The following is a 58204-nucleotide window of genomic DNA, read 5'->3' on the forward strand; positions in this document are numbered from 1 at the left end:
GACAGCGGGGCGGGCAGCGGCGCTGGCGGCGCTGATGGCCGCAATGGCATCGAGCGCAGAGTGGCCGCCATGGGTTGGGATATTGTCTCTGCCTCTATTCCCAAGTCTATCAGGTTTGCTTTCTCTGGCGGTACGCAGTCACCGCTTTTTATCTCACCCGCCTGCGTAGTCTGAGTGGCCGCTTTCGGCATGGCTGCCTTAGGGACAGAGGACATTAAACAGTTGTCTACCTTTCCCGGTCTCTCGGAGGACCCTTCTGTTGAGGGGTTGCTGAGGGTTGAAGAACAGCAGGTGCTAATCACTTCCACAGCTGTGCACCGGCAGCAGTATTGCACCACTCACCCTTTAATATTCCCAAATGGCCAGTGCGAAAATCTAATGGCGAGTGGACACTCACAGTGGACTATCATGGCCTGAACGAAGTCATGCCACCACTGAGTGCTGCAGTGCCGGATATGCTAGAACTCCAGTACATACCGGAATCAAAGGCAGCCAAGTGGTATGCCACAATTGATATCGCTAATGCATTTTTCTCCATCCCTGCAGAGTGCAGGCCACAGTTTGCTTTCACTTGGAGGGGAGTCCAATACACCTGGAATCGACTGCCCCAGGGGTGGAAACACAGCCCTACCAATTAGCCATGGACTGATCCAGTCTGCGCTGGAACAGGGGGAAGCTCCTGAACACCTGCAGGACATCGATGACATCAATGTGTGGGGTGACACAGCAGAGGAAGTTTTTGAGAAAGGGAAGAAAATAGTCCAAATCCTTCTGAAGGCTGGTTTTGCCATAAAACATCATAAAGTCAAAGGACCTGCATGAGAGATCCAGTTTTTAGGAATAAAACGGCAAGATGGACGTCGTCAAATCCCAATGGATGTGATCAACAATATGACAGCTATGTCTGTCAAGAAGAATGATTTCAAATGGGGCCCCTAGCAACGACAAGCCTTTGAACAAATTAAATGGGAGATAGTTCATGCAGTAGCCCTTGGGCCAGTCCAAACAGGACCAGATGTAAAGAATGTGCTCTACACCGCAGCCGGGGAGAATGGCCCCACCTGGAGCCTCTGGCAGAAAGAGCCTGGGGAAACTCAAGGACGACCCCTTGGGTTTTGGAGTCGGGGATACAGAGGATCCTTTTTTTTTTTCCTTCTTCTCTCGTGACTAGAGGGCCCGTGATTTTTGTTTTTACTGATTTCGTATTGTTCATCCTGTTTTTCTTAACTATCCTTATTTTGGGACAGTGGGACCTTCCCCTTATCTGCTTAACATACTCCCCACTGCTATGCTGTGCAATCACTTTTGAATATGCAAGGTTAGTGGAATTTTCCACTGCATAAACACCTTCTATTGCAAAAACACAACTTTGTTTCTCACATTTTGAAATGAGTAATTTCCTATGAAAGCATCATGCTTTCCGTGACCAAAAATTGATGCTTTGCTGTGGAAACTATTTGATTTTATATATGATCTTTCTGGTCTTTCCAGCTTCAGAACACGTTTGATGCTAACTGCTAATAGCAGAACAGTGGCCATTAGAAAGTTCAGTGTTCTTCCTGTGATCGTTTGTTTTTCCGAACATATATCAGGTGTGTGACTGAAGCTATTCAGGACTTTTTCACCAAGATCCCAAGATCTTGATTTTTTGTTAACCAGAATTAATTTTCATTTCTAGAAAGGCATACATTACTTCCAGTAACAACCTTCTTTGTACTAATCAAAGTACCAAGAATTGTTCTGAAGCTTCTATTTTTCTGTGTAGTCCTAAGTTTTTTAGAATGTGATATTATTCAGGACAACTTAGCTAACAAATTTTACATCAATCTGAGACAGTATAATGAAGAAACTTATATGTGATTAATCAATAAGAAATTGAAGGACAGCGTTGCAGTTAGTGCCATTTCACATAGTTTTAAGGAAAATGATTTTAATCAAGCAAATATGACATTCATTTTTATGAGATAACTGTATTGATAAGAGTAACTGCGTAGTACTGCAATGTGCTGTTTTACTTAGCAATGCTTGACATTCGGACTACAGATTATCAGGATATCAGTAAAGCACACATTATTATAGGTTAAGAACTGGCTGACTGGTAAACCTCAAAAAATAGGTATCAGAATTATCAAATAAGTGCATTTCTAACAGGATTGTCATTGACTAATTAATGACTTCTTTTCAACATTTTATTAACTACCTAAAAGTAAATATAAAATCACAACTTGTATTATTTTCTCATGATATAAACTTTGGACGTAAGAGAAATAATGATGGCTATATAGCAGTCATACAGCATATCCTAGATTTGTAGCTAATTTGGGTCAGTCAAAATATTTCCTAGTATGTGCAAGTTAAATGCAAATTCATGCATCTAGGGACAAATATTGTACACTATACATATGAAATGGTGGTTATTTTGGAAAGCACTAATCCTGTAGAGGTTCAAAATGTACAAGCAACTCAACATTGTCTCATCTTGAGACTGGTAAAAAAAGACTAAACTTTTCTAGAAGGAATTAGTCAATGTGTACAGGAAGACCATTTTGCTTTTATGTACAACTCTACTGGGTCTGGCTGGGATGGAGTTACATTTCTTCATAGTAGCCCGTATGGTGCTGTGTTTTGGATTTGTGGCTCAAACAGGGTTGGTAACTGCACCGCACTGGGATGGGGCGGGGGGGGCGGAGAGAGAGAGAGAGAGAGAGAGAGAGAAGGTTCAGGCTTCTTTCTGGATCTCAGTAAGAAAGGTCTGAGAACAAACGGTCCTGTTTTTGGCTGGGATAGAGTTAATTTCTTCCTAGTAGCTGTCATGGTGCTGTTTTTGATTTAGGATGAGAATAATGATGATAACACACTGCTGAGCAGTACTTGCACTAAGTCGAGGACTTTTTCTGCTTGTCATACTGCCTTGCCAGCGAGGAGGCTGAGGGCACACAAGAAGCTGGGAGAGGACACAACCAGAACAGGTGACCCAAAGTGGCCAAAGGAATGTTCTGTACCGTATGACGTCACGCTCACCCATAAAACTGGGGGGGAGGTAGCCGGGGGGGCTACTGTTGCTCAGGGACTGGCTGGGCATTGATCAGCTGATGGTGAGCAATTGCATTGTGCATCCCTTGCTTGTTTCATATTTTTTTTGCTTGTTTGTTTGTTTGCTTCTTTCTTTCTTATTAAGCTCTCCTCCTTTTTCTATTCTCTGTCCCATCCCACTTCAAGGGGGAGTGAGCAAACGGCTGCATGGTGCATAGCTGCCTTCCAGGTTAAACTACAACATGTACCCATAGGTGTGGAGGAAGAACAGTAGTTGAGAAAATGATCTTGATTGCAGCAATACTTCAGCAAATGAAAGATTTGTTTTTCAAGAATTTAGAGCTTCCTTTTTATTTTGTCTTCTCAATTTCAGTTGCTAAATACAAGAGAAAATGTTTTTCATAGTTAAAAGTTATGAGGAAAAGTCATTTCTGCTGAAAATATAGAAGAAAAAAAGAATATATATATTTATGAAGAAAAAAATATTCCCATCTTTTGGAATTAGTAATCACAAGGAAGGAAGTAGAATGGTGGTGTGGGAGGCAGGGACCTGGCAGCAGAAACAAGATCCCTGATACGTAATCATAATCATAATGAAGAACAGCTTCATATGCCATCTGAAATAGCTGCTGCTGTTTTCTGCTAATATCACAAACTGGTTTACTCTCAATAGAAATAAAACTGTCACTGAGGGGCCTGCTATGTTTTGTATAGTTAAACTCAGCCCATTAGTATATATGGATTTCACATAAAGGGAAATGATTAGTTTTCCTTGTGCTTTCTGATCAAATTAGGAGTAGGTGGCCAGTGACAAAAGCAATGGGTGAAAGGAATTTACCCAGGAAGTTTTGTTTAAAGGGCTCCATTCTGGAAAATCAATGACCAAAGATTAAAAACTATACCTCTCTAATATACTGAGAGCTGAATCTTCAAAGTCTCACCCCTTTGTTTGGAGAGCACTGGGTCTAGGGATTTAAGTAGCAAATTTTTATTGTGAAACATCTCCTGGCATTGTTTTTCCAAACCTTGGTCCTCCCTACTTCAAATAGGTGAAAAATTGGGTGGGGAGTATTGCTTCGTAAATTAAGGTTGCAATAAAGCCTTGTGCTTGGAAGTTGTCTGAGGTGCTACAGAATTTATGGGATTATAGAGCAGACTAGATTAAATTGACATTTTGAGTTGTTGGTAATTACATTTGAAGATCTTCCTAGTCAAGGGATTCAACTTTTCTTTTGAGTTCCACTTTTTCAAATTGCTGTACAAATTTTTGAGAGCTACATTCAATTAGTTTCTTAACCTCATTTTTTCACAAAAATTTCAACAAAATGTGCACTGCCATTGCAACAAATCCTGCCCTGGCCATAAGCAGGCGCTAGTTTATGAAGGCATTCTCTGGGATGAGCTGACTCTTTAGAAACCTGTCGCTTGTGAAACAGAGTACATATGGCAAGGCTTGAGAAACTCTGGAGCAAATAGTACCCACGTGGATTCCCCCTTTTGGCTGGGGCTGGATCCCAGTGCAGGGTGGCGATGGAGAAGGGGGCTGATGGCAGATGATCTTCCCCAGGCTCGGCCAAGAGCTCCCTCACTTTGGCTGTCCCCAGCTGCCCGCATGAAATCTTATCTCGCCACTGTGTCGGAGCAGAGTACGCCAAGAGGGAGAAGAGCCCAGAGCTCCAAGCAAAAAGGTGTGAGGCCGGCAGGGAGCAAAAGATCCCCAGCCCTCCCGAGGACTACCGACCCAAGCAAATGCTTGAGGAAAATATAAATTCCGGTCCTTGTCCACGTTAAAATTCAATCCTAGCACAGCTGCCCTCTAAGTGTGGGGTTATTTGATCCCGCACAGCCTTTCTGGCAGGCGAGACTCCGGCAGTGCCTGCTGCCCAGACCGGCAATACGACCCGGGGAGCGCCGACCTCAGGGCCCCGTTGTTCTGCGGGGCATTGCCCGTGTCCGCGTTAAAAGCTGCCGGTCTCGCTTCTCTGAATCAGCGCGCACAGAAACTCCTGTGCCAACAGTTCCCGATATCCTAATATCATTTGTCCTGTGGGAGGGGAAATAAAAACAAGTTGCGCCGCAATAGTACACCCACAGGAAGACAGGCAGGCAGGCAGGCACACCCTGCCGCCCTCCGCGCGCCGCCCAGCTCCGCGGCCTTCCGCAGCCTCCCGCGCCCTGCCCCGGGCAGAGAGACCGTCCCTGCTCGTCAGTGGCCATTGCCTGTCCCCTTCTTTGCTTCCTGTAGTTCAGTGCAAGTTTGTTTTATCTACTGAAGACCGACAGCTGCAGAGGAAATGCAGCAGATTTTGTTCAGAACCTACAGGTATGGGAGCCCGGGGAGCTGTGTACCGCAGCGTACGACGGGAGCTGCAGGAGCATCGGTTGGCGGTTCCCTCGCCTTGCTCTGTCCCGCGGAAAGTCCGCGACGTCACCCTGGACCTCCGCGAAACTTCCTGGGGTATAGGCGCGCGGTAAATCTCTGCTCCAATTGATGGAAACTGCTTGCGTTGAACAGAAGATAAAATTCAACAAATAAAGGACAAAAAAGGAATAAGAAACCTGCACTTTTCTCCGTTCTGGGAGATTTGTTATATTTCTGTTTCACATCTTTCTCTCCCTGTGTTTCTTTCTATCATATCAGTCGGTTGCTTCGCTGCCTCTGCAACTGTGTTTGGTTCCAGTGATCCCTTTCCCCTTGGTTTCATTTCCCCGCCGTGAAACTCCCTAATTGTTTTTTGTCCCTATTCCTCATTCCTCGGATGCCCCCTTTTACCCGATGAGGTGAATCCTTGTCGCCAAGGGCTCCTCTCCGCGCTTCTGGTATAGACTTCCCTGAGAGCAGCTGGAGCACTCAGCGAGCCGCGACGGCAACCGTGCCTCTCTGCACACTGTTCTCCCTACTCCAGGCAACTTACTCTGTCAGCAGTCAGCTGAGGGACATTGATAGCATGATTTCCAAGTTGATTTTTGTTTTGTTTTGTTTTGTTTTTTCTTTTTATGCTTCTTGGCTTTGAATTCTTGCTGCGTCAGCAAGACTTTGAGGGACTTAAGAGAACCTCATCCGTGGGAAATACCTGCGCCTACTTCATGCACCTGTTATGTCCTTACTTTTACATTTCTTGATGTTTTTTCTGAAATTTCTGACAACTCTTAGAACCAAAATGTCTCCTTTAGTTTACGTTTTAGACTTATTTCATTTTTCCCCACAGAATATGAATATTGCTGAGTACTTTTTGTTTTGTTTTTCCCTGCGTTATCTGTACTGCTTTCATGTTCCTTATTTTTTTCCTCTGACTTTTCTGATATTTATCTATTCCCCATATTTATTCATTTCTTACGAAACTACGATGTGGGAAAGGAATTCGCAGGTGGCTTTGCGCTGTTTCACACGTCCCTGAATTAGAGATAATGAGGAAATAAGAGGTAGAAACAAAAACTTGAGCAAGGTCGAGATAAAGTAACTTGGCTACAGTGTTAAAGATGAGCTTTGGGCAGTGGCCAATTGCTGGCTGGCTCGAGGCGCGTGTCTGAGGGTCTCTAACCAATTGTATGACAGATTCGGGCATGTGGACAGCGCATGGGGCTACGGGGAAAGTATATGTAGTAGTGAGAAAGGGCAATAAACGTCTCCTGTTCAAGAGCCATCAGGAGTCCGTGTCTTTCATCCCTTCAAATGGTGACCGCGACGTGATCGAGAAGGGAGCAACGCTGAGAGAAGCGTCTGAAGGGACTCCAGCCGAACGACTCAAGCTGGCGGCGGGACCGCGGCTTTAATCCCGGGACATCACCTCAAGAAGCAGGTGAGCGACTGGGGCATTAACAATGGGAACTAATCTATCGGCCGAGGAGGAGGCGATAGCTAAATTACTGACTCAACTCCTGATAAAAAGAGGAGTGAAATATAACCCGTATAAAGTGAAACTATTGACAAAGTTCTTACAAAAGAATGGGGCCCCGTCGACAGTTTCGGCGCTGTTTGATTTAAAAACTTGGAAAAATGCTGGGACAACTGTATGGGACGCTGCCTCGCGGGGAGATACAACAGCTGCTGAGGTGATGACGACCTGGCGCTTAGCAACTGAGACACTGAGATCATGGCAAGGGGAAAAAAGGGTACAGACAGAGGCCACTCAGACTACGCAGGCGGGTGAGATAAAAAGCGGTGACTGCGTACCGCCAGAGAAAGCAAACCTGATAGACTTGGGAATAGAGGCAGAGACAATATCCCAACCCATGGCGGCCACTCTGCGCTCGATGCCATTGCGGCCATCAGCGCCGCCAGCGCCGCTGCCCGCCCCGCTGTCAGCTCTGGGCACCCGCCCGCCCGCCCCGCCGCCGGCTGCTGCGTTTCTCCGGTTTGAGCGCCCGCGCGTAGGCACCGGGCGCTGCCATGTTCCGCTTGCTGCTGCGCCCGGGCCCGCCGCCCCGCGGGCCCCCGCTCGCCGCCGCCCTCCGCCGCCGCCGCTGCTGCTGCCCCCCCAACATCCCCCCCACACCCCACACCCCACCCCCGGGCCGGTTTCCCCTCACCCCGCCGGCCCCTCTGCTGGCGCTGTGGGTGGGTCCCCTGAAAAGGCAGACACAGATCTCAGCAGTGAAAGCAAGAAACTCAATAAATCCCAGCAGCTGAAAAAAGTTTTCAAAGAATATGGTACTGTAGGGGTTTCATTCCACGTTGGAATTTCATTAGTATCTCTAGGAATCTTCTACCTGGCTGTGTCAAGTGGTGTGGATATGACTGCAGTTCTCTTCAAACTTGGTTTCAGTGAATCATCGCTGCAATCTAAAAGGGCTGCTGGTACAGGCACATTTGTGTTGGCATATGCTATTCACAAACTGTTTGCTCCAGTACAAATCAGCATTACTATAGTTTCTGTGCCATTTATTGTCCGATACTGCCGGAAGATTGGTTTCTTCAAACCTCCTACCCCAAATCTGTGATAACTTACTGTTTTTTATTCGCTCAACATGGGGCTCTAGGAATTTGAGATAAGGATGATAGTTGAGAGAAGTTAGGGGCAAAACATGGACTGGATGTTTGTTTGTTTGTTTGTTTTATGAATGTAAGTGAATTGTATGACAGATTCGGGCGCGTGGACAGTGCATGGGGCTACGGGGAAAGTATATGTAGTGGTGAAAAATGGCAATAAAAGTCTCCTGTTCAAGAACCATCAGGAGTCCGTGTCTCATTCCCTTCACTGAACAATTAATATGGGCAGGCTGGCCAGGGTGGGTCGACTGCCTGCTCGAGGATAGGCTGGGCATCGGTCAGCGGGTGGTGAGCAATTGCATTGTGCATCACTTGTTTGTACACATTATTATTGGTAGTACTATTATCATTGTTATTATTTTCCTTTCTTTTCTGTCCTAACTGTCTTTATCTCAACCCACAGGCTTTCCGCAGGCTTTCTTTGTTTTCCTTTTTTTTTTTTCTGGTTCTCTCCCCCATCCGAGAGGGACTAGCAGAACACTCAGTGTCAATCTTGAGTATGTTATTCACTGGAGAAGAATGTTTAGGATGGGAATGATTTGGCAGGCAGCTATTCAAAAATGGTGAAGAACTAACCCCCCCAGAAGAGAGTAATTCTGAGAGCAAAAATATCCACTTATTCAGCTGGGATAATAACAACCCACAACACAAAAGTCATATGAGAGACTCGGGGTCAGAATAGAAAGTATTCAGGGATGAATCCTGAGGACCTGGTAGTCCAAGGGCTCTTGAAAGTTCATTTTGTGATTAAAGCCTGGCCAGATATGCAGAAAAAGCTCCAGAAGGTGGGAGGATGGAGTGAACAGTGTAGGTAGTATGAAGGCATATGTTAGGAGGGGAGATGAGAAGGAAAAGCAGAGAGTGAAACTAATGGTATTCACAGCGTACTGGGTCGTGAGGCAGAGGGCTGGAAACAGAGGGACTTTCGGGAGGAGTTGGGCCTAGAATGGAAAGGAGAGGAAGAGAGACGAAGGAATGGCAGGCAAGGAAAGCTACCTGTGTTGCAGCCTAAATCCTAGCAGGGACAGGCTTTGAGAAGATGTTTTAAGTGTGGCCAGGCTGGCTTAATAGGAATATCCGGAGTGGAAGAAAGAGGAGAGATTGCTGTTATAAATTCGGAACAGGGGAGTCAGGGCTTCTTTGAAAGCTAGTCCCGCTGAGAGCCCCTGATAAATGAAAAAGTGTACCTCAAGGGTTGAGATAAGGATATGGGGATCACTCTACACTTATAGTCGTGGGCAAAACAGACTTAGCATAGGAAGATTAATAAAATTTATTACCTATTGCTGACGCGCTGGAGCAGTGAGAAAAAAAGAAACAAGCTGGGGGCTCCTTCCCCCATCCACTCGCTTCCACCTCTTCCCCTGCCCTGAGTGGCGCATGGGGGCTGGGAGTGAAGGCTGTGGTCAGTCCGTGGTGCTTCATTTCCACTGCTCCTCCATGGTCACTCTCTCCCCTGCTCCGGTGTGGGGTCCCTCCACCAAGGTGCCGTCCCTCCAGGACTGGTCCTGCGCTGGTTTCTCCATGGGCAGCGGCTCTTCGGGAGCTGGTCCACGTGTGGGTCTGTGCCGCGGGGTCTATTTGTCAGGAGCAGGTTGCTCCTGCTTGGGACCCCCACAGGCAGCCGATCCCCCCCCCAGTCACCTGCTCCTGCATGGGCTCCTCCACAGGCTGCAGCAGTTATGAGATCTGCTCCGCTGTGGTACACCATGGGCTGCAGGGGCCAACCTGCTCCACCATGGGCCGCTCCACAGGCTGCAGGTCTGGCTTGGGACCCCCTGGGGACCCCACCCCCACCCCCACCCCACCCCCACCCCGCTCTTGCTCTCTTGCTTGGGGGCTCCTCCCCACAGGCTGCAGCCTGCAGCATGAGGATCTGTTCCGCCGTGGTACACCATGGGCTGGGGGCGGGGGGGGGGGGGGGTGTCAGCCTGCTCCACCACGGAGGGGCTTCAGCTCAGGCACCTGGATTACCTCCTCCCCCTTCTTTCTGCACTGACCTTGGTGTCTACAGGGAGGTTTCTCACTCCTCACTCTCCCAGCTGCTGTTGTGCAACAGTTTGTTGTTTTTTTTTTTTTTTTTTCCTTTTCTTGGATGGGCTCTCACAGAGGCACAAACTGCTTTGCTCATGGCTTGGATCTGGGCAGCAGTGGACCCCTTTGGAGCCGGCTGAAACTGGCCCTTATCTGCCGTGGGGCAGCTGCTGGATTCTTCTCACAGGGGCTACCACTGCAGCCCCCCTGCTACCAGAATCTTGCCACATAAATCCAATACACTAGGGCAGCTAGGTCATTGCTGGCCTGTAAAGTATCAGGGCTTAAATTAACTAATGAAACCCTAAATGTGATGGGGGTAGAAGGGACTGGGATAACAGTGCCGCTTTTGTGGACACCAAGATGAGACTAGGGATAGAATGATTACTGGGCAATTATTGTGTGCACCCGAGGCAGGGACTAACTTGTTCGGAAAGTATTTGATAATGAAATTGGGCATTCAAATAGTAAATTGTTAGGCTGGAATAATGGTGTTATTAATGGAGTGCTCTCAGACCCTGGGAGCAAAGACATATTTGCCTTTGAGTGGAAAGACCCTGAAATGGGGCGGAAGCAGCAATACAGATGGACAGTTTTACCTCAGGGGTTTACAGGGCCACCGATTTATTTGGGCAAGTTCTAGAACAAATATTGGAGCAATTCCAACCTCCAAAGGAGGTGTTACTGTTACAATATGTGGATGATGATCTTTTATTGTCAGGACAGGAGAAAACAGTTGTGAAGGAAGCCACTAACAAGCTATTAAACTTTTATTAAACTAAAGCTATTAAAACAGGGCTTGAAAGTATTGGAAAATAAATTACAATATGTAGAAAGGTAAGTCAAGTATTTAGGGCATCTAGTGTCTAAGGGGGAACGAAGAATAAATCCAGAGAGGATTGAGGGAATTGTTGAGCTACCCCTACCCAAAACTAAAAAGAAGTAAAAAGTTTTAAGAGAAAGAGGTTTTTAAGGAATTAGGAGTTACGAAGTCCAAAGGAAAACAGATACTCCCTGAGGGGAGAGAAATGCTGAATCAAGTGCTAATGAGACAAATATTAACAGTTTTACATTAAAAGAGTTGTTGGGGAAATCAAGCAATGTGTGACGCTGTGCTATGGAAATATGTATGTGTAGGAATATATATTGTGGCTGAACAAGTATGCAAGAGTTGTGTAGTATGTCAGAAGGTAAATAGGAAAATTATCTGCAGTCAGCCCGAAGGGGGGTGGGGGTGGGGAGCTGGCGAGAACCAGGAATTCAGTGCTTCCAAAATGTACAGGTAGATTTTACAGAACTCCTTAGAGTAGGTAGATTTAAATACTTATTAGTCTTGGTCGATCATCTGTCAGGGTGAGTGGAAGCTTTTCCTTCAGTATCTGCAATCGTGGTAGCTAAGGTAATTCTAGAACAAATAACTCCCAGGTATGGAATTGTTGAAAATATTGACTCTGATCAAGGAAGTCACAAATATTGCAAGGGCTAATGTGGACTCTAGGAATCAAGTGGAAATTTCACACTCCTTGGCATCCTTCCTCTTCTGGAAGGGTGGAGAGGATCAGACAGTAAAGAAGCTATTGACTAAGTTCTGGAAACTCGGCTTCCCCAAACAAAGTGCTTACCTTTGGCATTTCTCCGAATTCAAACTGCACCAAGAAAGGATGTGGGAGTTTCACCATATGAAATATTATTTGGATTGCTGTACCTGGACAAAGGGAATGAATTACCTCAATTTGAGACAAAAGATGCTTTTCTTAAGAACTATATACTCGGGCTGTCGTCCTCTTTGTCATCTCTCAGGACCCGTGGACTGTTAGCTCAAACCCCACCCTTGGAAGCCCTTATCCATCCATTCCGAGCAGGAGATTGGGATCTGATGCGAACATGGAGAGAATCGAAACTGCAACCTGAGTGGGACGGACTGTTCCAAGTGCTCCTGACTACTGAGACGACAGTAAGAACGGCTGAGAAAGGGTGGACTCATACCTGGATAAAAGCATCGGTTAACCCTGATACCTGAGAGACTGCATTAACAAAGACTTTTAGGGTTAAGACTGTTGAAACTATCTATTCTAAACCTTTAACTTCTCCTTAGAAGAATTCTTAATGAGTTAATGAGTAAAAGGGATTGAATTACACAGAATTAGAGTGTTTCCAGGGAACACTCCCTGGAAGTGGGAGAAAAAAAGAAAGAAGGGGGGGTATATTTAATCCCGACCAGAAGAATCCTTATTAGTTTGTGATTTTTATTTTTTTTTCTTAATTATTATTTCTTAATTATTATAGGGGTGTATATATTTAGAAATGATGTATTTTAAGTTTATTTTAGTAATATCTGTTCTCAATGGATTAGCGATAGGATAGAGGGAAAAATCAGCATTTCCAATTAATCCAGAACATCTCTCAAGTTCTATCTCGAAATAATTGTTGGGTTTGCACCCAGATGCCTAGAAAGACTGAAAAGGCCTTGTCCCTGATTGCTATTTCCAGCAGCAACTGTGTCTGGATTCTCTAGATTTCTAAAAATGACAGATCATACTCAGTCCCGGGAAGAAGTAGATTTTGAAGTTGAGCTCCCTACACATAATCCTGGCTACCTGTCTTATCAAAGGTGCCTTTTAAACAACATTGATAGAAACTCGGGGGGCAATAGTACTGACCCTGGGTGTGGAAATATTATCCATGAAGTAGGGAATAATCCATACTGTACCAAATACGGTAGCCATGGGAATGCTAATATACATAACGCACACCAGATACAACAGGAGAATCCTGTAACCGGATGGCCTGTCCCGAATGGCAAGGGGTGGTATTGAAATTTTTCTCACAGTTATGTACTGTGAGCAAGATATTTGTGTATTTGTTGATAATGTGGTGGTTTCACACTGATGTGCAGCTCAGCTCCACCATACCGCTCTCTCGCTCCCCCTCCTCAAAAGGACAGAGGGACAAAATACGATGAAAAAAGGTTCATGGGTTGAGATCACTCACCAGTTACTTTCATGGGCAAAACATACGCAGGCAGATTCATGTAATTTATTGCCTATTTCTCCTGCTTTTGGCTGGGATAGAGTTAATTTTCTGCAGAGTAGCTGATATGGTGTTGTTTTGGATAATGGTGATAACACACCGATATTTTAGTTGTTGCAGAGCAGTGATTACACAGAGTCAAGGATTTTTCAGTTTCTCATACTGCCCTGCCATTGAGGAGGCTGGGGGTGTACAAGGAGCTGGGAAGGGACAGAACCAGGGCAGATGACCCAAAGAGGCCAAAGGAATATTCCATATCATGTGACGTCATGTTGAACAATTAATATGGGGTGTCTGGCTGGGGTGGGGGCACTGTCTGGGGACTAGCCGGGCATCAGTCAGCAGGTGGTGAACAACTGCATTGGGCATTACTTGCTTTGTATATTTTATTATTATTGTTGTTCTTGTTGTTGTTATCATTTTCTCCCTTCCTTTTCTGTCTTATTAAATTGTCTATATCTCAACCCATGAGTTTTTACCATTTTTTTCTCCCAATTCTTTCCCCCATCCCACAGTGGGGAGGTGTGAGTGACCGTCTGTTTGGTGCTTAGCTGCCTACCGTGTTAAACCACAACATTATTGCTAATAACAGACTAGAGCAGTGAGAACTAAAAGCATAGTAAAAACACCTTCCTCTCATCCACCCTCTTCTTACTCCACCCCCTGAGAAGCGCAGGGGAATGGGGGTTATGGTTCCATAGCACTTCATCTCTGCCAATCCTTCATCCTCACTCTTTTCCCCTACTCAGTTTGGGGACCCTTTCACAGGATGCAGCCCTTCATGAACTGATCCTATGTCGGCTTCCCACAGACATTAGTTCTTCAAGAACTGCTCCAACATGGGTCCATACCATGGGATGCAGTCCTTCAGGAACAGACTGATGAAGACTGGGAAAGGTTGGGCATCGGTCAGCGGGTGGTGAGCAATTGCGTTGTGCATCACTTGTTTCATACACATTATTATTAGTAGTAATATTATCATTATTATTATTATTTTCCCTTCTTTTCTGTCCTAATAAACCGTCTTTATCTCAATCCACAGGCTCCATTTTCCTGATTCTCTCCCCCATCCCAGAGAGGGAGGGGGGAGGGTGAGCGAACGGCTGTGTGGTGCTTAGCTGCCGGCAGGGTTAAATCACAACAGTCCTTTTTGGCGCCCAACGTGGGGCTCGAAGGGTTGAGATAACGATAGATTTGACCAGAGTGTGTTAAACCAAAATTGTTATAAGCGTTAGATCTGCTTAATAGTTGCTAGTCACAATGTTGATTGCTTTGATCTCAGGTCTGCTGTGCCTGTTTTCCAAATTGAGTTTTATAGCACGTTACTTACTGTATGTACACCCTGTCGTGCTGTTTATCCTTTCCGGGCCCTGGTTTAAGATCGTTATGGTACTGTGCGGTGTAACACTCTGCTTATGATATGATGAAATTTCTGGTCATGACTCTAACCTGGTATTTGTACTCAGCACTGTCGTCGACTCTATACTTTGGAAACTATATCTCGGAAGCTATTAACACCTCTTGCCTTTTTTCATCAGGGAGCCAATCTGTGGAGGGGACAGGGGAAGATATTTTTTCCTACCTGTTCACTCTCCCTTTCTCCTTCACCACCCTCTTATCCTCCTGGCTAGTTACGATAGCTCTTCAAGATTTTGAATATCCTTGGGATGTTCAGACCAGCATGTTGTTATTGTTATGTCTCCTGAATGTGCTTCAGGTTTTGTTTAAGGTTAATCAACTACTTAGGAATGCCATCCAGAGATCTGTCCTGAGGCAGGATAGTTCTGAATGCCAGGATAAGTGGGAGGATATGGGCAGGCATCTAGAGCAGTGGTCACCTCCAGTGCTTTGGAAATTCACCCCTGAAAAAGTGCAAAATCCTAAAAAACTGGTAGAGTGTTTGAAAAAGGTGTGTCATCACCCTGGCAATACCAGAGGTACACAAATCACTGTAACATGCTGGGGCTTGGTCCATGCTTACCGAGCTGCAATCGATGCCACTTCAACCCCCAAGACAGGCCCAGTGGCCACTCCAAGCCCTGCGACAGGCCTGAAGGCTGAGCCAGGGAAACTGACTGTACCAGTGTCAGCTGCACCTGTATCCAAGATGAAACAACAGATGAGAAAGTCAGCTCATTTAGAGTGCAGATGAACTCCTACTCAGACTAGGGATGAAGAAGAAGAAAAGGCAGGCTACTCCAAAGTCGCTGGGCCATCAGAGGAACAGAAAGACAAAGAGGAAGATATCACAATAGCATCAATAACTACCCAAGTCTTATCCCAGCCTGAGCTATGGGATATGTGAAAAGATTTCAGTCATCGTCCAGTTGAGCACCTTGTCACTGGCTGCTCTGGTGCTGGGACAGCGGAGACAACAGTCTGGAATTAGAGGGCAGGGAAGCCAGGCAGCTGGGATCCCTTGCTAGAGACGCAGGCATTGACAAAGCAACTGGAAATGGAGGACAAGGCTTCAGCCTCTGGAGGCGTCTCCTGTCAGCTGTGAAGGAAAGGCATCCCTTCAAGGAAGATCTTGTATGTCAACCCAGGCAAGTGGACCACCATGGAGAGGGGTATCCAGTACCTGAGGGAATTAGCCATATGGGAAGTCATTTATGATGACCTAGACAACGAACAGATTTCCAAAGATCCAGATGAAGTCAAATGTACACCACTCGGGGCAGAAGTCTGTATGGAGTGCACCATCATCATATGCCAGCTCATTGGCAGTAATGACCTGGAAAGACCATGAGGAACCCACAGTGGATGAATTGGCTAAACAACTCCAGCAGTACAAAGAAAATCTCTCCTCTTCCCCACAGTTGCGCGTTTTGCCTGTGGAAAAACTTTCTGAAGAGTTCCACCACCTAAAAGACAATACTTTGCAGAAAGTATCTGAAGAGGTCCACCAACTTAAAGAGAGTTTATCTCCCTCCCCACCTGTATCAACCAGTGTCTCAGCTAACAGGAGTAAGAATCCTTCCGTGCACGAAAGAAGATATAGTAGTCCACACCCCGTGCCACCCTGTGGTTTTACCTGCGCGACCATGGAGAGTGACATGAGAAAATGGGATGGAAAATCTACCTCGACCCTACAGGCACAAGTATATGAGTTGCAAGGAAAAACAATCACAAAAGGGGGGTTCCCTAAGAAGCTTGCTGCTCCAACTTCCAGTAGGCATTCCTCCAGACACAGACATGAATATTGTGACCAGAATTAGAGGGGCCCTGCCTCCAGCCAGGGGGAGGAAAGGGACAATCGAGTTTATTGGATTCTATGGCCTGGCACGTCAGACGCACAGAAGTATAAGGCTTTGGTAGACACCGGTGCACAATGTACTCTAATGCCATCAAGCTATAAAGGGCCAGAGCCCATCTGTATTTATGGGGTGACAGGGGGATCCCAGCAGTTAACTGTATTGGAGGCTGATGTGAGTCTAACTGGGAATGAGTGGCAAAAGCACCGTATTGTGACTGGCCCGGATGCTCCGTGCATCCTTGGCATAGACTGTCTCAGGAGGGGATATTTCAAGGACCCAAAAGGGTTCCGCTGGGCTTTTGGCATAGCTGCCTTGGAGACAGGGGACATTAAACAGTTGTCTACCTTGCCCGGTCTCTCGGAGGACCCTTCTGCTGTGGGGTTCCTGAGGGTTGAAGAACAGCAAGTGCCAATTGCTACCACAACTGTGCACCGGCGGCAATATCGCACCAACCGAGACTCCCTGATTCCCATCCATAAGCTAATTCGTCAACTGGAGAGCCAAGGAGTGATCAGCAAGACTCATTCACCTTTTAATAGTCCCATATGGCCAGTGCGAAAGTCTAATGGTGAGTGGAGACTAACAGTGGACTATCGTGGCCTGAACAAAGTCACGCCACCACTGAGTGCTGCAGTGCCGGACATGCTAGAACTCCAGTATGAACTGGAATCAAAGGCAGCCAAGTGGTATGCCACAATTGATATCGCTAATGCATTTTTCTCCATCCCTCTAGCAGCAGAGTGCAGGCCACAGTTTGCTTTCACTTGGAGGGGTGTCCAATATACTTGGAATCGGCTGCCCCAAGGGTGGAAACAGCCCTACCATTTGCCATGGACTGATTCAGTCTACGCTGGAACAGGGGGAAGCTCCTGAACACCTGCAGTACACAGCTAAACACCACACAGCTGTTCACTCACACTCTCCCCTCCCTCTCTGGGATGGGGGAGAGAAACGGGAAAGTGAAACCTGTGAGTTGAGATAAAGACAGTTTATTAAGACAGGAAAATAATAATAACAATAATAATAATAATGATAATAGTATTAATAATAATAATGTGTACGAAACAAGCGATGCACAATGCAATTGCTCACCACCCGCTGACTGATGCCCAGCCTACCCCCGAGCAGCCGGCCCCCCCACCCCGACTAGCCACCCCTATATATTGTTCAGCATGACGTCAGATGGTATGGAATACCCCTTTGGCCAGTTTGGGTCAGCTGTCCTGGGTCTGTCCCCTCCCAGCTCCTGCTGCACCCCTAGCCTGCCCGCTGGCAGGACAGAGCGAGAAGCTGAAAAGTCCTTGGCTTGGTGTAAGCACTGCTCTGCAACAATTAAAACATCAGCATGTTATCAGCGCTCTTCTCATCCTAATCCAAAACATAGCACCCTACCAGCTACTAGGAGGAAAATTAACTCTGTCGTAACTGAAACCAGGACAAAAACCCACCTGGATTCGTTCCTGTGTGACCTGATCTAGGTCTTCCTTCTCCGGCAGGGGCGTTGGACTAGATGATCTTTCAAGGTCCCTTCCCATCCGTAATATTCTGTGATTCTGTGATTCTTTGGGGGTATTGGATGTAGATGGCAAAGTTGGGGGGGGGGGGCAGCATGGGTGGCCTCTGTAAGAGAGACAGGGCTGCCCTGTGCCAGTCATAGATGGTTCCAGAAGGGTCTGCAGTGGACCTACCACAGGACAGCTGAGTTCATCAGCAAAGCTGGTGGTGCCTCTGTAAAAACCTTTAAGCAAGAGAATAATGCTACATGGTAGAGAGAGTACTTTTTATATAAAAATACTGACTGAAAACCTGCTAGTTGAAATTATGAAAAATGCCTTCATTGTCATCTACTCTTTGAAACATTAATTCTATAAAAACAAAAAAGCTAACCATATGTATAATGCTAATATAATGTTGCCAAGATATATGATGTATAACTTACATCATTCCAGTAATTTGAATGTATATATTGCTTTAAGCCCAACTACAGGTTATAACAATGTATTTCCTAACATTATTCAGGATTCAAGGCTTGTTTCTCTGTTCTTTCTGAAATCTTAAAAAAATGTCTGTACTGACTCATATCAAGGGTCCATATAGGTTATTGTCTCATCTTCCACCAAGCTTGTAAGCGGAAGCCGAAAGAAGAGCAAAAATGGGGACAGAATATATGATACTTTCTCACAAAACCCTCCTAGCATCTTAGAACTTAAGCTTAGGAACTTAAAAAGTCCTACTTGGTAACCCTACTGGATCTCTGAATTACTCACTAAGTGTCTCTTCTTAAGGTTTGTTTTGAGCCTGGATCCGCCCAGCTTCATGCCTGCTTCTTGTACTCAATAAATATACCCATCCACCTCCAAACATCCTTGATTTTATAGACCTCTATCATACTTACTTTCAGTTCCACCTTTTCTAGGTTGAAGAGTCCTAACCAGGTTATTTCATTTCTCACGTGGAAGATATTCCATACATTGATCCTCCCGTTTACCGTCGCTGTTCTTTCTCAGTTCTTTTATATCTCTGAGATATACTAAGGGGACCAAAACTTCAAATACTATCAGAGGTGTGGCCAAAATGTGGATTTATGAAGCAGCATCATGATGTTTTCTGCACTGTGTTAAGGGACATAAAGAGCACAGAGCAAGGTAGGCAGCTGTTTAATTTCCTCCATCTCCAAGATGGCTGTACCAAAGGCCCACTGGTACCATTTTGGGTCACTGAAGTACCATAGAATCATAGAATCATACAATGGTCTGGGTTGGAAGGGACCTCAAGGATCATGTAGTTCCAACCCCCCTGCCGTAGGCAGGGACACCACACACTAGATCAGGTTGCACAGGGCCCCATCCAGCCTGGTCTTGAACACCTCCAGGGATGGGACATCAACAACTTCTCTCGGCAACCTGTTCCAGTGCCTCACCGCCCTCTAAGTGAAAAATTTCCTTCTAACCTCTATTCTAAATCTCCCCTCTTCTAGTTTAAAACCATTCCTCCTTGTCCTATTATTATCTACCCAAGTAAAGAGTCCTTCTCCATCCTTTTTATAAGACCCCTTTAAGTACTGAAAGGCTGCAATGAGGTCAACCCAGAGCCTTCTTTTGATAGGAGAGGTGCTCCAGCCCCTTGATCATCTTTGTGGCCCTCCTCTGGACCCGCTCTAACAGATTGATATCCTTTTTGTGCTGGGGGCTCCAGACCTGGATGCAGTATTCCAAGTGGGGCCTCACAAGGGTGGAGTAGAGGGGGACAATCACCTCCCTTGACCTGCTGGTCACACCTCTTTTGATGCAGCCCAGGATACAGTTGGTCTTCTGGGTAGTAAGTGCGCATTGCTGGCTCATGTCAAGCTTTTCATCCACCAGAACCCCCAAGTCCTTCTCTGCAGGGCTGCTCTCAATGAGCAATTTTCCTAGTCTGTACTCATGTCTGGGATTGCCACTGCCCAGTTGCAGCACCCTGCATTTAGACTTGTTGAACCTCATTAGGTTCACGTGGGCCCACTTCTCAAGCTTGTCCAGGTCCCTTTGGATGGCATCCCTTCCTTCTATCGTATCAACCTCACCACTCAGTGTGGTGTCATCTGCAAATTTGCTGAGGGTGCACTCGATCCCACTGTCTATGTCACTGATGAAGATATTAAACAGTACTGGTCCCAGGACAGACCCCTGCGGTACATTGCTCATCACCAGCCTCCACTTGGACATAGATCCATTGATCACCACTCTCTGGGTGCGACCTTCAAGCCAATTCCTTATCCACTCAGTGGTCCACCCATCAAATCCCTGTCTCTCCAATTTGAAGATCAGGATGTCATGTGGGACCATGTCAAAGGCCTTACAAAAGTCCAGGTAGATGACATCAGTAGGTCTTCCCTTATCAACTGATGCAGTGACTCCATTACAGAACGCCGCCAGATTGGTCAGTCACAATTTACCCTTGGTGAAGCCATGCTGACTGTCTAGGATCACCTCTTTGCCTTGCATGTGCCTTGATATTGCTTCCAGGAGGATCTGTTCCATGATCTTCCCAGGCACAGAGGTTGAGGCTCACCAGTCTGTAGTTCCCCGGGTCCTCCTTTCTACCCTTTTTAAAAATGGGAGTGATATTTCCTTTTTTCCACTTACCAGGGACTTCTCCTGACTGTCAGCACTTTTCTAATATGATGGAGAGAGTCTTGGCAACTCCATCAGACAATTCCTTCAGGACCCTGGGATGAATGTCATCAGACCCCATAGACTTGTACTTATTTAGTTTCATCAGGTGGTCTCGAACCTGCTCTTCACTTACAGTGGGTAGGATTTTTCTCCCCCAGCCTCCATCTATGGGTTCAGGGAAACAAAAGACTTGGGAATCCTGGCTATCAGTGAAGACTACGGCAAAGAAGTTGATAAGTATCTCAGCCTTCTCCATGTCTGTCGTTACCAGTTCACTCTTCTCATCCATCAGAGGGCGTACACTCTCCTTGGCCTTTCTTTTCTGAGTACGCTGTACCTATAGAATCCCTTCCTGTTATACTTTGCACCCCTTGCCAAGCTCGGTTGCATACTTGCCTTGGCTTTCCTGATCCCATCCCTGAACATCCGGACAGCATGCCTGTACTCTTCCCAGGCCACATGTCTCTGCTTCCACTACCATCTCCTGAGGTAGTCTATGCCAAAGATGGACGGAGCATCTGGGCCAGTCACAATGGGGTGTTTTTGCCACTCATTCCCAGTTAGGCTCCCTTTGGAATCCAATACAATTATCTGTTGTAATTCCCGTCACTCCAGATAGGTTCTGCCCCTTTATAGGTTGAATGCATCAAGGTACACATTGCACCGAAGTTCACTAGAGCCTTATACTCCTGTGGGTCTGATGTGCCAGGCCATCTAATCCACACAGTCCAATAAACCCAACTGTCCCTTTCCTCCCCCTGGCTGTGGGCAGGGTCCCTCTAGTCCTGGTCAATGCATTCAAGTTCATTACTTACTTCCTGTAAATGTGAATCAGACATCCCATCATGAAGATCAGAAGTAAGATCGGCCCATCTACTCTGTCTGGAGAACAATCCACTGGAAACTGTAGCAGACATATTCCTGGAAGAACATCTTTTTGTTTTTGTATTTCCTTGCAACTCACATATCCGTGCCTCTAGGTTCAAGGTAGATTTTCCATTCCATTTCCTCATGTCCCCCTTGTAGTTAGAATCATAGAATCATAGAATATCCCGAGTTGGAAGGGACCCATAAGGATCATCAAGTCCAACTCCTGGCACCGCACAGGTCTGCCCAAAATTTTAGACCATGTGACTAAGTGCATAGTCCAAACGCTTCTTAAAGTCGGACAGGCTTGGTGCAGTGACTACTTCACTGGGGAGCCTGTTCCAGTGTGCAACCACCCTCTCGGTGAAGAACCTCTTCCTGATATCCAGCCTAAACCTCCCCTGCCTCAGCTTAACACCATTCCCACGGGTCCTGTCACTGATGATTACGGAGAATATGTCAGCGCCTGCCTCTCCACTCCCCCTCATGAGGAAGTTGTAGACTGCGATGAGGTCTCCCCTCAGCCTCCTCTTCTCCAGGCTGAACAGGCCCAGTGACCTCAGCCGCTCCTCATATGTCTTCCCCTCTAGGCCCTTCACCATCTTCATCGCCCTCCTCTGGACGCTCTCCAACAGTTTAATGTCCTTTTTGTACTGTGGTGCCCAGAACTGCACACAGTACTCGAGGTGAGGCCGCACCAGCGCAGAGTAGAGCGGGACAATCACTTCCCTCGACCGACTAGCGATGCCGTGCTTGATGCACCCCAGGATACGGTTGGCCCTCCTGGCTGCCAGGGCACACTGCTGGCTCATATTCAACTTGCTGTCAACCACAACCCCCAGATCCCTCTCTGCGGGGCTGCTCTCCAGCATCTCGTCGCCCAGTCTGTACGTATAGCCAGGGTTGCCCCGTCCCAGGTGCAGGACCCGACACTTGCTCTTGTTAAACTTCATGCGGTTGGTGATCGCCCAGCTCTCCAGTCTGTCCAGATCTCTCTGCAAGGCCTTTCCACCCTCATCTGAGTCCACAACTCCTCCAAGTTCGGTGTCGTCAGCAAATTTCCTCAAAACACCCTCTAGTCCTACATCCAAATCATTTATAAAAACATTGAAGAGGACTGGCCCTAAAATGGAGCCTTAAGGGACCCCACTAGTGACCATCTGCCAGCCAGATGTGGCCCCATTTACCACAACCCTTTGAGCCCTGCCCGTCAGCCAATTGCTCACCCATCGCATGATGTTTTTGTTTAGCTGTATGCTGGACATTTTGTCCAGTAGGATCCTATGGGAAACCGTGTCAAAAGCTTTGCTGAAGTCCAAAAAGATCACATCAGCTGGTTTCCCTTGATCGACTAGATGGCTGATCTTACCTTAAAAGGAAATCAAATTTGTTAGGCAGGACCTACCCCTCGTGAACCCATGTTGGCTGGGACCAATGACTGCATTGTCCCCCAGGTGCGCTTCAATAGCTTCAAGGATCATCCTCTCCATAATTTTACCAGGCACTGACGTGAGACTGATAGGCCTGTAATTGCTAGGGTCTTCTTTCTTACCCTTCTTGAAAATTGGCACAACATTTGCCAGCTTCCAGTCCAATGGGACCTCTCCAGATTCCCAAGATCGTTGAAAAATAATTGAGAGAGGTCCCGCGATGACGTCAGCCAGCTCTTTAAGCACCCTGGGATGAATCCCATCTGGACCCATGGACTTGTATGGATCCAGGTGGAGCAGCAAATCCCGCACACGTTCAGGGTCGGTTGGGAGTTTGTCATTCCCACCATCATGGTCCTCCAGCTCAGGGCACCCTGGGTCCCGAAGCCCATCATCAGTGTTGAAGACAGAGGCGAAGAAGGCGTTAAACGTCTCTGCTTTGCCTATGTCATTGTCTCTGAGGAGACCTTCCCCATCTAGTAGCGGACCTATGTTTTCTTTGGTTCTCCTTTTTCTGTTCACATATCTAAAAAAACCTAAAAAAGCCGGAACGGCTGCAGGAGCTGGAGCTGGAGTAGCTGCAGGAGCTGGAACTGGAGCGGCTGCAGGAGCTGGAGCGGCTGCAGGAGCTGGAGCCGGAACGGCTGCAGGAGCCGGAACGGCTGCAGGAGCTGGAGCGGCTGCAGGAGCTGGAGCTGGAGTAGCTGCAGGAGCTGGAGCGGCTGCAGGAGCTGGAGCTGGAGTGGCTGCAGGGGCTGGAGCTGGAGCGGCTGCAGGAGCTGGAGCGGCTGCAGGAGCTGGAGCGGCTGCAGGAGCTGGAGCGGCTGCAGGGGCTGGAGCTGGAGCGGCTGCAGGAGCCGGAACGGCTGCAGGAGCTGGAGCGGCTGCAGGAGCTGGAGCTGGAGTAGCTGCAGGAGCTGGAACTGGAGCGGCTGCAGGAGCTGGAGCGGCTGCAGGAGCTGGAACTGGAACGGCTGCAGGAGCTGGAGCTGGAGCGGCTGCCGGAGCTGGAGCGGCTGCCGGAGCTGGAGCTGGAACGGCTGCAGGAGCTGGAACTAGGTTGCTAGTAGCATCAATTGCAGCTCGATAGGCACAAGCCAGACCCCAGCACGCTACAGTGATTTGTGTCACTTTGGAACTGCCAGAGTCATGACACCTTTTTTTCAAGCATTCTGCCAGCTTTTTAGGATTTTGCAGTTGTTCAGGGGTGAATGTCCAAAACACTGGAGGTGACCACTGCTCTAGAAACCTGCCCATATCCTCCCACACTCCCTGCCACTCGCAGCTATCCCGCCTCAAGACAGATCTCCGGATGAGATTCCTAAGTAGTTGTTTAACCCTCCACAAAATCTGAAGCGCATTCAGGAGACATAACAACAAGAGCAGGCTGGTCTGAGTATCCCAAGGATATTCAACATCTCGGAGAACCACCGTAACTAGCTCGGGGGATAAGAGGGTGGTGGTGAAGGAGAAAGGGAGAGTGAACAGGTAGGGAAACATGTCTTCCCCTGTCCCCTTCACAGATTGGCTCCCTAACGAAAATAGGCAATAGGTGTAATTGCTAATAGTTTCCGAGATATGGGTTCCAAAGTATAGAGTCGACGTCAGTGCTGAGTACAAATACCAGGTTAGAGTCGTGACCAGAAATTTCATCATATCGTAAGCCATTGCTACACCGCACAGTACCATAACAATCTTAAACCAGGGCCCGGAAAGGATAAACAGTGCAACAGGGAGCACATACAGAAAGTAACGCACCATAAAACTCAATTTGGAATACAGGTACAGCAGACTGGAGATTAAGGCAATCAACATCGTGACTAGCAACTATTAAGCAGGTCCAATACTTATACCAATTTTAGTGTAACACACTCTGGTCAGATTTGTCGATATCTCAACCCTTCGGGCCCCACGTTGGGCGCCAAAAGGACTGTTGTGGTTTAACCCGGCTGGCAGCTAAACACCACACAGCCGTTCGCTCACCCTCCCCCCTCCCTCTCTGGGATGGGGGAGAGAAACGGGAAAGTGAAGCCTGTGAGTTGAGATAAAGACAGTTTATTAAGACAGGAAAATAATAATAACAATAATAATAATAATAGTGATAATGGTAATAGTATTAACAATAATAATGTGTAAGAAAACAAGTGATGCACAATGCAATTGCTCACCACCCGCTGACCGATGCCCAGCCTATTCCCGAGCAGCCGGCCCCCCCACCCCGGCCAGCCACCCCTATATATTGTTTAGCATGACGTCAGATGGTATGGAATACCCCTTTGGCCAGTTTGGGTCAGCTGTCCTGGGTCTGTCCCCTCCCAGCTCCTGCTGCACCCCCAGCCTGCTCGCTGGCAGGACAGAGCGAGAAGCCGAAAAGTCCTTGGCCTGGTGTAAACACTGCTCTGCAACAATTAAAACATCAGCATGTTATCAGCGCTCTTCTCATCCTAATCCAAAACATAGCACCCTACCAGCTACTATGAGCTACTTAACTCTGTCCTAACTGGAACCAGGACACCTAGGAGTATAAAAAAATCAGCTGTCTTACATAACGCGTGTGCGTCTTAGTGGAACAGAGACTCCCGGCGTACCAAGCGCTGTTTGCTTGCCTCTATTCGTTTAATAAATTGCAAACTTTGATTGCAGTCCTATTTGGGACTCAGTCATTTATAACAGAGGCAAACACAAATTGTGCCCCTGAACCTTTAACTAGTCGCCCTAAAGCACTAAAGTCCCTTTTCATGGCTCTCAGATTTCTCGTTGCTACCTCGTCATTACCAGCCTGAAAGACCAGTAGCGGGTAGTAGTCAGTAGGCCGTACCAGGCGCGTAACTTTCTTAGCAATGTCTCTCACCCAAGCCCCAGGGAGGCAACAGACTTCTCTGTGGGTTGGGTCCGGTCAGCATATTGGGCTCTCTGTCCCTTTTAGAAGGGAGTCCTCCATGACAATAACCATTCTTTCTTTCTTGACAGAAGATGTGGTGATGCGGGGGTGTTGTGGTTTAACCCGGCCGGCAGCTAAATACCACACAGACATTCACTCACCCTCCCCCCTCCCTCTCTGGGATGGGGGAGAGAAACGGGAAAGTGAAGCCTGTCAGTTGAGATAAAGACAGTTTATTAAGACAGGAAAATAATAATAACAACAATAATAATAATAGTACTAATAATAATAATGTGTACGAAACAAGTGATGCACAATGCAATTGCTCACCACCCGTTGACCGATGCCCAGCCTATCCCGGTCCCCCCCACCCCAGCTAAACACCCCTATATATTGTTTAGCATGACGTCAGATGGCATGGAATACCCCTTTGGCCAGTTTGGGTCAGCTGCCCTGGGTCTGTCCCCTCCCAGATCCTGCTGCACCCCTAGCCTGCCCGCTGGCAGGACAGAGCGAGAAGCTGAAAAGTCCTTGGTGTAAGCACTGCTCTGCAACAATTAAAACATCAGCATGTTATCAGCTCTCTTCTCATCCTAATCCAAAACATAGCACCCTACCAGCTACTAGGAGAAAAATTAACTCTGTCCTAACTGAAACCAGGACGGGGGGTAGGTTGCCTTGCCTTAGGCACCCTCTCCAACTGGGACGGGCTTTCGTCTACTTCGTTGTTCTGACTGTCGTGTTCTAGAGCCTCATACCTGTTATATAAGGGTAGATGGGAAGGTGAGGTGGGCAGGGACAGGGCTCGCCTACCACCCCAAACAGGAACCTGCCTCCATTCCCCCCCTTGGCCTAGGTCTCCTCCTACTGCCTGGCGGGATGAGGGAACTTTTGTCTTCTGCGTAGCAGGAGACATTTGTGCTATGGAAGGCTCGTGAGTCTGTCTCAGAGAGGGTAGAGTACACCTCCACCAGTCAATTTCCCTCTCTGACTCCCTGATGCTCCTGAGCCTGCTCACCTCCTCCCGAAGCTCCGCTATCTGGCTGAGCAGCTCTTCAACCTGGGCACACCTGCTATCGTGATCTATCATATCACTAGAGTCACTTCTGTGACCTGAGCGGTATGGCTAGCGCACTTGCCTGTGAAGACTGAGGCAAAAAAGTTCTTCAGTACCTTAGATTTCTCCATATCCCAGGTGACAAGGTTTCCCAATTCCTTCAGCAGAGGGCCCACATTTTCCTTAGTCTTCCTTTTATCACCGTGTTGTGGTTTAACCCAGCCAGCAGCTAAGCACCACACAGCCGTTCGCTCACCCTCCCCCCTCCCTCTCTGGGATGGAGGAGAGAATCAGGAAAAAAAATAAAGTTTGTGGGTTGTGATAAAGACAGTTTATTAGGATAGAAAAGAAAGGAAAATAATAATAATAATGAGAATAGAACTGCTACTAATAATGTGTACAAAATAAGTGAAGCACAGTGCAATTGCTTACCACCCGCTGATTTATGCCCAGCCTATCCCTGAGCAGGGGTCCCCGCCACCCCAGCTAGCCACTCCATATTAACTGTTCAGCATGAAGTCATATGGTATGGAATATCCATATGGAAAAGTTGTGAGAAACAAAGTTTTGGTTTTGCAATAGAAAGTGTTTCTGCAGTGGAAAATCCACTAACCTTGCATATTCAGAAGTGATTGTGCAGGCATGACAGTAGCATAGCAGTGTGGAGTATGTTAAACAGATAAGGGGAAGATCCTACTGTCCCAAAATAAGGAGGATAGCTAAGGAAAACAGGATGCGCAGTACGAAATCAGTAAAAATAAAAATCACGGGCCCTCTAGTCATGAGAGAAGAAGGAAAATAAAAGGAAAAGGAGAAATTAAGGGTTGGTCAAATAAAATTGTACATGTATGGTATAGTAATAAGCGTTGAGTACTTTGTGAACCTGTAGTACTCAGCCAATGAGGAAACAGGGGAGAAATCAGGTGTCGGGCAATAGGGAATATAAGGTTACGTTAAACTTTTACTGTGTGTTCCTGCTTGCAGGACGCCCGCCATTGCAATCGCGAATAAAATAGCTTCACAGAAGATCCTGTCTGAAGGAAATTATTGAGATTTTTCTCACAATTCGGGGGCTCATCTGGGATCTTGTCACCTACTGAAGAGTTCTTGCCACCACAGACAGGAAGGTGCACCCCGCTGATTTCAGCGGTTCTGTCGGGGGTGTTCGGTTGTCTCGGTATGGCCGACAAAGGACCGAGGCTGTTAATCTGAAGACAGGCTCTGCGAAGCACTGGGGAGAAGGGAGGTCAGCACAGACACAGCACAGACACGGTACAGGCACAGGGATAACTGCTGATAACCCGGACCGGGAATTCCATGCACGGACCGAGGTAAGGGAAACTTTACCGTATATTGCCTCGGGGTGGGTTCGGGGAGACTCTTGTGCAGAGTGTGAATGAGATGCACTTTTACTGCGAAGCGAGCATGGAGTCCCAATCCACGGTTCCGTAGTCCTGTGAGGGGCGTGGCCGGAGACGGACGAAACGAAAGATAGACCAGCCAAAGAGACTCTCGGGGGATTGAGCCTTTAGGTGTACGGTACCCTGGGCACAGTAAGGTGCCCAGCAGTACACCCCACCTCTATCCTTATCCTAGGTGACGGTGTGTGGTACCCTGTGGGTGGTGAAGTCCACAGCAGCACATCAGGAAGAGATGGGGAATAAGGGCTCCAAGGAACAGCAGAATGGGGGTGGAAACCCCGGGATTGTGCCTAAAGATAGTCCTTTGGGGAGAATGATAAGGAATTGGAAAAACAACCCAAAAACTAGGGAAAAAGATTAAAAAAAAAAAACAACAAAAAAAAAACCAATGGTTAGATATTGTGTAATTGTCTGGCCTAAAAAAACAATAAAAGGAACTTCAATATTTTGGCCAAAATACGGGTCTGATGAAAATTCAGGCTTTAAATTTATATGTAAACAATAAGACTCCTTTTTCGGAGGAGGAATCAAGTTATGCTCCCTACAATCCTAGTATTGCACCGGAGGCAGCAGCAGCTGCTCCAGGAGGGGAGACAGGGACTGCAATTGACGCTGTTCCTGGAGAAGGAGCGCACTCTAGGCTCTTTCAAGAATTAGAACAATGTAGAAGAGATTGAGAATTTCGCCTTCCCTGATATTAACAGTACTTACAGTAACTGTGTATCCGCTTAGGGAGGTTCCAGTGGGACAAGGACAAATAGGTTATGTGAACTCCCCCCCTCACCAGCAGAGAGGTTAGGAGTTTTAAGAAGGAAATGAAGTCTTTAATTGAGGGCCTAGCAGAACAGTCAAATAAGTTTCTAAGGCCTAATTTGCATGTGGAGGGGGGGAGGGGGGGGGAAATGTCGATCTTCAGTATGCTATTCACTGGAGAAGAATATTTAGGAGGGGAATGATTTGGCAGGCAGCTATGCAAGAATGGGAAAAACTAACCTCCCTTGGACCGTAATTCCAATAGAGCAGAAATATCCAACTGGGATAATAACAACCCAGAACACAGAAATCATATGAGAGATTTGGGGTCAGAATGAGAAAGTACTCAGGGATGAATTGCATTGCTACATCAACTGTCAAAAAAGAAAGAATGGTTATTGTCATGGGGGACTCCCTTTTGAAAGGGACAGAGGGCCCGATATGCCGACCGGACCCTACCCACAGGGAAGTCTGTTGCCTCCCTGGGGCTCGGGTGAGAGACTTCGCTAGGAAAGTCAAGCGCCTGGTATGGTCCACCAACTACTACCCGCTACTGGTCTTTCAGGCTGGTAATGACGAGGTAGCAATGAGAAGTCTGAGAGCGATCAAAAGGGATCAAAAGGGACTTTAGGGCTTTGGGGCGACTACTTAAAGGATCAGGGGCACAGGTTGTGTTTGCCTCTGTCCTTCTGATAGGGAGGGTTGATGCTGACAAGCAGACTCATCACATTAATACATGGCTTCGGGACTGGTGCAACTGGCGGAATTTTGTTTTTTTCGATCATGGGAAGGTCTACACGACACCGGGCCTGCTGGCACCAGATGGGATGCGCCTCTCTCAGAGAGGGGTAAGGATTTTTGCTCAGGAGTTGGCAGGGCTGATAGATAGGGCTTTAAACTGGAGTCGAAGGGGGAAGGGGATAAAACCAGGCACGCCGGTGATGAGCTAAGGGATGGTGCGCTAGAATCAGAGGGACTGTGTCCTAGTGAGGTCCTTCGGTCGGCTCCACAAGGTGCTGCGTGTAGGGAGATGCATTTGAAGTGCTTCTACATAAATGCACGAAGTATGAGGAATAAAACGGATGAGCTAGAAGTCTTGGCCCAGTCCCACAGCTACAATATCATCAGCATAAGAGAAACCTGGTGGGATGAATCCTGTGGCTGGTGTGTTGCAGTAGATGGTTACAAGCTCCTCAGGAGGGACAGGCAGGGTAGGCAAGGTGGCCGGGGTGGCAATGTATGTGAAGCATGGGCTGGACTGTGTGGAACTTCAAGTTGGCGATGGCCAAGTTAAGAGTCTCTGGGTAAGGATTAAGGGACGAACAAATAAAGGGGATGTCGTTGTGGGAGTCTTATTACAGACCACCCGGCCAGGACAACAATGCCGATGAATTATTCTTTGCAGAACTAAGAGATGCCTCGAGATCAACTCCCCTTGTCCTTATTGGGGATTTCAACTTGCCAGACGTCAGCTGGGATCACCACACGGCTGACACGAGCAAGTCCAGGAGGTTCATAAAACACCTAGATGATAACTTCTTGGTGCAGGTGCTAAGAGAGCCAACTAGGAAAGGTGCCCTCCTAGATCTGTTGCTGGAGAACAGAGAGGGTCTTGTGGGGGACGTGGCAGTTGGCGGCTGTCTCAGTCATAGTGACCATGAAGTGGTTGAGTTTAGAATTTATGGTGACAGAAGGAAAACTGTCACCAAAACTTCAGCCCTGGATATGGGGAAAGCAGACTTCAGGCTGCTCAGGGAACTAGTCAGCAAGGTCCCCTGGGAAACTGCTTTTGAAGGCATTGGCGTCCATCAGTGCTGGTCAGTCTTAAAGCACTGCCTCCTAAAAGCACAAGATCAGGAAATTCCAAAATATCGGAAGTCAGGCAGGTGGGGCAGAAGGCCTGCCTGGCTGACCAGGGACCTTCTACTGGAGCTTAGGCGAAAAAAGAAAGTGTACAGCTGCTGGAAGGATGGTCAGGCGATGAGGAAGGAATACAGGGATGCTGTTCATGTTTGTAGGGAGAAAGTTCATGTGGCCAAAGCCCAACTAGAGTTGAAGCTGGCCATGTCTGTGGGAGACAATAAAAAAGGTTTTTTTTATATATGTGAACGGAAAAAGGAGAACCAAAGAAAACATAGGTCTGCTACTAGATGGGGAAGGTCTCCTCAGAGACAATGACATAGGCAAAGCAGAGACGTTTAACGCCTTCTTCGCCTCTGTCTTCAACACTGATGATGGGCTTCGGGACCCAGGGTGCCCTGAGCTGGAGGACCATGATGGTGGGAATGACAAACTCCCAACCGACCCTGAATGTGTGCGGGATTTGCTGCTCCACCTGGATCCATACAAGTCCATGGGTCCAGATGGGATTCATCCCAGGGTGCTTAAAGAGCTGGCTGACGTCATCGCAGGACCTCTCTCAATTATTTTTCAACGATCTTGGGAATCTGGAGAGGTCCCATTGGACTGGAAGCTGGCAAATGTGCCAATTTTCAAGAAGGGTAAGAAAGAAGACCCTAGCAATTACAGGCCTATCAGTCTCACGTCAGTGCCTGGTAAAATTATGGAGAGGATGATCCTTGAAGCTATTGAAGCGCACCTGGGGGACAATGCAGTCATTGGTCCCAGCCAACATGGGTTCACGAGGGGTAGGTCCTGCCTAACAAATTTGATTTCCTTTTAAGGTAAGATCAGCCATCTAGTCGATCAAGGGAAACCAGCTGATGTGATCTTTTTGGACTTCAGCAAAGCTTTTGACACGGTTTCCCATAGGAAAGGGAATTCAGTCACTGTCCAAGGGAACCGTGTGGCAGATGAAAAAGCCCAGGAGGCGGCCTTGCAATCAGAAGTCGCTATAAATTATCTTATACCTGAAGTACCCTCCCCACCAGAAAAGCAGATATTTAGTGAAAAAGAGAAAGAGGTTTTTAAGGAATTAGGAGCCACGGAGTCCGAAGGAAAATGGATACTCCCTGATGGCAGAGAAATGCTGAATAAAGTGCTAATGAGGCAAATATTAACTGTTTTACATCAAGGGAGTCATTGGGGAGTTCAAGCAATGTGTGACACTGTGCTATGGAAAAATGTATGTGTAGGAATATATATACTCTGGCTGAACAAGTATACAAGACTTGTGTAGTATGTCAAAAGGTAAATAGGAAAATTATCCATAGTCAGACCAAAGGGGGGGGGGGGGGCGAGAACCAGGAATTCAACCCTTCCAAAATGTACAGGTAGATTTTAAAGAACTCCCTAGGGTAGGTAGATTTAAATACTTATTAGTCTTGGTCGATCATTTGTCAGGGTGGGTGGAAGCTTTCCCTTCAGTATCTGCTACTGCAAACACAGTAGATAAAGTAATTCTAGAACAGATAATTCCCAGGTACGGAATTGTTGAAAATATTGACTCTGATCAAGGGAGTCGCTTAACATCAGAAATATTGCAAGGGCTAATGCGGACTCTAGGAATTAAATGGGAATGTCACACTCCTTGGCATTCTTGCTCTCATGGAAGGATGAGGGCTTCCAGGAAGGAAGCCCTTGGAAGCCCCTATCCATCCATTCTGAGAAGGAGATTGGCTTCTATACGAACATAGAGGGAATTGAAGCTACAACCTGAGTGGAATGGACCATTCCAAGTGCTTCTGACTACTGAGATGACAGTAAGAACAGCTGAGAAATGGTGGACTAATTACACTCATTAAACCCGGGTGAAGGCATCAGTTGATCCTGAGACCTGAGAGACTGTTCCTATAAAAGAACGTTTAAAATTATAAATAAGAAGGAGATGAGAATCGTTTTTAACTAACCTTTAACTTCTTCTTAGGAAAAAAATAATGAATACCACATGTAATTGTGAAAAAGAGTTGGATTACATAGAATTGGAATGTTCCCAGGGGATTCTGGTTTTTATATTAGCATGTATATCATTCTTCATACTGATGGAAATTCAGGTGGCAATAATACCGACGCTGGGTGTGGAAATGTTACCTGTGAGGTAGAGAATTATTTATACTGTAACAAATATGATAATTATGGAAGTGCTAACAAATTTAATGCATGCCAAACATGGTGTGGGAATCATTACACTAACCGGATGGCCAGTCCCAAATGGCAAAGGGTGGTATTGGCTATGTGGTAATAGGGCCAGGAAAGTGTTGCCCCTAGGATGGAAGGGAGCTTGCACCCTGGGGGCAATAATTTCTAGCATAACCATTATTGAGAATATGCAAAACCAAAGCACAGGCCTCCTTGATACCCACATACGCAGAATCAAGAGGACTTCAATTAATTCTCTAGTGGAGAGAGGAAAGGTGTTTCGCAGTTTCACAAGCTGGTTTATACCTTGGTTAGGGGTGAATGAATTAGAGAAAGCTATTGTGAATATCTCAGCCATAGTCGAAGAATTAGACAATAACAGTCTAGATGCGATCCAGGCATCGCAAGAGGAGGTGACAAGTCTGTCAAAGATGGTATTCCAGAATCTAATGGTACTGGATTTCTTACCGGCCTTGCAAGGAGGGGTTTGCACTATAATTAATGCCAGTTGCTGTATGTATGTAGACCAAACAGGGCGAATTGAGACTGATCTCAAAAATATTTGGGAGAAAACTGAGATCTTAACATGAGGTGGCCCAAGATGACGAACCTTCCTGGGGATTTAGAGGTATTTGGGAAAAATTGACCTTGTGGTTGCCTGGATGGAATTGGCTCAAGCAACTATTTGTTAGTATTCTAGTAATAATGGCATTGTGTATCTGTCATCCCCCGTGACATCCGAAGAAAAATATTGCGCCCTAATGTTGGAAAAACTCAGTAGTGGGGTATGTGAAGAGGTGCAAAAACAACAATAGGAGTAAGAAAAGAAGAGGGGGGAATTGTGAGAAACAAAGTTGTGTTTCTGCAGTAGAAGGTGTTTTTGCAGTGAAAAATTCCACTAACCTTGCATATTCAAAAGTGATTATGCAGGCATAACAATGGCATAGCAGGACCCATCAGAGAACAGGGCATGTCACTTCTCACACAGCACCATACCAGCTCCTAGGAAGAAAATTAACTCTATCCCAACTGAAACCAGGACATTATATAGAATGGAAATTAATATGTGTAAATGCACACTCTGTCTCATGTTGCTCATTAAGTACAGTCCACTTGCTTGCAGCTGCTACTTCTTATCTTCATGGCTGTCAGGTATTTCTCCATCTTGTATCTGCTCATCTTCCTGGTGCCAGGTAGTTCTTTATTAGAGATAATCAGGTTTTCTGGACAATGGAGGAAACATTCTATGATAGTTCACCATTGCAATGCCTTCTTGCACCCTACAATCTCAGTGAACACAAAATGCAAAATTAAGCATTTTTACAGTTCTAGAAGCTGACATATATAACTCTTAAATTGTACCTGTATTGATGGAGTTGTCTTTACAGTTTCCCAAAAGAGTATACTGCTCTATTACCATTACACCTTTATTCAACACTTGCTGATATCCAATCTAACTCTGGATTTTTTGCTGAAATTTTAACTGTGACCCTGACCCAATTGTCTCAAGTTCCTTTTGTTTCTGAATTCTTGGCATTTATATGAATTTATGAGCTACAAATCCAAGTTCTTGTGGTTTAACCCTGGCAGGCAGACAAGCACCACACTGCCTCTGGCTCACTCCCTGACGGTGGGATGAGAGAGAGAATAGGGAAGGTAAAAATTCAAGAACTTGCGGGTTGAGATAAAGACAGTTGTACTGGGTCGGGCTGGGATGTTAACTTTCCCTGCAGCAGCCCATACAGTGCTGTGCTCTGCACTCGTAGCTAAAACAGCAATGGTATCACACCAGTGTTGTGTCTGCTGCTGAGCAGTGCTGGCACAGCATCAGGACTCTCTCTAACCCCCCCCAGGGGTGGGCAAAGATGTGAGAAAAGAAACATCACCAGGGCAGCTGACCTAAACCAACCAAAGGGATATTCCATGCCATATGATGTCACACTCAGCAATAAAAGGTGGAAAAAGGAAGAAGAGGGGAGGGGTGGGCTCTCATTGTGAAAACGTCTGTCCTCCTCCCGAACACCGGCTACGTGTGTTGAGGCCCTGCTTCAAGGACGTGGTCAAGCATCACTCATTTGTGGGAAGTAGAGAGTAATTTCTTTCCTCTGCACTTCCACATAGCCTTTACTTGTTTTGTTTAGTTTTCCCTTTCCCCCTCCCTTTTCCCCTTTCCTTTTTTTTCCCCTTTAGTTAAATGGTTAATTGTTTAGTTAAATTGTTTAGTTAAATTGTTTAATTAATAATAATCTTTCCTTAACAATTATTTTTTTTCTTCCCTTTAATTAAATCATCCTTATCTCAACCCGTGAGTTGTTCTTTCCTTTACTTCTTCCCCTCCTCATCTAAGGAGGGGGAGTGAGAGAGCGGTTGTGGTGTTCAGCTGCCTAGCACGGTAAAACCACCACAACAGTTTACTAGGTAAAGCAAAACTGTTCATGCAAGCAAAGCAAAACAAGTAATTCATTCACTACTTATAGGCAGGCAGACATTCAACCATTTCCAGGAAAGCAGGGTCCATCACATGTAACAGTTTCTTGGGAAGACAAACGCCATCACTCTACACGTTCCTGCTTCCTTCTTTACACGCATCTTTTATTGTTGAGTGTGACACCATATGGTATGGAATATCCCTTTGGCCTGTTTGGGTAACCTGTCCTGGTTCTGTCCCCTCCCAACTTCTTGTGTACCCCTAGCCTTCCCACTGGCAGAGCAGCATGAGAAGCAGAGAAGTCCTTGGCTTTGTGAAGACTCTGCTCAGGAACAACTAAAACATCAGTGTATTATCACCACTATTTTCACCAAAATTCCAAAACACAGAACCATACATGCCTCTACAAAGAAATTTAACTTTTCCCAGCCCAAGCCATAACAACGGGCTAGACAAGCATGGTAAGAGGTATATATCATATAGCTTATGTTCACCTGGATCTTAAATGGAGATGTGTGAGATGAGCAAAGGGTTGTAAGTAAGAATTCCTGGAGATGAAAAAACTCTTTGCTTAATAATTAATGACAGGAGTCTGAGGAGCCCCAAAACAAAGGCAAAGTAAATACCAAAATCTTAGATGTTAGATTTTATGTAGGATTGGGTGGTGGACAGTTTCACACAAACATTTTCTGGGTATTGTTGATCAGGTGAAGCTTTAGGAATGGTAGAGCCCAATCCAAATTCCAGAAACTGCAGAGCCTACTCCACCTGTTCACCTGAATAAGTAAAAGTATCCTCCAGCTTTCATAACCCAAACCACTTCTTCCTTTTTCATAAGCATCGGGTCCAGCAAAGCACCTTTCCTCGTTAGATCCTCCATCACTTCTGTCAGGAAACTGTCATTAGCGCACCAAGAAATATCCCAGATTGCTTGAGCCCTGCTCTGTTCTCCTTCCAGCAGATTTATTATTGTCCAGTGAATGTGAGTCTTCTTCCAGTTGTTTGAAGAAGGCCTCATCTACATCTTTCTGATCACCAGGTCTTGTACTGAGTTTGGGTGGGATGGTGTTAACTTTCCCAACAGCAGCCCATAGAGTACTGTGCCCTGTACTTGTAGCTAGAGATCACACCGAAGTTTTGTCTACTCCTGAGCAGTTCTGGCACAACATCAAGACTCTCTCCAAACACCCCAAAGCCAGTAGGCTGTGGGTGGGTGAGAACTGGGGAGGGGACATTGCTAGGACAGCTGACCTAAACCAACCAAAGGGATATTCCATACCATATGATGTCACACTCACCATTAAAAGGTGGGAAAGGGGAAGGAGAAGGGGGCACTCGTTATGAAAAAGTCTGTCCTCCTGAACAGCCATTACACATATTTGAGACCATACTTAAGAAGATATAGCTTGAAATTTGCTCTTTGGAAGTTCAGGGTCCTAACTTTGATCTTTGCCAGGCCCATATTCCTTGAGATCACAAACTCAACCAGGGGGTATTCACTGCAGCCCAGACTGCCTCCAATCTTGACCTCTTTAATACGGGCGTGGCAAAGAGCAAAGTCAGGACCCTGAACTTCCAAAGAGCGAACTTCAAGCTATTTAAAGACCTAGTGGATGAAATCCCCTGGAACAATGTCCTCAGGGACAAAGGAGATGAGCAGAGCTGGAGACTGTTTAAAGATGTTTTCCTTAGAGCTCAAGAACTCTCCATCCCCCTGCGTAAGAAAGCGGGCAGGGAGGGCAGACAACGGGGATGGCTGAGCAAGGACCTTCTGATCAAACTGAGACACAAGGAGGAAATGCACAGGCAGTGGAAGCAGGGACACATGGCCTGGGAAGAGTACAAGGATGCGGTCTGGATGTGCAGGGATGGGATCAGGAAAGCCAAGGCATGGATGGACCTGAGCTTGGCAAGGGATGCAAAGAATAACAGGAAGGAATTCTATAGATACATTGCTCAGAAAAGAAAGGCCAAGGAGTGTGTACGCCCTCTGATGGATGAGAAGGGTGAACTGGTATAAGGACAGACATGGAGAAGGCTGAGGTACTCAACAACTTCTTTGCCTCAGTCTTCACTGATAGTCAGGCTTCCCACGTCTCTTGTCTTCCTGAACCTGTAGACAAGGGCAGGGTTAAATCACAACAGTCCTTTTGGCGCCCAGCGTAGGGATCGAAGGGTTGAGATAACGACAGATTTGACCAGAGTATGTTAAACTAAAATTGGTATGAGTATTAGACCTGCTTAATAGTTGCTAGTCACAATGTTGATTGCTTTAATCTCAAGTCTGCTGTGCCTGTTTTCCAAATTGAGTTTTATAGCACGTTACTTACTGTATGTACTCCCTGTCGCGCTGTTTATCCTTTCCGGGCCCTGGTTTAAGATCGTTATGGTACTGTGCGGTGTAACAATGGCTTACGATATGATGAAATTTCTGGTCACGACTCTAACCTGGTATTTGTACTCAGCACTGACGTCGACTCTATACTTTGGAACCCATATCTCGGAAACTATTAACAATTACACCTCTTGCCTTTTTTCGTCAGGGAGCCAATCTGTGGAGGGGACAGGGGAAGATATTTTTTCCTACCTGTTCACTCTCCCTTTCTCCTTCACCACCCTCTTGTCCTCTGAGCTAGTTACGATAGTTCTCCAAGATTATGAATATCCTTGGGATACTCAGACCAGCATGTTCTTGTTGTTATGTCTCCAGAATGCGCTTCAGGTTTTGTTTAAGGTTAATCTCATCCAGAGATCTGTCTTGAGGCGGGATAGTTGCGAGTGGCAGGGAGTGTGGGAGGATATGGGCAGGTTTCTAGAGCAGTGGTCACCTCCAGTGTTTTGGACATTCACCCCTGAACAACTGCAAAATCCTAAAAAGCTGGCAGAATGCTTGAAAAAAAGGTGTCATGACTCTGGCAGTTCCAAAGTGACACAAATCACTGTAGCGTGCTGGGGTCTGGCTTGTGCTTATCGAGCTGCAATTGATGCTACTATCAACCTAGTGACAGACCCTGCGGCCACTCCAAGTCCTGTGACAGGCCCAACGCCCACTCCAACCCCTACAATGGACCCCGCAGCCGCTCCAGCTCCCGCAGCCCCTCCAGCTCCTGCAGCTGCTCCAGCTCCTGCAGCCGTTCCAGTTCCAGCTCCTGCAGCCGCTCCCACTCCTGTGGCTGGGTCAGAGAAACGAGCTGTAGCAGTGCAAGTTGCCCCTGTAGACAAGGTGAAAAAATGGTATAGAGATTCAGGTCGTTTAGAACGCAGACAGTCTTCTGCTACGTCTAGGTATAGAGAGGACGAGGCTGGGCAGTCAGAGGAACAGGAGGATGAGGATGAGGATGTCGAAAAATCAACAGTAACTACCCGAACCCTATACCAGCGTGAGCTACGAGATGTGCGAAAGGATTTTGGTCGCTGCATAGGTGAGCAGCTTGTCACCTGGCTGCTCCGGTGCTGGGACACCGGAGCCAATTGTGTGGAATTAGAGGGCAGGGAAGCCAGGCGGCTGGGATTCCTTGCTAGGGACGCAGGCATTGACAAAGCAATTGGAGATGGAGCACGATCTCACAGCCTCTGGAGGCGTCTCCTGGCAGCTGTGAAGGAAAGGTATCCCTTCAAGGAAGAACTTGTATGTCTACCAGGCAAGTGGACCACCATGGAGAAGGGAATTCAGTACCTGAGGGAATTAGCCATACGGGAGGTGATTTATAAGGGCCTAGACGATGCACAAACATCCACAGATCCAGATGAAGTCCAGTGTACACGACCCATGTGACGGAAGTTTGTACGGAGTGCACCATCATCATATGCCAGGTCATTGGCAATAATGGCCTGGAAAGAGGATGAGGAACCCACAGTGGATGAAGTGGCTAAACAACTCTGGCAGTACGAAGAAAGTCTCTCCTCTTCCCTACAGGCCTGCGTCTCGGCTGTGGAGAAACTTTCTGAGGAGTTCCACCAACTTAAAGAGAATTTATCTTCCCCTTCACCTGAACGAACCAGTGTCCACCAACTAAAAGAGAATACTTTGGAGAAACTTTCTGAAGAGGTCCACCAACTTAGAGAGAGTTTATTTTCCTCCCCACCTGTACAAACCAGTGTCTCAGCTATCAGGGGTAAGTGTTCATCTATGCAAGGAAGACAATATGGTGGGGTACACACCCCGTGCCACCCTGTGGTTTTACCTACGTGACCATGGAGAGGACATGAGAAAATGGGATGGAAAATCTACCTCGACCCTAGAGGCATGGGTACGTGAGTTGCAAAAGAAAACAATCAGGAAAAAGGGGTTCTCTGAAAAGTTTACTGCTCCAACTTCCAGCAGGCAGTCCTTTAAACACAGAAACGAAGATTCTAAAAAGGAACTTAAAATAATTCCAAAAAGCTTTGTCAAAATAACTTTTCCAAAAATGAAACCTTCCAACATAATGACATGGTTACATCCAAACAATTTGCATTTAAATAAATACAATTACCTGCTATTTTGTTACAGTCTTCTGCATTTTTTCTTTTTGCAAAACCAAACATTTGAAAAAAATCAGACTAACAAAAAGAGGAACTTCTTTTTTTTTGGCAGGGTTTTGTTAACTATATGATGTGTCAGAGACTTTGATGGCTGATGGAAGGTTGATCGGAGCTTTGAGAAGAGAAAAAATGAATGGACAAGTGCACAAGTGCAACAGATCAGTCAATCACACCTGTCTTTTTTGTACATTCATACAGATATATACATGCACACATACACACACACTATCCTCTCTCTGCAGCACAAAAGAATCTTGATAGAATGTCAGGAAACATGCACAGAATGGTCAGGGAAAGATATGATGTCAGTAACTATGAACAACAATAAACGTTGTAAAGGTGCTTCCTTCCCTAAACTGTTTCTGAAGTGCAAAATGGGAACCAAAACTCTCCGCTTCCTTCTCTAAGCAGAACTCTGAATCTGCTTTGCTGCACCATCCCAGAGAGAGTTCTTTGAACAAGTCACACCAGGGCCAAGAAGTATCAAAACACAAGAGTGGAAATAATATTTAATTTATAAACAAAAAGGCAGCCAGAGAAAAAACAAAGTTAAAATGTGCTAGGGTTTAGCATTTTCATGGTTGTTTTACGAAAGAAACAAACTTGCCATAAAGATGTCTCCATTCCATTAGGCATCTTGCATTCTGAATAGGTTAATTAGATTAAAATTGGAGAATCAAACCTAATCTTTTTATTATCATGTTATAAGGAAGCAAACAAGAAATGCTGTCCCCATTCTTTTACCAAAATTATATTGATAAATAAAAGTCAATTCAAAGACATACTAAATCAATGTCGGCAGGCTAGGGCAGGCTAGGGGTGCAGCAGGAGCTGGGAGGGGACAGACCCAGGACAGCTGACCCAAACTGGCCAAAGGGGTATTCCATACCATCTGACGTCATGGTAAACAATATATAGGGGTGGCTAGCCAGGATGAGGGGGCCGGCTGCTCAGGGATAGGCTGGGCATCGGTCAGCAGGTGGTGAGCAATTGCATTGTGCATCACTTGTTTCGTACACATTATTATTATTAGTAGTATCATTATTATTATTTTTCTGTCTTAACAAACTGTCTATATCTCAACAAACAGGCTTCATTTTCCAGTTTCTCTCCCCCATCTCGGGGGGGGGGGGGGGGGGGGGTGGAGCGAATGGCTGTGTGGTGCTTAGCTGCCGACCGGGTTAAACCACAACAGTCCATTACAAAGGACACAGCTTGGCCCATTACCAGAAACTTTGTGATAAAATTATATATGTCATCACAACAGCAATACATCAGTAAACCAGAAATGGCACAATCCAAAGTATAGTTATCCAGGAAGAAAGCCATGAATGATGAGTTATCTTAATGTTACAAACAGCTGTTCACAACACTCTGATTTAGAAATTAAACATAACCTACATTTATGTGTTTTGATCTTATGTCCAGACTGCTATCTTATAAGTTGTGGAAAGGAGCTCATTTTAATTTGCTAAATTTAACTCCTATATATGATAGTAGTTCTAGAAAAATGTTATCCCGAGTATTCCTACAAAAAGGTGATGATGCAGAGTGTAGCAAGAAGGTGTCCCTGTCTTGGTGGATGTTGTGGTTTAACCCGGCTGGCAGCTAAACACCACACAGCCGTTCGCTCACCCTCCCCCCTCCCTCTCTGGGATGGGGGAGAGAAACGGGAAAGTGAAGCCGGTGAGTTGAGATAAAGACAGTTTATTAAGACAGGAATATAATAATAACAACAATAATAATAGTGATAATGATAATAGTATTAATAATAATAATGTGTAAGAAACAAGTGATGCACAATGCAATTGCTCACCACCCGCTGACCGATGCCCAGCCTATCCCCGAGCAGCTGGCTCCCCCCACCCCGGCTAGCCACCCCTATATATTGTTTAGCATGACGTCAGATGGTATGGAATACCCCTTTGGCCAGTTTGGGTCAGCTGTCCTGGGTCTGTCCCCTCCCAGCTCCTGCTGCACCCCTAGCTTGCTCGCTGGCAGGACAGAGCGAGAAGCTGAAAAGTCCTTGGCCTGGTGTAAACACTGCTCTGCAACAATTAAAACATCAGCATGTTATCAGCGCTCTTCTCATCCTAATCCAAAACATAGCACCCTACCAGCTACTAGGAGGAAAATTAACTCTGTCCTAACTGGAACCAGGACAGTGGAGGAGAAAAGGCACAGTGTCTTCTAGGTTTCAAATTTCTTCCCCGCCTCCCCCCCCACGCTCTTCCTTTTTCCTCACTCCAACTTCTTCCTTCCTTCCTTCCTTCCTTGAAAGCCAGTCAAAGAAAATCTCTAAGACTCAATTTTGGAGTTTTAGAAAGCAGCCATTCTTTTTATTGCAGAAATCCAAAGCCCCAATATTTAAACTTTACTTTCATGTACAATTGACTACAACAACTACAGCACTGAATTATTATATAGGCTAAGATGTACACACAAATTATAACTATTATAATAACAAACAAATTCTTCAACCATGTCCAGTTTGGAAGCCATGAGGTAAGTTTATGCCATAACTGTTCAAATCCCCAAATCTGTCTGTCCAGATATTAACCTTTTTTGCATCACTTAGTTCCAATGCTGAAGTTGAGGCTATTAGCTCTGCCTTTTGGGCTGATGTTTTGGGATATAAGGCTCATGCCTCTATTATGCCATCTAAGGTCATCACAGCATATCCTAACAATCTCTTCCCACCACAAACAAAGCTGCTGCCATCAGTATACAATTCCCAGTCTGGGTTTTCCAACAGAACATCTTTAAGATCTGGGCAGCTAGCATAAGTTTCTTCCACTGTCTGTAAGCAGTCATGTTCTGGTGGACTCTTTGCTTGATCAGTGGAGACAAATACTGAGGGATTGACAACTCAAGTAGTCTTAAGATTAATGTCATCTTGTTCCAGTGCTATTACTTGGTATTTCAGCATACGCTGGGGGACAACCAATGCCCCCCTTTTTGTTCTAAAACTGTGGCTACCATATGCAGTACATACACAGTGATCTTTTGTCATAAAGTGAGTTTGCATGCCTCTCAAATGAATAATACTGTGGCTGCTACTGCTTTGAGGCAGCTGGGCCTCAATGGCTTGCATTGTCCAATTGTTTGGAAAAATATGCTATGGCTCTCCATTGCCCTCCTAGAAACTGGGACAGGACTCCTAGTGTCTGCCACTCCTCGTCACTCATAAGTGAAAAGTTCAAAAAATTTGATTAGGTCTGTCAATCCCGGGGCAGAGGCTTTCATCAGAGTTTGCTTTAGTTGTTTAAATGCGGCTCTGCTGCTATTTGTCCATTTAAGAGTCCCTTTTTGGGAATCTTTTAGTAATTTGTATAGAGGTTTTACCAACAGTCCATAACTTGCAATCCACAGGCAACACCTTCCTGTCATGCCTAGAAATGCTTGCAGTTCTCTTGGTGTATGTGGCCTGGGGAGGCGGCAAATAGATTCTTTCTATTCAATTCCTAATTGCCTTTGCCCTTTTAGAATTTCGAAGCCCAGGTAGATGACTGTTTCCCAGACAAGTTGTGCCTTTTCTTTTGATACTCGGTATCCGCTAAGTCTCTAAAATTTCAAAAGGTTTATGGTCAAAGAAAAACATTGTTCTCGAGTTTCTGCTGCAAAGAAGATGTCATCTACATATTGTAATATAGTTCCCTGTCCATTTTCTTCCCTCCAAATCTTCAACTCTTTTCCAGCTGATTTCCAAAAATAGCTGGGCTATTCTTGAAGCCTTATGGTAAAACAGCCCAAGTATATCGTGTCTTTCATCCTGTTTCAGGATTTTCCCACTCAAAAGCAAAAAGTTCTTGACTCTCAGAATCCAAAGGAATGCAGAAAAAGGCATCTTGTAAATCTAAAACTATAAACCAGCCTTGCTCACTAGTGAGTAATTAGTAGTGTATACAGGTTTGCAACTACCGGATGTATAGCTTGTGCTATCTGATTTATTGCTCTAAGATCTTGGACTAAATAGTAATCTTTTTTGCTAGCTTTCTTTACTGCTAAGATAGGCGTATTGTATTTTGACTCACAGTCTACCTGTAACTTGTATTTCAAACATGTCTGAACTATTGGTACCAGGCCAATTCTCGCTTCTAATTTTAAAGGGTATTGTTTAATTCTTACCAGTGACGATCCTGGTTTTAGATCAGTTCTTACTGGTTCCACTCTCTTAGACCTTCCTGGAACTTCTCCTGCACAAATGATGGGAAACACTGCATCTTCTATTTCTCAAGGTATCTCGTCCCTTTTGGGATTTATATCGTCTAACAACAAGGCTGTGGTTTCAACATATTTAGATTCTGGGATTAAAATTTCCACTTCCCCATCCTTGAACCTGATTTCAACTTCTACCTTTTCAAAAGTAAATCTCTACCCAGTAAAGGTTTTGGAGAATTTGGCAGATATAAAAACTTGTGATTAATCCATTGTTTTCCAAGTTTAAATTTCAGGGGTTTGAAAAATGGCTGGGTCTCACAAGTCCCTATTGCACTGATGACATTTATGCTTTTGTTACTTAAGTTTCCTTCTATTGTATTTAAGACCAAATATGTAGCTCCAGGGTCAACTAAAAATTCTATTATTTCCTCATCTCCCAGCTTTGCTTTAACTAGAGGTTCCGCTTGGAGAGACTCCTCCAGTCCCCATCAATCCTCTCCCACTGTAAGTAAAGGAGTCGGAGAGGTATTTCATTTCAACAGGGGACACTCACTCTTCCAGTGTCCTTCCTTTTTACAGTAAGCACATGGATTTTCTCCCAGATGGGGCCTGGGATTGTGTGATGGCATAAAGCTTCCCCTTCTCCAGCCTCTTCTGGGGTGCAGTCCTCTTCTTTGACCACCCTCCAATACTGCTATCAGCTTACTGGTTGTAATTTCCTTTTGCCTTTCTCTATTTCTATACGCAATCCTACATCTAGCAATTTGCCTAGATTTCAAGCGTCATTTCCTTGTAGCTTCTGCAACTTTCTCCTTATGTCATCTATTGAATGCCCTATAAATAAAGGAGCTAGATGGTTTCTTCCTTCCTCCGAATCAAGGTCTGTAGTTGTATACTTAAGAGCAACTTCTTTCAATTTGTTCATAAAATCAGTTAAAATCAGTAAAATCAGATCAGTAAAATCATTAATTTCATATAATTTGGACCAATTAATAGCTTTAGGTATCATGTTTTGAATACCAAATAAAATCCACTTTCGATATTGATTCAAAAGCTGCCTTGATTTTGGTATATTTGGATCCCAATTTGGATTTAGAGAAGGAAAATGGACCTCAATGGTCCCTGACAAAATTCCTGAAGCAACTTGCACCTCCACCTGTGTTTTAGCTATTTTATGAACCATTTCTTTTTCTGTGCTATCAAGTAAAATTTGCATAAATTGCATAATTGCCTAAATGTCTTTCCAATCAGGATCTTGAGTTTTAACCATCATTTCAAAAGCACTAGCTACCCTATCCGGATCATCCCTATAACTTCCAGCAGCCAATTTCCAATTATTAAGATCAGTAATTGAAAATGGAACTTTACAGTCACTGGTTCTTCACTTCCTACAGCTTGTCGCGGGGGTGCCTGTATAACTTCCCCTTACTTGTCTCTTGTTTGCCCAGCTATTGGGCTAAAATCCACAGCCTCCCAGGGCTGGCTCATCCCCCTTGAGAGTGACATATTTCACGACTTTCTCCATTCCCTTTCCCTGGAACATCATATCATATACTGAGATTCACAATCTTCTTTCAGGGGCTATCATTAAACAAATATCATCTTTCTCTTGCTCAGAAAATTTTAAACACTGTTGCCCTATACTACAGGTGGAACAACACCTTTTCAGTGTTTTCCTCTTCTCTTTTTCCAAAGCTAAAACAAGGGTATCACTAGGTGCAAGATTTATCCTGCATTCTTTCTGCCATTCCGGATGTCTCCTCATAAATAAAGAACATATCCACATAGAGCAATTCATCCCACTTTCCTTCTCTCCTCAAGAACAACATTAATTGTAACAAGGTGTTATAATTTAATGTATCATTCATAGGCCACTTTTCCCCCATTGTCCAATTTATACAGTGGCCAACATTGATTACAACACTTAATCAAATTTTGCCTTATCGTGACTCCACCTGGGGGTCCGGCAAACTGTTTCCAATGTTTCAAGATACACCCCAAAGGTGACTTTTTCAGGATGCCTCCCTTAGACAATCCCCCGTCCATATTAAATATGAGCAGCAAGACGACTATATGATCCAAGTAAACAGAAACAAACACGTAATCCCAATAACCAAATTCCTAATACCAAAGCAAAATTCAGAGACCAAATCAAGACAGCCAAGTTGGGGACTTTTAACCCCTTTAATCAAGTTGGGGATTTTTAACCCCTTTTCATAGAATCATAGAATAATAGAATCATAGAATCATAGACTCATAGAATGGCTCGTGTTGGAAGGGACATTAAAGATCATCTAGTTCCAACCCCCCTGCCATGGGCAGGGATGCCACCCACTAGATCAGCTTGTCCAGGGCCTCATCTAACCTGGTCTTGAACATCTCCAGGGATGAAGCATCCACAACCTCTCTGGGCAACCTGTTCCAGTGCCTCACCACCATCTGAGTGAAAAACTTCCTTCTAACCTCTAATGTAAATATCCCTTCTTTTAGTTTAAATCCATTCCCCCTTGTCCTATCACTATCTACCCAAGTAAAGAGTCCTTTTCCATCCTTTTTATAAGACCCCTTTAAGTACTGAAAGGCTGCAATGAGGTCACACCGGAGCCTTCTCTTCTGTCGGCTGAACAGCCACAGCTCTCTCAGACTTTCTTCATAGGAGAGGTACTCCAACCCGCTGATCATCTTCATGGCCCTCCTCTGGACCTATTCTAACAGAGCCACAACCTTCTTGTGCTGGGGGCCCTATACCTGGACTCAGTACTCCAAGGAGGGCCTCACAAGGGCAGAGTAGAGGGGGACAATCACCTCCCTTGACCTGCTGGTCACACCTCTTTTGATGCAGCCCAGGATACAGTTGGTCTTCTGGGTAGTAAGTGCGCATTGCTGGCTCATGTCAAGCTTTTCATCCACCAGAACCCCCAAGTCCTTCTCTGCAGGGCTGCTCTCAATGAGCAATTTTCCTAGTCTGTACTCATGTCTGGGATTGCCACTGCCCAGTTGCAGCACCCTGCATTTAGACTTGTTGAACCTCATTAGGTTCACGTGGGCCCACTTCTCAAGCCTGTCCAGGTCCCTTTGGATGGCATCCCTTCCTTCTATCGTATCAACCTCACCACTCAGTGTGGTGTCATCTGCAAATTTGCTGAGGGTGCACTCGATCCCACTGTCTATGTCACTGATGAAGATATTAAACAGTACTGGTCCCAGGACAGACCCCTGCGGTACATTGCTCATCACCAGCCTCCACTTGGACATAGATCCATTGATCACCACTCTCTGGGTGCGACCTTCAAGCCAATTCCTTATCCACTCAGTGGTCCACCCATCAAATCCCTGTCTCTCCAATTTGAAGATCAGGATGTCATGTGGGACCATGTCAAAGGCCTTACAAAAGTCCAGGTAGATGACATCAGTAGGTCTTCCCTTATCAACTGATGCAGTGACTCCATTACAGAACGCCGCCAGATTGGTCAGTCACAATTTACCCTTGGTGAAGCCATGCTGACTGTCTAGGATCACCTCTTTGCCTTGCATGTGCCTTGATATTGCTTCCAGGAGGATCTGTTCCATGATCTTCCCAGGCACAGAGGTGAGGCTCACCTGTCTGTAGTTTCCCGGGTCTTTCTTTCTACCCTTTTTCAAAATGGGAGTGATGTTTCCCTTTTCCCAGTCACCAGGGACTTCATCTGACTGCCGTGATTTTTCAAATATAATTGAGAGAGGCTTGGCGACTATATCAGCCAATTCCCTCAGGACTCTGGGATGCATGCCATCAGGGCCCGTAGACTTGTACTTGTTAAGTTGTGTTAGGAGGTCCCAAACTTGCTCTTCGCTTATAGTGGGAGGGACTCTGCTCCCCCAGCCCCCGCCTAGAAATTCGGGGACTCAAGAGATTTGGGAAGCCTGACAACCAGCGAAGACCGAGTCAAAGAAGTTAAATACCTCTGCCTTCTCCTCATCTGTCCTTACCAGTCCTCCATCTACATTTGTCAGAGGCGCTACACTCTCCCTAGTCTTTCTTTTGCGGCCAATGTACCTGTAGAACCCCTTCTTGTTATTCTTTGCATCCCTCACCAAGTTTAGTTATGTCAGTGCCTTGGCTTTCCTGATCCCATCCCTGTATATCCAGACGGCATTTCTGTACTCTTCCCAGGGCACATGGCCCTGTTTCTACCATCTGTGCATTTCCTTCTTTTGCCTAAGTTTGACCAGCAGATCCTTGTTCAGCCATGCCCATTTCCTATCTTCCCAGCTTGATTTATTGCATATGGGAATAGAGAGCTCTTGCACTCCTAGGAAAATATCCTAAAAGAGTTGCCAGCTCTGATCAGATCCTCTGTCCCTAAGGACTGTGTCCCATGGGATCTCACCCACTAATTCTTTGAACAGTCTGAAGTTGGCTCTTCTGAAGTTCAGGGTCCTGACTTTGCTCTTAGCCAGGCCTGTATCCCTCAAGATCACAAACTGTGATGTGGTCACTGCAACCCAGGCTTCCTCCAATCTTAACTTCTTTAATGGGCTCTTCTGTACTGGTGAGCACCAGGTCCAGTAACGCTTCTCCTCTGGTTGGCTTGTCTAATACCTGGACGAGGAAGTTGTCCTCAATGCACTCCAGGAGTCTCCTGGACTGCTTACTGCCTGCCACGTGGCTTTCCCAGCAAACATCCAGGTGGTTGAAATGCCCCAGGAGGATGAGAGCCTGTATGTGCGATGCTTCCTGTAGTTGGAGCAAGAAGGCCTCATCAACAGGATCCTCTTGATCAGGCGGCCTGTAGTAGACCCCTTGAATGAAGAACAAAATTCAGTTTATCAAGTGTTACATGAAATATTTTGTATAGATTATTTTGTATGGATTGTAGGAAATAAGCGTTCCGACTCTAAATGTCAATAAAAAATTTTGCTATTTGAAGCCTGGTCTTAAGTGTGGAACTGATAAGCCTGTGGGAGGTACTCACCATATTGCTACTCCACTAAGATTTGTGTCCTTCCTGGTAGATTTTCTCAGTATTCGGTGATTTTTATGAACTCATTCAACATCAGAATCTTTATCTGCAAAACAGCTCTCATCCTTGTTAACCTTGTCACTACTCAAATCTGTCCACGCTGACCTTCTACGTTGAAGTGAATTATACTTTAGGTGGGAGTAGTGCTGTTAGCCAATAGTTCCACTGGCTTCAGCTGAATGAAAGGAAATTCTTCAATAATCTGTGGATTAGCATATTGGTTTACTGTTACAGAGAAAGTCTGTTACACTCCTTTGGGTCCTGCATGTGCAGAGGAAACACCATTCTAATACTCTTTGTATCAGAGGTAAGACTATAGGAAAAACAAGAAAGAAACTAAGTCCATGTAAATTTAAAACTGTTTCTAAAAATAGACTGGGTTTGTTTGTGAATACTGCTGAATAAGACTGAATTTCTAGCTCTGTTTTAAAAAAGTTTTATAAATACATTTAAACCAGTTAATTTATTTCGGTGTTTTGGACTTTTATTTTTTGCAGTTAATACGATCAAGTGCCTTTGTATATTTTTAAGTAGTGAAAAGTTTCTGAACTGTTTTCAAATAGGTGAAAAGCAAAAATACAAATTGTTCCATTTTGCATGCCGTATTCTACTTTACGGTAATAATTTAGGGTGATATAAAAAGTCATTCATATACAGAAAGGTAGTGAGTATTATATTTGAAATTTTGTTTTTCTGAAAAAAATAATTATATTGCAGACAGTAGTTATAAAGCACCAACTGACTGTTTATTTGTTAACTCCTTTGTTTCTTAAAGTAATAAAATACTGATCAGCTTAAATTTTAATGTATGTAAAGAAAATGAAGAGAGAGTTGAAGATCAGAATAAGTGAGGTCTAGCTTTTCTACCTTAGTAGCTTTGAATCGAGTCAAATGATGGATTAAATGGCCATAATATTGGCTTAATGCTATGTAACAGATTGTGGGAATTTATCAGATTGGCTGCAAAACTATGAGATTAAAATAAATAAGTAAACACCAACCTCTGTTTTAAAATTGTTAAATTTTGATTAACAAATGCAATTTTTAATATAATTTGGAACTAACATAAAAACTTAAAAAATCATTTTAAGTGAATCTTGTTCAAATCTGTTTTCTTTCTGTATTTAAAAGAACTGTATGCTGTTCTGTTCAAAATATGCAAATATTAAAATATGATAAACAGTTTAAAGACAGAAAAAGTAAGCATCTTTTATTTTAGTACCAGATTGAACATCATTGATATATTTTCTTATAGTTGTATCTAGTCTTTTATTGCTTAAAAGAATTTGCATATGACAAAAAAAAAAGTGATTTATGGCTTTTTTGAAATAGGGAATGCTTACTACATGCTATTATGCATTTTTGTATATTTCATCTGACTGGCCTTAGTTTTGCAATAGAACTAGCATTGTAAAGCTCAGGGAGCTGATATCAGTTCATTACAAAACTCTGTTCTGCATAGCTTGGCTTCTGGTGCAAAAATTCTTATACAGAAAGATGTGCACATTTCCTAGTTATAAATCATTTGCCAAAATGGTTTGGAATTTACTCTGAAATGAAATGAGGGAAAACACACATTTTTTTTCCTTGAAGTATCTTGAGTACTACTTGCACTAATCTACATTCTTAAAGAATAAGGTTAAAAGTTTGGGATTTATACTAGATCATATCTCTCATCTATCAAAGAACACTTTAGTAAAGGACCATCCTATTTGCATAATGAGGGACATTATCACCTCTGCTGTCAAAACATAAGATTGTTTAACCTTCATTAGGGAAAACAATTTCTACATAGGTACATAAAGGTTTATTAACTCCCTGATTTAAGTAATTTTTCATATTACTTCAGTGAGTGATATCTAAAACTAGAGCTACCTAATTCTGTTAGTTTTGGCAATGTACATTTCAGTCCTTTTGCTCATTTATTGAAATACTTGTGGCCTTGTTCATAAAAATATACTTGTGAATTATATTAATATTTCCCTATGCATTATTTACTTTATAGATGCAGTAAATATTTATTATAATTTACTTGTGCACAATTATAATTAGGACACTTGGTCAACTCCCTATACTATTATTTAGTTATCAATTTTATAGTAACATTTGATTTTCTTTCTGTGTTTAGCAGGAAAGGTTAAAAGAGACTGTGAACTGAGTAGTTCAAGTGCTGAAGAAGAAGACTCGCTTTGAGGAAACAAGAAAGAGAAAGGAAAGAAGGGAAATCAATTTTAATGAAGAAGGAGAGAAAAAAATGGGGCTATGGGGTGAAAAAAGATTGAGATTACAAGGATTATGGATGAATGTAACAGACAGGTGAGTAGCAAAAATAATGTATTTGAGCATCATATATTTCTAGGGTGCCTTATTCTCAGAAGTGATTAAAAAGCTGATAATTATATATATATATATATATATATAAAGAGAGAGAGAGAGAGAGAGACATACACAGTGTTTGGAAGACTATCAAATAAAAGGTACTTCTTACTGATCTGCAGGCAGGGTCCCACGGTCATTGAACCCAAAACCCTGTCGCCAACACCAGTTCCACAGCCAGTTATTGGCTCGTACTATCAGTGCCCTCCTCCATGTACCCTCCCCCTTCACCAGTAGAGTTGACTACTCACCATGTCCTTGACTACTGCTCCCAGAGCTCTGTAGTCATTTTGGTACTGTCCAGGTATTCCCTGGCAGTATCATTTGTGCCCACATGGAGTAACAGAAGAGTGTAGTAGTCAAAGGGTCAGACGAACTTCGACAGCCCCTCCACAACATGCTGGATCCAGGCCCCCAGCAGGCAGCAAACCTCTCTAGTTGGTAAATCAGGCCGACAGATGTGTACCTCTGCCTCTGCAGCAGGGAGTCACCCAATACAATGACTTGCCATTTCTTCCTGGCAGCCTTGTGTGGTTTAGGGTTAGGTGGACTGCATCTTTTGCTTGTAGGCACATCTGACTCCTTTTCAACTTTGAGGGCAGTGAATCTGTTTTGTAGAAGTCCTTAAGGTAGGGCAGGAGCCTCCTTCTTGGTGCCCGAAGTCAACACTTTCCATCCTTTCCCTTCCCCAGAGGTTACACTTACTTTAACAGTGGGGTTGACACTACCTGCTTCTCTCCTTCAGTTGGTTTCTGAAGCTTTTCAAGCTGCTGCATCTCAGACAAGAGCCTGTCTATCTCCCATTCATCTTCTCTGATGTTGCAGACTGCTCACTTCCTCCCCTAAATCTTCCACTTGACAGCACAGTTCCTCCAAGACATCACGCCTCCTAAGATACAGAAAGCCATCTCTTCTGACATCAGAGAGATGCTCCAGGCATTCCCTACAGCCTGGGTCTTGGAGGGTTGCATTGAAGCCTCTACCCTAGCAGGGACAGCTGCTTCAGCACCTGATGGGGAAACGGTTCTGTGGTGCGTCACCACCATATCTGGGACTGTTACAGTGACATAAATTCAAGTGAGGCCCTCTTTGCATTCTGCTGTACAAACTTTTGTGTTTGTTGGCTTTGTTCTAGGCCTCTCCCAAGCACCAGCTAAAGGGGTGCTTGACCCTCCCAAATCAGCGGGCATCTACAACAGCAGCTCCAGGAACCCTAGGTCAAAGGCAGCTGATCACACTTGTTAGAACCTGCTAGAGCTTCCTGAGGCCCACACCCTTCCAGCTCCCCTCACCTTGTCCTAACCTGACAGCAGCAGGAATCCTCAAGTGTCTCAGAGGGTTCCCAGGCATTCCCCGATGATGTTGGACCTTGCCCCCAGAAGGTCCAGAAGCTTCCAAAGCAGAACCCAGAGACTGCAGTGCAAATTGTTGTGTCTATTGGCAACCAACAGATGCTGGTGATGATGAGGGATAACCTCTGAACAAGATAAAGGGGGGTTAGGCTCATTCAATCTGACTGGCTGAAAGAACATCAATGCCCTTAAGTACACAGGGTTCAAAGAACTGTTTGACATCTCCAGACACAAAGAGAAGTATTAAAAATCCTTGTTGTGAACATCTATGCAAGGCTGAGAAAATTAAAATGATGTTATAAAAATATGTATTACAGTCTCCGAGTTATGTTCTCTTACAGGAACTTTCAGTCTCTCACGATCCTGTGTATAAGCCTTTGTTTTTCAAAACGATACTGAACTAAATATAGTTTTCAAATGAATGAACACTAGACACAACTTCCAAATATAATTATTTTTTCATATGCTGTGAAAGTGTGGAAATAAAAGGTTAGGTACGGCATATTTTGTTTGTCCTTGAAAGTCAAATATCTTCTATATGTAACATTAAACATTACAATTTAATGACTGTGGGCCTGCTGGAGTTAGAGGAAAACAGAAGTGGGTATTGGATCAATCTGTTTGAAGTTAGATAACATTCTTTGTGTGTTTGCCTGTTATGTTTTGTTGTACTCATTTGAAGTATTTCTTTTCAACTCCATAGGTGACCTGATTAGGCAGGGGTTCACAACCAGTGCAGGTAAAGAGGAAAGAATTTCATTATTGTACTTGAACAAGGGATTTCTTCCAAAGGCTGAGTCCTAAAATAGCTCCATATTGGAGGTGGGATATTAGAAAGTGCTGAGCATTAGCTTAGTTCCCTCAGCTGGAGAGGTAGGGATTGTTATCTCTGCTTCTCATTAGGAAAAGACTGTTTTTCAGCCATGTTGAAAATCTTGCACTTCACCCAACTCCATGTCTACATATGTCTGAGTTCCTTCATATTAGCTTTCCCATAAAAAGCTTTTGGGTCCATTATATAGTCCTGTTTAGGCAAAACTCCTACTAAGGCCAGTGGCTGAAATCCTGATCCTTTTGGCTATCCTTTTGGAGAGAGTTTTTCTAATGATTTTAGTGAAATCAGGCTTTGATTTGATGAATTTAAGCCTGGATAAAGATTGCAACATTGAATCCCTCATTAGATTTCCATCTACAGATAAGATTTCATTTCAAGCCTATGCTTAAGATCAGTGCTAGTTAGCAAAACCTGTTAGCATTTTTTAAAATAATCACTAATTAACTTTAAGCTTAGTTTTAAGCATTTACTTTAGTGCTTTGAGACCAAATGGAAAGGATTTTTTTCCACCACAGCCACTCTCTCACTCCCCCTCCTCAAAGGGAAAGGGGGAGAAAATATGACACAAAGGGCTCAAGGGCTGAGATAAGGATGGAGAGATCACTCAACAGTTATCGTGACGGGCAAAACAGACTCAGAGTAGGGAGACAGTAAGATTTATTGCCTATTACTAACAAGGTAGAGAAGTGAGAAACAAAGGAAAGAAACCAAAAATGCCTTCCCCCCATCCACCCTCTTCCACCTCCTCCCCCCAAGCGGCACAGGGGAATGGTGGAATGGGGGTTGAGGTCACTCTGTAACACTTTGTCTCCGCTGCTCCTTCTCAGTCGCTCTCTTCCCCTGCTCCAACATGGGGTCCCTCCCAAGGGATGCAGTCCTTCCCAAACTGATCCTGCGTGGGCTTCCCACAGGCAGCAGCTCTTCAAGAACTGCTCCAAATATGGGTCCGTACCACGGGGTCCATCCATCAGGAGCACACTGCTCCAGCCTGGGTCCTCCACGGGCAGCAGCTCCTGCCAGGTCACCGGCTCCTGCGTGGTCTCCTCTCCACGGGCTACAGGTTTGGCCCGGAATCTGCTCCAGCGGGGGTCCTCCACAGACTGCAGACTCCATCCGTGCAGGTCCACCTGCTCCACCATGGTCTCCTCCATGGGCTGCAGCGTGGAACCCGGCTTCATCGTGATACTCCATGGGCTGCAGGGGGACAGCCTACTTCCCCATGGTCCTCACCACAGGCCACAGGGAAACTTCTGCTCCAGTACCTGGAGCACCTCTCCCCCTCCTTCTTCACTGACCTTGGTGTCTGCAAAGTTGTTTCTCACTCCTCTCTCTCTCCCAGCTGCTGTTCCCCAGCAGTTTTTTTTTTCCCCCCTGTCTTAAATATGCTCTCACAGAGGTGCAAACAGCATTGCTTATTGACCCGGCTCTGGCCAGTGGCGGGGCCCTTACCTAACATGGGGTAGCTTCTGGATTCTTCTCACAGAAGCCACTCCTACGGCCCCCCCTGCTACCAAAACCTTGCCACATAAACCCACTACAGGTTTTTAGGATGGAAACTCCTCTATAGGCAACCTGTTCCAGTGTTTGACCACCCTCACAGTAAAAAAGTGTTTCCTTAGGGAATTTACTGTGTTTCAGTTTGTGCTTGTTGCCTCTTCTGTCACCAGGCACTACTGAGAAGAGTATGGCTCGCTCTTCTCCATTACCTCCCTTCAGTTATTTATAGACAGTGATGAGATTCCCTGGGCTGTGTCTTCTCCAGGCTGAAGGGTCCCAGCTCCCTCATCCTTTCCTTATAGGAGAGATGTTCCAGTCCCTTAATCATCTTTGTGGCCCTGTGCTGGACTCTGTACTGGGTCCGTTTGAGATGGAGCTAACTTTCCCTGCAGTGACCCATACAGTATTGTGCTCTGCACTTGTAGCTAGAACAGCCCTGATACCACACCAGTGTATTGTCTATTGCTGAGAAGGGCTGAGACAGCATCAAAACTCTCTCCAAACTCCCCAAAGCCAGTAGGCTGGGGGTGGGCAAGAAGTGGGAAGGGAATACCACCAGGGCAGCTGACCTAAACCAACCAAAAGGGATACTCTATACCATATGATGTCACACTCGGCAAGAAAAGGTGGGAAAGGGGAAGTGTGTATGGGGGGGCTCTCATTATGAAGACATCTGCCCTCCCAAACAACCTCTAGGCGTATTGAGGCCCTGCTTCCTAGGACGTGGCCAAACATCAGCCCTTGATGGGAGCCTTCTCCTTGTTGAGCTTCATGAGGTCCTGGTCAGCTCATCTCTCCAGACTGTCCAGGTCCCTCTGGATGACAGAACAACCCTCTGGTGTATCAGTCAGTCCTCCCAATTTCGTATTATCTCCAAACTTGCTGAGGATGCACTCGGTCCCAGAATCCAAGCCATTAATGAAGTTTAAAAGGACTGAACCCCATATCAACCACTGGGGTACACCACTAGTGACTAGTGTCCAACTGGACTTTGTGCCACTGATCACCACCCTCTGGGCCTGGCCATTCAGACAGTTTTCAGTCCACTTCAACGTCAACTAATATAGCCCATACTTTGTCAGCTTGTCTGTGATGATAGTGAGACAGTGTCAAAGTTTTCAGTAAAGTCAAGATAAAGAACATCAGCTGCTCTCCCCCATCCATCAAGCTAGTTGCCCCATTATAGAAGACTATCAGATAGGTCAAGCATGATTTCCTAAACCCATGCTGACTGCTACCAACTACCTTCTTGTCCTTCATGTGTTTGGAAATGCTTTTCAGGAGGATTTTCTCCATCACCTTACCAAGGACTGAGGTGAGGCTGATGGCCTGTAGTTCCCTGGTCTTTCTTGCCCTTCTTGAAGGTAGGAGTGACATTTTCTCCTTTCCAGTCTTCAGGAACCTCTCCCAGTTGCCATGGCTGTTGAAAGATAATTGAAAGTGGTCTCTCAATGATATCAGACAGCTCCCTCAGCACTTGTTGGTGTGAAGTGTCAGGCCCCACAGTCTCATATATTTCCAGTTTGTTTAAGTGCTTCCTAACCTAGTCCTCCTTCACTGACGGTAAGTCTTCCTTGCTCCAGACTTTCCCTCTGGTCTCAGAAGCCTGGTGTTCCTGAAGGCCAGTTTTACTGGTAAAGACTGAGGCAAATAAGGCATTGAATACTGAGAACCACTGAGTACCTTGCTTTTTATCAAAACAGTGCTTTTGAAATATTCCCCTTTGCTCAGTAAACTGTTTCACTGTTTTATTAGCAAGTTCAATGTTACATTGTTACAAATACAGATTATAAATGACAATGGCACAATTAGTATTTCAGTTTGAAAAGTGAACAAGTATGTTCAAAGAAAATAAGCTGAGTAGGAAAACATGGAGCACATCCAATTTTACTGGGTTAGCTGCTCTCAAAAAGAACTGTACATAAAAACAGAATATCCATTTTATGCACTGTAAACCAAGGTTATATATATGCTGATTCTGACACCGTATCATAAAACAACTTAAGAAGAAATCCTTGATAAAGTTATCGTTTCTTTCCTGTCTCTTCTTAGATAAAGAAGATAAAACTCCCCTTTTATCTTTTCACGTAGATGTTTGCGTGAAGCATCTGTAGCAAAATTGAAACTGTCAAAAAGGCACTTGAAACTCATGCTGAAGCTTTGAAAGGTGTTGTGGTTAACCCGGCTGGCAGCTAAACACCACACAGCCGTTCGCTCACCCTCCCCCCTCCCTCTCTGGGATGGGGGAGAGAAACGGGAAAGTGAAGCCGGTGAGTTGAGATAAAGACAGTTTATTAAGACAGGAATATAATAATAACAATAATAATAATAATAGTTATAATGATAATAGTATTAACAATAATAATGTGTAAGAAAACAAGGAACTGGAACCAGGACAAAGGTTACTTTGTATTGATTTAGGAATAAAGTAAGCAGACCACAGGAATTTGGCTATTAGTCTCTGTTCTCAAAGAAACGTGTTAGAAAATTTTAGTTTTGTCAATTACCTTTATCAATATTTTTGACTTCAGTGCCAGGGAAGCTCATGGAGCAGATTATCTTGAGTGTCATCAGGCGGCACTTGCAGGGCAACCAGGCGATCAGGCCCAGTCAGCATGGGTTTATGAAAGGCAGGTCCTGCTTGACGAACCTGATCTCCTTCTATGACAAAGTGACGTGCTTAGGGGATGAGGGAAAGGCTGTGGATGTGGTCTACCTTGACTTCAGTAAGGCTTTTGATACCGTTTCCCACAACATTCTCCTCAAGAAACTGGCTGCTCTTGGCTTGGACTGGCGTACGCTTTGTTGGGTTAAGAACTGGCTGGATAGCCGGGCCCAAAGAGTAGTGGTGAATGGAGTCAAATCTGGTTGGAGGCCGGTCACTAGTGGAGTCCCCCAGGGCTCAGTACTGGGGCCAGTCCTCTTCAATATCTTTATCGATGATCTGGATGAGGGGATTGAGTGCACCCTCAGTAAGTTTGCAGATGACACCAAGTTAGGTGCGTGTGTCGATCTGCTTGAGGGTAAGAAGGCTCTGCAGGAGGATCTGGATAGGCTGGACCGATGGGCTGAGGCCAACTGTA

The 58204-nt window shown here is 45.2% G+C and overlaps 1 long non-coding RNA gene across 1 annotated transcript; it reads left to right on the forward strand.

Moving 5' to 3' along the window:
• Positions 1-4949: 4949 nt before the first annotated feature.
• Positions 4950-53721, forward strand: LOC310888843. Its single transcript, XR_014576205.1, has 3 exons — positions 4950-6833; positions 51190-51377; positions 52573-53721. It is a non-coding gene; the product is annotated as an uncharacterized lncRNA (long non-coding RNA).
• Positions 53722-58204: the final 4483 nt, after the last annotated feature.

This window comes from Anser anser (assembly GCF_964211835.1).
Source record: "Anser anser genome assembly, contig: SUPER_W_unloc_2, whole genome shotgun sequence".
NCBI classification, from domain to species: domain Eukaryota; kingdom Metazoa; phylum Chordata; class Aves; order Anseriformes; family Anatidae; genus Anser; species Anser anser.